General features: G+C 43.8%; 2 protein-coding genes across 2 annotated transcripts; both read right to left on the bottom strand.

Annotated features, from left to right (window-relative positions):
• Positions 1-34313: 34313 nt before the first annotated feature.
• On the bottom strand, positions 34314-52367 carry LOC146342645 (vomeronasal type-2 receptor 26-like). Its single transcript, XM_084807959.1, has 6 exons — positions 52147-52367; positions 51157-51448; positions 42806-43690; positions 38605-38832; positions 37065-37191; positions 34314-35215 (listed from the first exon to the last, which is right to left on the bottom strand). Exons 1-6 carry the CDS (start codon positions 52365-52367, stop codon positions 34314-34316), a joined length of 2655 nt encoding a protein of 884 aa, XP_084664085.1.
• Positions 52368-56863: 4496 nt separating this feature from the next.
• On the bottom strand, positions 56864-67279 carry LOC146342644 (vomeronasal type-2 receptor 26-like). The gene is made up of 4 exons (XM_084807957.1): positions 66458-67279; positions 64217-64444; positions 63296-63422; positions 56864-57765 (listed from the first exon to the last, which is right to left on the bottom strand). Exons 1-4 carry the CDS (start codon positions 67277-67279, stop codon positions 56864-56866), a joined length of 2079 nt encoding a protein of 692 aa, XP_084664083.1.
• Between the last annotated feature and the right edge of the window lie 4810 nt (positions 67280-72089).

The raw sequence follows: 72089 nt of genomic DNA, 5'->3' as shown, positions 1-72089 counted from the left end.
GTACTTTGCAGCCCAAGATGGAGAAGCTCTATATAGTCAGTAAAAACAAGACCTGGAGCTGACTGTGGCTCAGATCATGAGCTTCTTGTGGCAAAATTTCAGCTTAAATTGAAGAACTTAGGGAAAACCGATAAACCATTCAGGTATGACCTAAATCATATCCCTTAGGAATATACAGTGGAGGTGAGGAATAGATTTCAGGGATTAGACCTGATAGACAGAGTGCCTGAGGAACTATGGACAGAGGTCTATAACATTGCTCAGGAGGCAGCAACGAAATCCATCCCAAAGAAAAAGAAATGCAAGAAAGCCAAGTGGCTGTCTGATGAGGCTTTAGCTGAAGAAAGAAGGGAAGCGAAAAGGAAGGGTGAAAGGGGAAGATATATCCAACTGAATGCAGAGTTCCAGAGAATAGCAAGGAGAGACAAGAAGGCCTTCTTAAATGAACAATGCAAAGAAATCGAGGAAAACAACAGAATGGGAAAGACTAGAGATCTCTTCAAGAAAATTGGAGATCTCAAGGGAACGTTTTGTGCAAAGATGGGCATGAAAAAGGACAAAGAAGGCAGGGATCTAACCAAAGCAGATGAGATTAAGAAAAGGCGGAAATAATACAAAGAAGAACTATACCGGAAAGATCTGAATGTCCCTGATAGCCATGATAGTGCGCTCACTGAACTTGAGCCGGACATCTTCGAGAGTGAAGTCAAGTGGGCCTTAGGAAGCATGACTAATAACAAAACTAGTGGAGATGGCAGTCTTCCAGCTGAGCTATTTAAAATCCTAAAAGATGATTCTGTGAAAGTGCTGCACTCAATATGCCAACACATTTGGAACACTCAGCAGTGGCCACAAGACTGGAAAAGGTCAGTTTACATTCCACTTCCAAAGAAGGACAATGCCAAAGAGTGTTGAAACTACCATACAATTCTGCTCATTTCACATGCCAGCAAGGTGATGCTCAAAATCCTACAAGCTAGGCTTCAGCAGCATGTGAACTGAGAACTACCAGAAGTACAAGTGCGGTTTCGAAGAGGCAGAGGAACTAGAGATCAAATCGCTAGGGATGGCCGTGAATTTCTCCACGAATCTCGGGGAGGCCGAATGCCAATGCATTCGGCCCCCCGAAATTGTTGGTGAAATTCTCCGCCCCCCCGCCCCCCCGGGATGGGACTTACCTCCCTCGAATGTCCCTCTCGGCGGTGGGTCCCGGGGGCGTTTCGGCGGCGTTTCGGCAGGGGCGGGGGCAGCGGCCGGTCTTCCGACTGGCTGCCGCCGCCGCCATTACAAGGTGAATGAAAACAACAACAACAACACCCGTGATAGGCTACATAACGATTAACATAGCCTATCACGGCTAGATTTCCAAAGTCAGCCGTGACAGGCTACGTTAATCATTATGTAGCCTATCACGGGTGTGTGTGTGTGTTTTTTTCATTCACTTTTTATTTCGCGGCCGGGGAGACGGGGCGCTTCTCCCTGGCCTGAATTTCGGGGGGAGAACCGAAGCGCCTCCTCCCCACCGCGAAGCAAGCTACGGGACCAGGTAAGTGACTTTCGTACATCACTACAAATCGCCAACATTCGCTGGATCATGGAGAAAGCAAGAGAATTGCAGAAAAACGTCTATTTCTGCTTCAATGACTATGCTAAAGCCTTTGATTGTATGGATCACAACAAACTGTGGCAAATTCTTAAAGAGTTGGGAGTACCAGAGCACCTTACCTGTCTCCTGAGAAACCTGTACGAGGGTCCAGAAGCAACAGTAAGAACTGGACATGGAACAACCGATTGGTTCCAAATTGGGAAAGGAGTACAACAGGGCTGCATATTGTCGCCCTGCTTATTTAACTTATATGCAGAGTACATTATGAGAAACGCCGGGTTGGATGAATCACAGATCGGAATTAAGATTGCCAGGAGAATGATCAACAACCTCAGATACGCAGATGATACCACCCTAATGGCAGTAGGGATGTACGAAAATCACTTACCTTTTGGGGATTATGCTGATCGTGGTGGGGGGAGGCGCTCCGTCCCTCCCCCCAGAATCCTGGCCGGCTGGCTGTGCTCCGCAGCAATTCTGTGGAGCCGCTGGCCCGCTCCGCCAGCAGCCGGACATCCGGCTGCCGGCTAGCAGGGACGCAAATGGCGGTGGCCATAGCTGCCGCCGTTTGTGTCCCTGAAGTCAGCCGTGATAGGCTACGTAAATGTTTATGTAGCCTATCACGGCTGTCTTAAAAAACCCCAAAATTTGCGTTCCTTATTTTGGCACGTCTTAATTTACATAAACAGCCTATCACGTAGCTTATCACGTTTTTTTTTTTTTAACTGGAAATGGTGGTGGCGGCAGCCGGTCGGAAGAACGGCCGCCGCCGCCACCACCGCCACACTGCTGCCAGAGCTGCTGCCGGAGCCGCCACTGCCAGGAAGATCCACCCAAGGTAAGTCTCATCCTGGGGGGGGGTGGCGGGGGGGGTGGCAGGCCATTCTGCCACCAGTTTTGGGGGGCCGAATGCGCTGGCATTCGGCCTCCCTGAGATCCGTGGCAGAACATTCGTACATCCCTAAATGGCAGAATGCGAAGAGGATCTAAAAAGCATCTTGTTTGGTGAAAGTGGAGAGTGCAAAAGCTGGGGAAGAAATGGAAGCAGTGACAGATTTTATTTTCTTGGGCTCCAAGATCACTGCAGACAGTGACTGTAGTCATGACGTTAAAAGACGCTTGCTCCTTGGGAGGAAAGCTATGGCAAACCTAGACAGCATAGTCAGAAGCAGAGACATCACCTTGCCGACAAAGGTCCGTCTCATCAAAGCTATGGTTTTCCCAGTAGTAAAGTATGGCTGTGAGAGCTGGACTATAAGGAAGGCTGAGCGCCGAAGAATTGATGCCTTCAAACTGTGGTGCTAGAGAAGACTCTTACGAGTCCCCTGGACTGCAAGGATGTCAAATCAGTCCATCCTAAAAAAAATCAACCCTGACTGCTCATTGGAAGGATAGATACTGAAGCTGAAGCTCAAATATTTTGGCCACCTAATGCGAAGAGAAAACTCCCTGGAAAAGACCCTGATGCTGGGAAAGACTGAAGGCAAAAGGAGAAGGGGATGGCAGAGGATGAGATGGCTAGATAGCATCACCGATGCAATTAATATGAACTTGAGCACGCTCCGGGAGAAAGGGGAGGACAGGAAGGTCTGGCATGCTATGGTCCATGGGGTCACGAAGAGTCGGACACGGCTTAACGACTGAACAAGGATACTGACTACTGCATATTACTCAACTGTCGAGTAACTTGAATATGACATTTGACTTCTGTGAGTGAGGGCAGGTTACCTGCCATGGTAGACATTAAACATACTGCTCCTGCTAGCTACACCATTAATGTAACATAGTGCAGCATTTAGAAGTCATTAGGATACTGACTACTGCATGTCACTCCATTGTCCAGTATCTAGACCATGACTTTTGACTTCCTTCAGTAAGGACAGGTTACCTGCCAGGGTTCTACCCTCAGAGGTGACAGTCTGCTCTCTATTGTTCTTTGGTTGACTCTAGCTGAGTAGAAGGTGTGTAAGGCATGGGCCACACTGTAGACAGCGTTGTAGATAATGTAGCTGTGGCCAGTCATGCTCATTTCAAAAACACCTCCAGGAAGGCTCTCCAGCATCTCCTCTCCAGTACATTTTCCAGCTATGAGGTTCATAATTGAGCTTGAAAGTGAACACGCAAATGCTTGCTCCCAGAAATCATGAACAAAACCGTCTTCATTTTCCCACGAAGGATTGACAAGCTCAACAAATTCTTGGAAGTCTTGAAGCTCCCTTGATGGAATTGTAAAGGAGATAGCACCATGGAGCATTTGTATATCGAATCCACCAACTATTGCGAGAGTATTTAATGTGAAATCGATTTGGGCTGTTGTTATCCATACTTTTGTTGCAGAGAACCTCCCCTTATACTGCGGAAATATTAGGGGAATTATCTTGCTTCCATATATTAAATATTCCAACCATATAGTGGCTGGAGATTCTCCATGTATTACAACTGCATTGGCTTTGCTCTCCATGACAGTTTGTAAAACCCTCAATTTGTCAGAGGCAATTTGATATATATCTAATATATACAAATTGTTTTCAAACCTTTCTGTGAATGCTGAACAGATTCTGTTCTGGAAAAGCAGAGGCTCCATGGCATGCAAAAAATGATCTCCACCCTCATCCTCTGTAGCCAGGAGTCCAACCCAGTTCCATCTGAAATGCCAAAATAACTGGACAAGTCCTTGGTATTGAAGTTCTTCCTTGGGGGCCATGAAGTAAAAGGAAGGGAAATTGGTTGGATAATTCCCTGCAGCCTGAAATGAGCCATATGAAATCTACAGAAAGGAAGGAAAGGAAAGGGCAAGAAAACCAACAACAGACATTTTAGAATGGGAACAGGGGTATCTAATGAGCTGTTCATTCATTAAAGGGGAATCACAAAACATCAGGTTCAGCAATTATAAGCCTCCAAATTCTGTGGCTTATAAAACTGACACCTGTTAAGCTAATAACTTGAAAATTTGTATCCACGATCTTGCAAATGAGGTCTAAAATTGTGCAATAGCAATCTGATAAAAATGTCATAGGTAGTAATGTGAAAAGTGCTGAAAATTAACACATTTGTCCTGTTTACTTGAATATATGCAGCTTCATGTATTATATATTCCTTTGGACGTTTGGTGAAAACTATTGGTGTATGGTGTTCAAGCTTGTCCTGGACGTGTGTCTTTCATTACTTTGGTGATGTTCTGAGCAGTGGCTCCAACTGATTGAGATATTTTTTGCCCCATGAAAGTCTACAGCACAGCAGTAACTACTGGCAAAGCTATGTTGGAGATGATCAGTTTGACTCTGAAGTTAGAATGCTGGAAGTTCACCAGGCTTTGGAGAGAAATACTACGAGGCAGGCTTTCTCTGTACAAGGCCTATTGCCTTTAATTATGGAATGTGACCTCACCCGTTTAGACTACATGTAACTACATGGACTGGAAATCTAGCATGGAGGGTGGGGCAGGGAGACTTTAATCCCCCTGCCCTGCTGTGGTTCTAATCTGGATTAGGCCCATTTATCCCTCCAATTCACATTACCAAAAATCTACCCGGCTCTAACGTAAATCGGCAAAGGGTTAAAGCCTCCCACCCCCACCCTTGGGTCTTGATCCATATTAAGTTCCAGTGTTTACTTTTGAGGAAACAAAGGGAAAGAAGCTGTATCTTTAAACATGTAATTTGCAGATGGAGTTCACAGACATAAAGAACAGGGCCTCACACTGCCTTTCTAAAAGCTGAAATGCCGCACAGCGTCCCCAGTCCATGCTTTTCCTTTTCGTGTGGTGGGGGAAAAAACCATAGGGATTGGGGCTCATGGGCTGATTTTGTCTTCTGAAGGCATAAATACAGTGTGAGGCCAGATTCTTCTGTATGCTAACATGTACTCATCAGTTCTCACAAATGTATGTGTTCATTCAACTTAGGTTGAGCTGTACACATCATCTGTAGCATTGATTAAGAAGGACTGTCATACCTCTGAAGACAGATATGTTCCAGAGGGTTGCCTCAGGAGCATTTGCAGTATTTGTTTGTTTGTTTGTTTGTTTGCTTATTAAATTTCAATACCATCCAATAGCGGAAGCTCTCTGGGCTGTTCACAATTCAAACCACAAAATACATAATAAAATATAATATAAAATATAAAACCACATACAAATGTGCCACAGTATAAATGTGACCCCCCCCCCTCCGGAAAAAGCCCTAGCTGGAATGCATAGATTTAAAATACAATAACAGATTTAACACAACAGATTAAAGGACTGACAAAATTAAAAGTTCTTCACCTAGTGCTGGAAAGGGGACAACATAGGTACCAGGTGAGCGACTCTGGGAAGCTCATTCCACAACCGAGGTGCCACAGCACAAAAGGCCATAATTCCACAGGGGGCCCAAAGCAATTTTCATTCCAAATCCAGGCCTGAAGCCTGTTTGAAATGGATCTACCTAATCAATTTCATTCAAGAATGCCTGGAGTATTGTGTTGCTTTATTGTCATATTTATTGTTTATTGATATTTATTGATATTTTTTATTCCATTGCATCTTATGTTCATGGCTTTGATACTTTTGTGGAAAGTAGGTTTATGATTTGAATAATAAAAAAATACAGTGGTTCAGCAAGAAAATCTTAAACTCTGGATGCAATGGTCTTATGTCCCCCCCCCCCTTTGTGGCTATGTGTATTGCTTAATGATGGCCACCAATTCTGATGAAGATTGGACAAATTCCTGGAGAAGGCTATCAATGGCTATTAGTCCTGATGGTGATGTGCTACCTACCTCTAGAATCACAGGCAGTAGGTCTAGGTACACTATTTGCTTTGGAACATGGGCAGAAGAGTGCTGATGCACTTGTGTCCTGCTTGTGTATTTCCAGTCAACAGCTGGTTGGCCACTGTGTGAACAGAATCCTGGACTAGATGCACCTTGGCCTGATCCAGCAGGGCTCTTCGTATGTACTTAACGTGTGTGTGTGTGTGTGTATGTATATATATATATATATATATATATATATATATATACATTTTTTGTTGTTGTTCAGTCGTTCAGTCGTGTCCGACTCTTTGTGACCCCATGGACCATACACACACACATATACATATACACACACAATGAAATCTCTCTGTGTGAGATTACTCTGGACTTACTCTTGAACCTATGTTTTGATTCTTCGGTTTGATAGGCCATGTAGCATGGAGGTTCCAACAAAGATTTCAAGTTGGACTAGAACTCTGCATGTGTGGATTTTTCTAGTCTTTTTCTAGAACCCTTGCCTTTGATTGCCTGGAATGGATTATGCCTGGAATCATTCAAGCCCTTGCCTGTATTTTGTAAACCCTTGTCATGGAATGCCTGGGATGGATTACACCAGGAATCTTTTTGAGCCCCTTGCCTTGTATTCTGAGCCTTAGGGATTGCAATGGGGAAACCACGTCATATGGATCTGTGACCCGGTTATAGTTATTAGCTTTTGACTGTTCTGGAATTACATAGAACCTATAGCTCACAGATTTGAGCTGTCCTGTGCCAGAATGCCAGACTGTGTACTTGAAGGATTGGGCCAATTACAGTAACCTTGAGATGCTTGTAAAATGGAAAGTCTGCTTTTTCCTAAATTTTCATATAAGCAACAAAAGACCCTCCTTGAACGTGAAACTCTGAACATTAGAGATTCCACGTCAGAGAAAGAAAGGGAGTTAATGGGGAGGCAAACAGGAGCAGGTAGAAAAGGTAACTGAGGAGTGTCAAAATTGCACTGAAAGTTTAGGAGGACATCCATCTATCAATGAGGAGCTCTAGCCAGTAGCTAAAAGAAACTGAATGGATGTGAATTTCGCTCTGCCATGGACATCTTCCAGCTAAGGCTAGGGAAGACTGGAAGATCATCTTCTGGATTGGCATTTTCCTACCCTTGTTCTCCTGTGGCAGTCTGCATGTTTGAAATATTATAGTGGTATTTTGTCTCTTATGCCTCATCCCCAACTTACTTCTTTGTAGAACCACATTCCCCAGATTTCACACATACAAACATACACAGCAATGCACATTTGGTCAATGAGTCCTCTAGATATTCAGTCCTATGAGCACTTGAACAATCCTTCTGTACACATATGAAACACACTGTGTTAGCTCGAGAGGTAGTTGAAGCAGACCCACTGAAATCAATGGGCCTACTTCAGGTAGGGATGCACGAAAGTCACTTACCTGGTCTCGCAGCTTGCTTCGCGGTGGGGGGGAGGCTCTTCGCTGCTCCCCCCGAAGTTCAGGCCGGGGGGGGGGAGGCTTCCCTCCTCGCCCAGCCAAAATTCAGGCCAGGGGGGAGGCTTCCCGCCTCGCCCGGCCGAAATTCAGGCCGGGGAAAAGCGCCCCGTCTCCCCGGCCGCGAACTTCAAAAGAAAAAACAAACAAAACGCCCCTGTGATAGCCTACGTAACGATTAACGTAGCCTATCACGGCTAGATCTGCAAAGTCAGCCGTGATAGGCTACGTTAATCATCACGTAGCCTATCACGGCTGACTTTGAAAAAAAAAAAAAGCGCGTACGCAAATGGCGGCCCCCATAGGGAGCCGCCATTCGCGTTCCTTATTTGGTCCCTGTAGTCTACGTAAAGATTCACGTAGACTACGGCGAAAATAAGGGAAATGCTATTTGTGTTGTCCTTATTTTTGCCGTAGTCTACGTAAATCTTTACGTAGACTACAGGGACCAAATAAGGAACGCGAATGGTGGCTCCCTATGGGGGCCGCCATTAGCCGTACGCGCTTTTTTTTTTGTTTTAAGTCACCCGTGATAGGCTACGTGACGATTAACGTAGCCTATCACGGCTGACTTTGCAAATCTAGCCATGATAGGCTATGTTAATCGTTACGTAGCCTATCACAGGGGTGTGTTTTTTTTTAACTTTTCTTGTAATGGCGGCGGCGGCAGCTGGTCGAAAGACCGGCTGCCGCCCCCACCCCTGACGAAGACCTGCCGAACCGCCGCCGGGACCCGCCACCGGGAGGGACATTCGTGAAAGGTAAGTCCCATCCCGGGGGGGCAGGGGGGCGGAGAATTTCTCCCCGAACAACCTTCGGAGGACCGAATGCGTTGGCACTCGGCCCCCCGAAGTTTCGGGGAGAAATTCTCCCCCATCCCTAACTTCAGTTATGGCTAAATCTGGATCAACCTCAGAAGGTTTGGAACATTGCACTTCTCATACAAAGATCTGGAAACCCATATGGTATTTCAATTGCAACTCCATATATTTCAGCTCCCTTTACATCTCCCCCCTTCTGTACCACTCCATCCTGACAAATCATAAAATTGCTACCAGAAAGAGAGGAGAAGTGTGCATTACAGGGGAGTTTGGGGAATCACCATGTGCTGATCCTACCTGTGGAACCTTGTAAACAGGTAAGATGTCTGCCATGCATGAGGAGATATCAGAGCTAAGTCCCCCAATGACTCCTATGACATTTTTCTGAAAGTCACATTTATAGTTGGGGAGAAACTGAAGAGAGTTAAAGAGAAAGTCCAAAGTGTTGCGATTGGTCATCCTTGAATCAGTGTAGCTGTCATAGATGTGGAATCCAAGAGTGACATTGGGCAAAATGTTGGGATTGTCATTGATCTCATCAATAGCAAACACGAAAGCCAGGATGTGCTGGTAGAACTTTGTCACCACCCTGCAAAACAAATGACATCATGTTTCATGGGAGAGTTAAATGATTTTATCTCAAAATCATTTTATCTCACTATAGGTCCACTTCAGATCTGAAAGATTCAGCTGCTTATTTATTAGGAGAGCAATAATCAGCAAATTTCATCATGAAGTAAGTTGTTTTGGAAAGAAGGACAACGTGGCTACATTTTGCTGGATTGTCGTTTTAGGCTTCTATAGCCTCATATTAGGCATGTCCTGGTCAATGTTCAGCTCAGATCATATTTTTAACGTCTCAGATATCAAACTTTATGGAGACATCTAGGTAGAATAGATCAAACATTTTCTTGGATTTCACTGTTTTCACTTTCATTATTTATTTCCATGTTGTTTTCTATGAAACATTATATATTTTCAGCTACAAACAACCACTGTGCTGCTGCATCATGCTCCAGCTTTTTTTTAAACCATTGCCACTTTCTGAGTGTTCCCGAAACTGCATCTGCTTCATACACTTTGAGATCTCTTTGTACCTTCAGCATCCAGCTTTTCCTAGGTTTTAATGAATGAACCTAAGAAGGGATATCAGAAGTTGGCCTATATGGATGTTGCAAAGATATCTGTGTCATCATCCAAGAACATTTTGTGAATGGTAACTGCCAGGGCAGTCGTGACTGCATGTCAATTCTGTCTGACAACACAGTATCCATCTCCCCCCCGCCACATGTGTGTATAGATTTGCCAATTTGAGGTTAACACTTTATCCACATGACAAGGTATACAGTCTCTGTGAAAGCTTAGGGCAACACAAATATGTTCAGTTTGAAGCTGCTATATAAATCTTTTGTTTTTGGGTTTGCTGTAGCAGACTAAGTCAGCTACCCATCTGGAAAGCAGAGAAATGTTATTTATGTGCTTCACCAGTGAAGTAATACAGATGGACATTTATAGGGCTCCCCATAAGATCATTAAGTCCAGTTTGTAAAACGTCCTAGCTCCACCACTGTGAACATTGGACTTAATAAAGTCTTGCAGATCTATATTCTCATTCCTTCTTTCCATTTCAGAATGGATGAAGGTTCTAACTTGTCACATCACCCTATGGAAGAGGGAGCCCATCCAACATTACACCATTTTTCTATTTCTGTAAAAAGATCTACTCTCACTATTTACCAAGACCATAAGTACTTTACAGTCAGTTATAAAAATATGAAGAATCACTAAAATAAAAATAGATAATTCAGTGTGTGTGTGTGTGTGTGCATGTGAGAGAGAATTCCTTACACAGGTAGGTTAATCTTCTCCTGAGAAGGATGTCTGATGAATAAAACTTTTGGGGGAAAGTATTGGAGATGAGATGTCATCCCACCAATGAGGAAGTCACCTGGCTGATACCACTGATGTGGAATAGTTGGAGGCTCATCTCCTCTGCACTCAAAAGCATGCACTTTCCACACTGCATTTGGCAGTAACAGCAGCACCACCATCCTCATGGCAAATTCTCCGGTACACGTCGGGTCTCCTGTGTCTCTCTCTACATCAACATCATTACCGTCACCAGTCTGACGAACAAGGTGCATGGCAGCTGACGCTGAAAACGCAACTCAGAGAAGCGACTGGTGTCCTCTGTATCTGCAAGCTCAACAGGGTAACAAACGCAAGCCTTCAGTGCCAACTGAGAGTCACCATCGGACGCTTGAGGTGTACAGTGGTGGAGGGAACACAGTAAAAGTGACAGAGCCCTTGTTGCCTTTTCTCATGATTCTTAGCCATCAGGGAGCAATCTGGAGACTTATAAATATGTCAGTCTTGCCCAATGATTTTCTTTTTCCTAGAAAGCTCTTTGAGCCACTTAAACAATCATAGCAATTTTGGTAATTACAGGGGACAGCAACACTTCTGCAATGTTTTTGGACTCCATGATGCAACGTTAGTAGGAGATGTGGTGAAACAAACATGTTTGTCTGATCTCCCTTCTCCATTCTGCTGTTCTGTAATGGCAAGGAAGGAAAAGCAAGTAAAATCATGGCACTGGAAGGGACCTCAAAGCTCATGTAGTCCGACCCATGCCAATGCAGGAAATCTGCTGTGCTGTGCTTTGCTGTGTGTGTGTGTGTAGAGTTCACCTAAGTTATGATGAGCCACAGTGACTCCTAGAATGGAGTCAATGTGGAGATGTGCATGCTTGGAATAGAAATGCCACTCATTCAACTGACCTCTTCCTCTCTTTGGAAATATAAAACAAATAGCAAGTATAAAACAAGACAAAAGAAAAAGAAAAATGTAGTAGAACTGTATCCTAATCCTGCACTTAAACCGACATTAAATAAACAACAACCACCCATTAATTTATTGGACGCTTGCTTGTAGGTTTACACCAGGAGTGGCACTCTTTCATGAAGCCCTCATCCAGTCTGTCCAGACAAATGGACTCTCTTAAAACAATATAAGATGTCTTATTATGAAATGAAATACCAAATGTTAATGAAAAATAATTAAGAATTTGAAAATGTAAATAAGTAAAAGTATTTTATTAAATTCTAATAAAGAGAAGCCAACACAGAGACACAAGTAAGTTCACAAGGAATTCTGGGTAACTGGCATAAAAATAATAGTCAAGATGATCTGGGTGGTATCCAAAGAGAAAAGGTTGATTTAAAACCCTAGCACTTGGGTAAAAAGTTATTTGAGTAATGAACAGGTGTAAGACTGCAGTATGCCAGGTCAAAAGTGTACTTAAAGTTTTTGCTTATTCATCAATGAGCAAAAAATATTTTGTAGTGTATATACATGAGAAAGCTTGATATACAGATGTCTAGAAAAAATATAGAGTTAAATTTAAGTGGCAAATGTATAATTCAAAATTGATCTTATGTAGCTTGAAAGCTGCACGTTGTAAGCCTTTTATGTATGTTCTAATTTTTAAGAATGTTTAATAATAATGAGATAATTAAGACTGTGAGCCCTCATTTATGGGACAGTAGATAATATTAGTTATGAGGAAATTTCTGCACAAAAAGGTATATATATGTGCTGATTTTAGAATTTATGAGCTTTTTATTAGAAGCTCGCCAGGCCTGTGTTCCTGTCAGCTTAACAGGCTATTCAGAATTGAACAGGGAACTTGGTACTTGGAATGAGAGCTCTCTTTTTCAAGGTATTAAGGCTAAAAGTCTAAGAAAAAGAAATGTTGAGGAAATTGTATTTCCTTTTCAGCTGTTAAGATCTAGGGATCTTAAGCAAAGCTCTGTTTAACAACAAAAAAAGTTTTTATATGCACAATATTTTTTGATGTGATATTACAAGCATACAGTATTTTTTAAAATAAAAATGAGAAATAGATCAAAAAGATTTTCCTTTCCTAATTCATGTTAGTACAAAACCTAGACTGGAACCCACCAAACAATCTTAGGCATACACTTTGTATTTCTATCTGCTATAGGGTGTAAACAGGCGGCGAAAGCTCCCAGAGTACCGAACTATAGGCAGACAGCTCAGACAAAGTCAAACGGTGACAGCTGAACAGGGAAGAGGGTGTGATCACTTCTGGCATGGGCACCCCACTATCAGCTTCATCAGGATGTGGGGAGGTGTCAGAAGGGGTGAGGACACTGGCAAGTGTCAGGTCAAGGCACAATAGTGAGAGGACGGCATTGCCAAGTGGGAGGGATTGCCCCAACCTTTGGTTCAACTTTTTGAACTTGGTTCACATATTCTTTTTTCTTTTTCAGTGCTTCTGAATTGGATAATGGGCTCATACTTTCTCTGAGTATGTGTGTCCCTTGGTCCTTCTATGTGCAGCTAAGTCTATGTGCAGTCTTGCTGTGTCAGTTTCCTAGTTTATTACCTACTACATTTCAGGGCTTCCCTCTACAGTTGTGACATACAAGGAAATAGACAAAGTGAGATGATGCATAGTGGACAGGCGAATGTGCACACTTGCGAAGACTGGAGAAAAATACTAACAAAAAAAATTCTGGACCCATTTGTGTACTTCTGAAACACCCCCCCCCCACACGGTGGCCCCTTAATGGCTTGGGCCAGGTTATCTGAAGGATCGCCTCCTCGCATATGCGTCTGCCCAGATCTCAAGATCATCCTCAGCGGTCCTTCTCCATGTTGTTGTTGTTAGGAAGTGAGGTGGGTGGCTACTAGGAAGAGGGCCTTTTCTGCTGTGGCACTCCGGCTGTGGAATGAGCTCCCTAGGGAGGTTCACCTGGCACCTACGTTGTATTCCTTCCAGTGCCAGGTGAAGACCTTTTTATTCTCCCAGGGATTGTAGTATTTCAGCTTTCTAGTCTTTTAGCTTTGGTGCTTTACATCTGTGTTTTAAATCTCTGCATTGTTGCTAGGTTTTATTTTGGTTTTATTCTGGTTGTATTGATATATTGTGGTTTTAATGCTTTTATATTTTATATTGTTTCACCCTGTGCTTTTTGGTTTTAATTTCTGTGAATCACCCAGAAAGCTTTGGCTATTGGGTGGTATAGAAATTAGATAAATAAACAAACCCTGAGTTCTGGTCCTTCCAAAGTGCCATTTCAGTGTAAGTGGAAGAGCAGACATCACTGGCGAGGGAGGAGGGAGGCTGGAGGTGGCATTGGTGAAACTGTGAGGCACAGCATGGACTTTTTTGGTGCCCTTGCCAGGCAACTCTATAGATTCTTGGGACTAGCCACAGTGCCAGGTTTGAATGTCATGACAAGCCACTGTGAGAGCAAGCCACCCTCAACAACCCAACAACAAGCCATGGGTTCTCAGGGTGTCTTGTGTGTGGTTAACCAACCACAGTGAATAGGAAGTCACACGTCAGGGTAAAACACACTGACACTAAAAGGCTAGGGATGTGAGACCTCCCCGCTGCTCGCATCTCCTTCTGTTTGTTGAAGAAGCACTCAAGGGATCGACCATGAGCGATGATCACCCCGATGAATCAATCATGCCTTGGCCGATTTTTTTTTTACTTGTTGATTAATATGCACAAAACGGGGGATGTTCACATACAAAGCCTCAAATATGAGCACTTTTAAATCTCTGAAATGCGCACTCCTGGCTACATCTGTGCAACATTTGCATACAGTATTGCTCAATCATCAGTATTGCTCAATCAAGAAGAAAATGTGGAAGCCAATAGAAGAAGCCAATGTGGCTTCACAAAAAGCTTAGAGATGACCTGAAAACAAAAAAAGGACACATACAGGAAGTGGAAACAAGGTCAAGCAACAAAGGAAGAGTAGAGGCAGGCAGCACAGAGTTGCAGGGATGGTGTCAGGAAGGCTAAAGCTGAGAATGAGCTGAGGTTAGCGAGGGATGCTAAAAACAACGAAAAGGCTTTCTTCAGCTACATGCATAGTAAAAGGCAGAGGAAAGAAATGGTGGTTCAGCTATTAAATAAGGATGGCAAAACAATAACAGATGACAAAGAAAAGGCAGAGGTGCTCAATTCCTACTTTGGCTCAGTCTTCTCCCAAAAGAGGGTCTGTGACCCCCCTGACAAAGGCGAAGAACAAGCTGAAGGGGCAGGATTGCAGCTTGAGCTCGATAGGCATATGGTCAAGGAACACCTAATTACTTTGAATGAGTTCAAATCTCCAGGACCAGATGAACTGCACCCTAGAGTAATAAAGGAACTGGCAGAAGAACTCTCAGGACCACTGTCTATTCTCTTTGAGAAATCATGGAGGATGGGTGAAGTGCCAGGAGGAGGAGGGCTAATGTTGCCCCTATCTTCAAAAAGGGTAAAAAGGAGGAACCTGCGAACTACAGACCAGTCAGTTTGACATCCATGCCTAGGAAAATTCTGGAGCAGATGATAAAGCAATCCATCTGGAAGCACCTTGAAAAGAATGCAGTGATTACTCTAAGCCAACATGAATTTGTCAAAAACAAATCCTGCCAGATGAATCTGATCTTATTTTTTGATCAAGTAACCTCCCTTGTGGACCATGGGAATGCTGTAGACATATACCTCAACTTCAGCAAAGCTTTCGACAAAGTGCCCCATGATATCCTGGTGAGCAAACTAGCTCAAAGTGGGCTAGATGAAACAATGATCCGGTGGATCCACAGTTGGCTACAGAATCGGACTCAAAGAGTGCTTCTCAATGGGACCTTCTCAAACTGGGGAGAGGTAATGAGTGGGGTACCGCAGGGCTCAGTCCTGGGCCCAGTGCTCTTCCACATTTTTATTAAGGACTTGGAGGAGGAGGTGCAGGGAATGCTGATCAAATTTGCAGATGACACAAAGCTAAGATTTCAAACAGGACAATCCTGATGTTTTCAGCAGGGAGGGGAGGGCACTGAATTTCCCCACTTTTGGAGCTTTATCGTTGTAAACTACTGCCACAAATGCTTTATTGGGCTGCGCTATGGGTAAATTCAAACCTGGCTGAGCTGGAGTCAGTTCAACATGGATGTTCAACGAGAGCTCTAAATGTAAGTAGAAGCATCCTGAGGGCCATCATAAGAACTGAAAGTGAGGTTTTCTCCATTTTGGGCCTGATAATGAAAGCAGCGGCTCACCTCTGTATTAGATTGATTTTCCAGCTAACCTCAGCAATGCTTCAGTCTGCTTTTGAAGAGATGAATTACGTGGCAGGGTCATAGACAGGAAGAATGAGGGAGTATGTGACCCAGATTGTTTCTCATATGAATTTCTTTTATCAAAGGGTGATGACATGGCCAGATTGGTCATAAAGCAGAGGACAGCAGATATATCGTGGCAAGTGGACACAGCCAAGGTGGCTAATGGTAGGTCAAATGAATTATACGCTGGATTGCGAGCTACTAGGTGTGTACGGATTCCTCACCATCTGTTCCGTTGGGTTCCATTCCTCCCCCCCAGAATCCTCCAGAGTGGCTCCGCTTGGATTCCGGGGGGGGGGGGCTGGCTTGGGGGCCGCTTACCTTTCCTCCTGCCAGCCAGAGCCATTCGCCTCCTCCCTGTCCCTGCTGATTGCCATTTCTTTAAAAATAAAAAAATAAAAAATAGCGATCGGGAGGATGTGCCCATAGACTTAGACACAAATAGAGTCATGAATCTTGCATCTAAGTCTATGTGTCCATAGGCTTATATGCAAGATTCATGGCTCTATTTGCGTATAAGTCTATGGGTACATCCTGCTGATTGCTTTTTTTTTTTTTTTTGAAGACATGGTAATCGGCAGGGACAGGGAGGAGGCGAACAGCTCTGGCTGGGAAGAAGCAGCCGAGTGCCGTTCTACCTCCAGTCCTCCTGGAGCAGAGGTAAGTGGTCCCGATCCGCTGCAGATTCCTGAAGCTGGATTCCAAAGAATCCAGCCTCATTTGAATCTGCAGCGGATTTCTCTGACATCCCTACGAGCTACATTTAATCAGGCGGCACAGTATCTGGCAGACCCAAGTCCCTATTCATTACGGGCACTTATGACTAAACGTTGACTGAACTGTATTCCCTTGAGGAAAGTAGAGGGAATATTTCAAAGCTGGCTATGTCTGTTCAGTTGCGAGACAGTAGAAGATCGAATTCATTTTCTGCTAGAGTGTGCTAAATACGATGATTTGAGACTCAGATATATGTTTTGACTCCTAAAGAAAAAGAGGTTGGAAATCTCAAGGGATAAGGTGCTTATGTTATTAAATGGATTGGATTATTATGCTGCTTTTAGAATGGCATAATGTATGAATTCTGCTCTGCAAGGGCCACAAGGGGCTTTGAATTCAAACCCCGACATTTTGTTTAGTTCAATGTAAGACAAGACAAGATGCTTTGGCCTTAGGGTTTAATTGTCAGATGTTAAGGGTTGTTGTTTTTCTGGATGTAACCAATGACTGTATTTTAGTCAAATATGCTTTAGTTTCAAGGACTCGTTCACTGTTTTGCAAATGACTGCAACCATGTACTTTCCTCTTGTGCTGAGGTAGGTTGGAAGAAAGGACAGCCACACACTGCAAAAGACCAACATGCTGAAGGTGATGAACTTGGCTTCGTTAAAACTGTCAGGCAACTTCCTGGCCAGGAAGGCCACGGTGAAGCTGACAGCGGCCAAGAGGCCCATGTAGCCCAAGACACAATGGAACGTGAAGACTGACCCTTCATTACACAACAGGACAATTTCTTCAGTCATAGAGTATGTGTCCAAATCTGGGAATGGGGGAAATGATGCCAGCCACAGAGCAAAGATCCCTGCTTGAATACTGGAGCATGAGACGACAATAGAATATGTCAGCCTTTTCCCTACCCATTTCCTCATCTGGGATCCTGGTTTGGTAGCCACGAATGCCAGAACCACAGATACAGTTTTGGCCTAGATGGTTGAGAGCGATACAGAGAAAATGATGCCACAAGCCATTTGTCGAAGAAGGCAGGTCACCTGATGAGGCTTTCCGATGAACAGGAAGGAAGAGAGGAAACACAAGAGGAGGGAGATGAGGAGAATGTAGGTCAGGCTTCAGTTGTTTGCTTTGGCTATGGCAGTGTCCCAGTACCTAATGAAGATGCCAAGCAGCAGAGCTGTGATCAGAGACAATAAAAGTACTGAAGAAACTGAAACGATGGACAATGTTTCTTCAAAAGCTAGGAAGATTGGAATGTTAGGAATGCATTCGTTCTGGAATGTGTTTGGATAGTGCCCATCTGGACAAGTGACACAAGTTTCCACATCTGAGAAACAAACGTAGTATAATGTATGAAAAATGAAAAGAAATATATTCTCAAGATTCAGACAGCTGTACCAGAACTTCAGCTAACACCCAGTATTTTATGTTTTACAATGAGAGGATGCAAAATCCTCTATAAAACATGCTTCATAATGAATGGATAGATAATGGCATTTCTTCCATGAATCACATGTGTCTTTGTTGTCATCTTGGATCCTTTCCTATTTCTGTGAATCAGAGCTATTATGGAGTTAAATGAGAGATCATCCTAGCAGTAGTCTAAAACTCTGGGGGCCAACAATGGTTATTTTTCTGACTCACTCCAGCTCAGTTTATTAGTGGTATTTTAGCACTCTCTTTTTTGTAAGTGAAGCTGGCATTTCATACAAAACATTTCACTTTAAAAACAAAAACAAAAAAACCCTGTTTCTAGGTTTTTAAAAAATCTACAATTACGTAATCTAGCTGTGCTATCACGGGAATTTTGTTTTGTTTTGTAGTGGTCTGCCACACGTATCACATGTATCACATGATGCAAAGGTGCAGATGCATTTATTCAAATGGTTATTTTGATGCCCTTTCAACCTTTCCTCAAGCAACTTCATTCTTAGAGGGATGATGACTTCTTTCTAGGGATGGCGGAGATTTCCGCCATGGACTCCAATGAGGCCGGATTTTAAAGAATCTGCCCCCCCCCCGGAGACTGTGGCGGAATGGAATACTTACCTCTGCCTCCCCATGGAATTCTCTTCGGCTGGATCCTCTGGCTCTGGATTGCCAGCGATACGGCCGCCATGCCATATTGCTGGCTGAAGGAGACTGACTGCAGATGCAAATGGTGTCCAGGACGCCATTTGCAGCTGTAAATGCCTTAGTTTTAGGTAAATGCAGGAGTAAATGGCTGCATTTAGCTTAAACTAAGACCTTTACAGCCACAAATGGCATCCTGGACACCATTTGAGGCCGTGCTTTTCATTCACACAATAGCCTATGCAAATATTTGCGTAGCCTATCACGTAAAACAGAAATCAAAATATGATGAGAATCTTGAGGCCTCTTTGAAGGAGAAGGGAGGCTTCCTCAGACCTCCTTCTTCAAAGCCAAGAGGCTTGAGGGGAAAGCGACAGGACCACCATGTGAGGCATGCCTAACTCACTTACACGAGGATGCCATAACTGTGCATGGGGGTGAAGTCAGCATGGGGGTGAAGTCAGCATAACTGTGCATGGGGTGAAGTCAGCTGTGAGGGGACAATGCTATGGGTTAGACTAGGCATAGGCCGGTAGCTGGGGAGCTTGCTCAGGAGAGGCAGAATGAGAAGGACAAAGCTTCACTACTGTCGAATGATAGACCATTCCCATTGGAGTGAGGGAGTTTCTTACATTTACCTTCATAATGTTGCCAATCTCCAGAAAAACTGCTGCTCATTTGAAACTATAAACTTCATTTGGGGTACAGGTGTGAACACTATCTTTAAGCTCTTCTTCACAATATTCAGGAACGTTAGCAGTCTTAATGGTATTAATGTTAATTCTATGTCTTCCTGCTCGCACAGGACCAGCAATTACTACTCTAGAGTCCTCTGGGAACTTGACTTTTATTAACGCTAAAATGTGTTACCTATGTTTCTGAAACTGTTTCCCTCAAGGTGGAGAAGAGAACATGTCAATGAAATCACATCTTTAAAGGTGATCTATAAACAAAGAGTGTAACTCATAATCCATAACATGTTAAAACTCTCAGAAATGTAATTGACTACAAAACATGGAGAAAGGTTGCTTGCAAATAAAATGCACCATCGATATCATATGTCCTACCATTCTGGTTTGAGAACATCCTGTCTGGACATGGAGCACAATCATAGCAGCAAAATTTCTCCCCCTCTTTCTTTTTCTTGCTGTAACCAGGAGGGCAGTTGTCAGTACACTGAGAAAGAGGTGGCACCTATTCGAAGAGCTTAGTATTAAGACAGGGCTGAGGAATTCATTTCACATCAGAGAATGCACCAGTAAACAGGAAGGCCAATGATCCTGAACAGATGGCACTTAAAGTAGGAGGAGTACCTAAACCCTAAGTACCTAAGTACCTATGAATGCTAGAAGATTAGAATTTCCATTCCTAGTCCAATCAGTGATACAACTGGCTGAGCATTCCATTTAACACCATTAACTAGATACTTGTCTCAGAATTCACATGAAAATAATGATGGGCAGCACTATCTTTTCTTTTTTTCCACTCCTTCTTTTTCTTACTGTGACCAGGATTGCAGTAGACATTAGGCAGAGAAAGAGCTGGCACCTGTCCAAAATTATTGCAAGAGCACAGTATGAAGGAAATGTTTAGAACCCATCACACATTCACATCTTTACCAGTAAACACAAAGGCCATTGACATGGAATGTTAGATGTCTAAGTGCCCAGGTGGTAAATTCAGTTGGAGGAATAGCCATTGTACAAAGCATCTAGAAGAACTGAATTTGTGTTCTTAGGCTGTCTCAGATTTCACATGAACATAACATTGATGGGCAACGTAATCTCTCCTGTGTTAGCCACTAGACCATCTTAGTGAGGACTTGTCCTGTCTAGATATTGCATTTTTGTTATCCTGCCTTTTTTCAGCTGGAATACCCACTGTCCGTGTATCAATGTGCTCCTTCAAAAAAGGCATTTATCCCCTTTCCCAATACCACATTCCAGTGAATTTCAAAGTAATTGTGCAGTGTATGAAGAAATGCACTTGATTCCCCACCTGGGTCAGTTCTCTGTGCCACTTGATTCTGTCCTCATGAATGGTGACCCCTTTACCTGGAGGAGCGTGAGGATCCAGCCTTCCCACTTTGACCCTGACAGAGGACTTATTTGGGAAGGTGACAAACTTTGTAATATCAAATCTCCCCTCAAATTCTCCACATTCATTAAATATAATTTCATCTCCAGCATTGTTGTTGAATGAGATCGTCTGAATCAGTGAGTGGAGCTAGGTGGGGACAGGAGGAGAGAATCAAATGGTCTATAAAGTCCTGTAATATTTTCATTCAGGTTGTTCAAATAGCCTTCCATGAAAGGAGAATATTCCCCTTTCGGAAGCATACATAGGTAAAGAGTGACAAATAATAAATCCCTTTAATTCAGCAGGTGAAGATGAGAACTTTGGAAAATATGTATATGTGCCAGGAAAAATGGGAAGATACGCAGTACTTCTGTGTTTTGTGTTCTGTACAGATTTAAGGTCACCCTGTTGCTTTAGGACAGCCATAGCCATGTTGGTGCCCTTTAGGTTTTTTGGACTTCAGCTCCCATCAGCCCATGGTAACAAGGCCAATGGTCAGGAAAATTGTAGACAAAATTTTCTGGAGGACACCAGGTTGGGGAAGGCTGTGTAATGAACCTAGTCTGCAGCATCTTTTCATGTTTGCAAACAAGTTTAGGGAAATGCCTAAAGCGTTTCCTTTTTGTAGGATAGATTTTAGGGAAATCTGATCTGAAAGAAAAGCTATTGAGAGCTGATTTAGGGACGGCAGAGAATTCTACTGCAGACTCAAATGAGGTTGGATTCCAAAGAATGGCACCACTTACCTTCAGCTCTGGAGGATTTTGTGTGGAGCGGCTGTCCGGCTCCCTATACAAAGCGATATGCTAATGGCAGTTGCCATTAGCCTATTGTGGGAAAAAGTGCAGATGCAAATGGCATATTGTACAGCACTTGCATCTGTAAAGCACTGATTTTGACCTAAATACAGCCCTAAATGGCTGCAATGAGGTCAAAGCCAGGGCTTTATGGCCACAAGTGGCATCCAATCCTCTATTTACGTCTGTATTTTTTCCTGCGATAGGTTAATGGCGGCCTGAAAGGTTAATGGCAGCCACCATTAGCGTATTGCCTTGTATTCAGAGATGGAGAGCTGCTCCGTGAACTGCCCCGGATGCAGAGCAGCTCTGGAGGATTTGCATTGCATGACAATGGAAGGAGAAGCTAACGGAGGAGTACTGGTTTGTTTAAAAGGAATCGGCTTTGCTGCTTTGCTCCACAGCAGATTCTCCTGACCAGTCAAAATCGCTTTTCAGGATATACTTCCTGGTGGGGCTTGGATAACAGTCAGTTATCTGACTGGCAGGGGCTGCTCAGCTACTAAGAGAGGCTTCCCCCATCTCCCCGCCTTTCTACTTTGTCCTGACAATCCAGATGCACCTGCATTTCAGGACCGAACCTCATTGAGCACAATTGGACTTACTTCTGAGCAGACACACATATTCTTGTGCTGGGAGGCGGGGGGGGGGGATAATGCAAAGATGGAAACCCAGCCCCATTTTAACCCACAGGACTTCATTGACCACAATGGGAGTTACTTCTGAGGTGATAAAAATGGGTTTGTTGTGGGAAAGAGATGGAAATCTGCCTCCATTTTAATGCACAGGATGTCTATAAGGAAGCTGTGAAATAGTTACTTCCTAAGGCAATGGATTGGAGCCCTGAGAACGCACTTAACCGCACTTAAGGAATTGGGCTTTACAATGTGCCATGTCAGTTGAGGGGATTCTCTGTAACTTCTGTGGTCATTAAGATGGCAAAACTCATTCAGCACAATGGGAGGAAACACCCCTTGACTGGGGTCATGGTGAAAGGCACAGCCCTGGGTAGGGCTAGCATGCCTGAGCTAAATGTGGGGGTTCGGGCATACAACAACTATACCCGGGAGAACCCGACTTAAGGAAAAGAATCAGACTTCAAGCAGTCCCAGGAAATCCAGTTGTTCCCTGATAGGCTCCAGGGTGGCTGCTGGATGGCTACAACGTCATCTAACCCTAACGACCTCAACACACAGCTGGCTTGGAGTGAATCACTGGTGGAAACACCCTCCATGGTACGTGGTGGTTACTGCTAACCACTGCGAGTGCTGTTGCCACACGTGCAGCTAACCACATTCTGCAACGTGGTTAGACTAATCATTCTCTAACCACCCTCCCAACCGCAGGAGCCCGCAGTCCTCCAGATAGGCAGCCAGGCATCCCAGCTGCCTTTGGGCTGCAAGTGGCCATTTCAGCACTCGGCTCTGGCAGAGGATCCCCCCTCACAATCGGAAGGAATGCTGCTCATGGGAGATGGAGCATGCCCATCATGGTAGTGGCCCAAGGCATAGGCAGGTGCGAGCTGCAGCTTGAGGGGCACTTTTCTGCTCATGCAGATGGCGATTGGCAGATGTATCATGTGTTGGTAGGCAGATCTCAACCATAGAGATCTGCCACTCAGGCTTGAAGGGCCACTCCTTCTTTGGCCTCTGTTGCCACAGAGCTCTATGGTAGTTGCAAATTAAACACAGAGGGTGTTCAGATGTCTCTCTTAGCCACAAGTGGTTAGTGAGTGTGGTTAGTTTGTGGTTAATAAACCACCTTGGTTGGGTCTGACCTCTGTTCAGACGTCACACTAAGCCACCATGGTTAGATGAAAACTCCCAATGATAATGGTTTAGTGTGATATCTGAACTGGGTCAATAACTTCAAAATTTGTATCCATGATCTCTCCAATGAGGCCTACAATTGTGCAATAGCGATCTGATAAATATGGCGTAGGCAACAAGTTAAAAAGTGCTGAAAACTAACACATTCGTTATGTTTACTCCGATATATACAGCTTGGCACATGATATATTTCTTTCAAAGTTTGGTGAAAACTACTGGTGCCTGGTATTCAAGCTTGTTGAAGAGCTGTGTCTTTCATTGGTATGGTGAAGTTCTGAGAAGTGGGCCAAACTGATTGAGGTTTCTTTGCCCCATGAAAGCCTCCAGCAGTAACTACTGGGAAAGTTCTGTTGGAAATGATCAGTTTCACTCTGAAACTAGAATACTGCAAGCACACCAAACATTTGAGAGGAATTCTGTTAGACAGGCTTCTCCTACAAGGCCTATTCCCTTTCATTATGGAATGTGACATCACAAGGGTACACTACATGCTACTACATGGACCAGAAACCTAGCAGGGGAGTTAGGCAGACTTTAATCCTCCCATCCTCGTGGTCCTTCACCTCTCCGAAAAGGTATTTGGTGGTACTGTAAATAGCAGGCAAAGGGTTAAAGCCCCCACCCCCACCTTAGTGACCTGATACAGATTAGGTTCCAGTGCTTTCTTTTGAGGAAACAAAGGGGGGAAAGCTGCATCTTGAAATTAACATGTGAGCTGACCCTTGGGGTGTTTGGGGGATGGAATTCACAGACATAAAGACCAGGGCCTCACACCACCTTTCTCAAAGCTGAAATGCAGCACAAGGTCCCCAATCCCAGCTTTTCCTTTCTGGGGATGTCAGAGAATTCCGCCACGGATCTCGGTGAGGCCGAATGCCAGTGCATTCGGCTCCCCAAAATCCGTGGTGGAACGAAGCCCCCCGCCCCCCCCTGCTGTAAGTGGACACCTACCTGCTGCCATTCATGCTGCTTTGCAAATGGTGGCCGCATCCACGGCCACCATTCGCTTCTTCATTATAGCCGTGATAGGCTACGTAAATACTTATGTAGCCTATCATGGCTAACGCAGGGATGCCATTTGCATTCCCGCAGAAGCCGTGATAGGCTGCGTAAGTATTTATGTAGCCTACCACGGCAAAATACAGGGATGCAAATGGCGGCTGCTATGGCAGCCGCCATTTGCGTCCCTGCGCAGGCTGCCCAGTGGCCGGATGTCCGGCTGTGGGTGGCCCCAGCCGGCGGCTCCACAGAATCGCTGTGATGTGGAGGTGGCCAGAGAGAATTTTGGGGGGAGGGACAGAGCGCCTCCCCCCCACTGCGAATGTCACCCTTCGAAAAGGTAAGTGACTTGCGTACATCCCTATGCCTTTCCATGTGTGTGTGGGGAAAACCATAGGGATTCATGGGCTGATACTTTTTCCTGAAGTCAGAAAGAGGGAGGCCCAGATCCTTCCGTATGTTAACATGTGTTCATCAATTCGTTCAAATGTATGTTTCATTCAAGCCAGGCTGAGGTGTAGACATCATTTGTAGTATTGATTTAGTAGGACTGTCATATCAACGTAGACAGATACCCACTACATCAGAGGGAGCACTTCTGAGAGGACCACGTGCTCCAGAGGAGCCTCAGGAACATCTGTACTATTTGTTTGTTTATTAAATATCTATACTACCCAATAGCCGAAGGACTCTGGATGGTTTACAACAGTTGAAACCACAAAATACATCTTAAAATACAATATAAAAGGTAAAAATGTGGAACCACAGCATAAAAGTCACCCCCCACCCCAGGAAAAATTAGCAGGAATGCAGAGATTAAAAATACAACAGCAGTTTTAACACACGAGACTAAAAGACTGGGGAAATTATCACTGGGAAATTAACAGACTAAAATTAACACTGGGAAAATTAACAGACAAGAAGACTGGAAACATTAAATTTAACACAATGGACTAAAACAATGGGCAAATTTCCTGATGCTGCAAAGAGGACAGCTTAGGTGTCCTTCTGGGAAACTCATTCCACAACCAGGGTGCCACAGCACAAATGTGGTCTTCTTGATAACCACCTGCCTCACTCGCTTTAGAGATGGCTCTCAGAGAAGACCATCGAAGAAGATCTTAGGGTCTGGGCAGGTACATATGCGAGGAGATGATCCTTCAGATAATCTGGCTCCAAGCCAATTAGCGCCTTGAATGTTAATAGCAGTACTTTGAATCAGGCCTGGAAGTGGACTGGCAGCCAGTGCAGATGGAAAAGGGCTGGAGTAATAGGATCACGTTGGCCGGACCTCATTAACAGTCTCGCTGCCCAGTTTTGGACCAAATGAAGTTTCCGGACCATTTTTGAAATGGTTAATTCCAAATTAACAGACGAATAGACTGTGGCAATTAAATTTAACACAATGGATTATATGAGTTGGAAAATTCTTTTCTCTTGCCTTATATTCTGAGTCCTAGAGATTGCAATGGGGAAACCACATTGTATGGATCTGTGACAGTGTTATAGTTCTTAGCTTTTGACTGTTCTGGATTCACATAGAGCCTATGGCTCACTGACTGGGGTTGTACTGTGTCAGAATAACACACTGTGTGCTTGAAGGATTGGGCCCATGACAGTAACCTTTATGTGCTTGTAAAATGGAAAGTCTGTTTTTTTTTTTTTTGCGTAAGCAACAGAAATGGGCACATTCCTTCAACATATCTTAAATCAAGTAGAGATAGAAGGAAACTTTGGACACAAGCTATTCTAACTCAGAGAAAGAAAGGGATTTAATGGCAGGGCAAACAGGAACAAGTAGAAAAGGTGAATAAGGGGTGTCAAACTTTGATGGAAAGTTTAGGAAGACCTGCATCTACAAATGAGGAGTTCTAACCAGCAGCTAAAAGAAACAGAATGGATGTGAATTTCTCTTTGCTATGGACGTCTTCCAGCCAAGTCTGGGGCAGACAGGAAGACAATTTTCTGCATTGGCATTTTCCTATCCTTGACCTCTTGTGGTCGTTTTCATGTTCAAAATATGATGGTGTGTATTTTGTCTCTTATGCCTCATCCTCACCTTACCTCTCTGTAGAACCACGTCCCCCAGATTTTACACATACAAGCATACACAGCAATGCACATTTGGTCAATGATGTCTCCATATATTCAGTCCTATCACCCCTGGCACAGTCTTTCTCTACACATATGAAACACAGAGTGTTAGCTTGAGATTTAGTCAAAGCAAACCCACTGAAATGAATGAGTCTACTTCAGGTGTGACTGAATCTGGATCAAACCTACAAGGTTTGGAACATTCCACTTCTTATACAAAGATTTGTATACCAATATGGTATTCCAACTGCAACTCCACATATTTTAGCTCCCTTTCCTTCCCCCTCCCTCTGTACCACTCCATCCTGACAAATCATCAAATTGCTACCAGAAAGAGAGGAGAGGAGAACATTACAGGGCAGTTTGAGGGAATCAGCATGGGCTGATCCTACCTGTGGAACCTTGTAAGGACCTAAGATGTCTGCCATTCATGAGGAGGTATCAGAGCTAAGTCCACCGATGTTTCCTATGACATTTTTCTGAAAGCCACATTTATAGTTGGGGAGAAACTGAAGGGAGTTAAAGAGAAAGTCCGAAGTAGTGCGATAGGTCATCCTTGAATCATTGTAGCTGTCATTGATATGGAACCCGAGAGTGACGTTGGGCAAGATGTTGGGATTGTCATTGATCTCGTCAATGGCAAACACTAAAGCCAGGATGTGCTGGTAGAAATTTGGCACCACCCTGCAAAAAAAGTGACATCCTGTTTCATGGGAGAGTGTACAAACTCATTTTATCTTAGAACAGGTCCATTCGAGATCTGAAAGATTCAGCTGTTGATTTATAAGGAGAGAGCATAAACACTAACAGCAAATACAGTATTAAACTAAGTCCCTTTGGAAAGAAGGACAACGTGGTGACATTTTGCTGGATTGTGCTTTTGAACTGGTAAATCTTAATATTAGGCATGTCCTGGTCAATGTTCAGGTCAGATCATGTTTTTCCATCTCAGATCTCATTTTTTTAATGGAGATATCTATGTGGAATAGATCAAACATTTCTTGAATTTCACTGTTTTCACTTTCAAAATTTTATCGATATTGTTCTCTGTTATATATTTTCATTTACTAACATCCACGGTGCCACAACATTATGCCCCAGTTTTTTTTTTTACCATTGCCACTTTCTTTTTTTCTTTTTTGAATATATTTTTATTTATTTTATCTTTATAAACACTACCAAAATTACCAACAACCTACTCAGTACTTCAATTCTCATCCAAATAATATTTTAGTTAGGACACCATAATAACAGAAAGAGAAGAAATAAAGGGAAGAAGAAAAAAGAAAAATAAACTCCAACATCTCCCAACCTCCAATGGTAAAAAATTATATCTATTATACAATCTTACAATTTAGTAAAACAATCTTTTATATCAACGCAACAGTTCTACACTTCATTCCCCAAAGCCTGAATATAAGTAATCATCATCATCAAAAAGTGAGAGTATAGTATTGTATAATAATAAAACCTAAGATAAATCTTCAACAGTCAATAATATTTTTATACTAGATATTTTGTCTATTTTAAAATATAAAATAGAAGATACAGAAAGAGAAAGAGAAAGAAAATAATAATAAAAAAGCATACATAAAAATAAACAAATATATATAAAATCATTTCTTCTGAGTTAGCCTAGATCATGAAAGCTACACACAAGCAGTTAACAGTACTTATTTAGACATTCCATTTCATGGAATTTTGACAGAGTTCTCAGGCATTTTAACATTCAACCAAGCTTCCACCATTTCATGATTCGTAAACTTCATCTGGTTTTCAACACAATACAAAATGTAGCAGGATATTTTTAGTAATATTATAAGTTCATTTGTTTTGCCAGATTCTTTGCTTTCATAAATTGCCTTCTTTTATTCGCCACTTATTTGATGTAATCTGGGAACAGCATAATTTTATCCTGTTTCCAGGAAAGGCTTCCAGCTTGTTTTGCCAAATTCAGGATATAACATTTTGTGGAGACTTTTGCAAATTGAACTACAATTGTATAATCATTCCCTTTAGGATTTGGCACATGAAATTCCTGCTCAATATCAAGAGAATGATCAGAGGATATAGAAAGTATTTCATGCAAAAGTTTATCCACAAAAGTAGACAATTTCCCATCATTAGACAAGCTTTGAATCCCCACTATACGTACGTTGGCTCTCTTCGTATAGGCCTCCAATTGAGAGATTCTGTCAGATATATTTTTACAAATAACTTGTGTCATAATTACATTTCTTGCCACTCGGTCTTCAAGCTCATTAATTATGGACTCCATTTTTTTGTGTGACGCATTAATTAAATCCATGGATCTCTGAATATCAGTGATGAAATTTTGAATTAAGTCCAGCCTTTGAACTAGTCCTGAAAATTGCGAAGATAGGGTTTTCATCATCGTAAATAATTCTGCTAAATCTTCTGTTTTCAGCATCTTTGACACAGGAGTTGTGGGAGGTGTTGAAGCAAGCCCTTTTTGCCTCCTCGGTTCAGCCATAGTTTTCTCCAATAAATCTTACAGGTCCTCAGATGATCTAAAATATTGTTCAAAGTTCTTAAATCATCTCTCATGGGTTGCTGATTTTTCTTGCAGGATATATTGTTATGGAACACACCAGCCCTGTTTTCTCCTATAAAATAGGAGTCTCATTACAGCTTTTCGTGGTGGTACAGCCCTGGGGGAAACCCTGGCATCCAGCTCCTCCACTATCGCGTGGGGGTTACCTTACTCCAGGCAAAAATCCAGAGCTATTTGCCTTGCCCCCTTTTTCATTTCTAGGGGGGAGATGAAAAGGTTTTTCAACCTTTTAAAAAGCTGTTTGAGAAAGCTCCCACGGGAAGTCTGAGGAAGCTGCCAGGACTACAGCGGTCCCAAACCGGAAGTCACCATTGCCACTTGCTGAGTGATTCTGGAGCTGTATCTGCTTCACCCACTGTGAGATCTCTTTGCACCTTCAGCATCTAACTTTTCATAGCTTGAAAGAAATGAATCTAAGAAGGAATCTAAGAAGTCGGCCGATACAGATCTTGCAGTGATGTCTGTGTTATCAACCAAGAACATGTTGTGAATGGTAACTGCTAGGGTAATCATGACTCTCCTGTTTGGCATGTCAATTCTGTCTGACAACACAGTTTACGTCTCCCTCCAGCCCTGCAAGCATATAGAGGTCTGCCAGATCGAGGTAACACTTCATGGACATGACAAACTGGACAGTGTCCATGAAAGCGTATGCCAGAATAAATGTATTTAGGCTTAAGGTGCTACAAGAATCTTACGTTTCTGTTTTTGCTGCAGCAGACTATCCTGGCTACCTGTCTGGAAACCAGAGAAATGTGATTTCTGTGCTTCACAAGTGAAGTAATACAGCTGGACATCTATAGAGCTCCCCCATAAGATCATTAAGTCCAGCATGTACAACTCCCTAGCTCTGCCACTGTGAACATCAAACTTTTTAAAGTCCTGCAGACCTATCTTCACATTCCTTTGTTTCATTTAGGAATGGATGAAGGATATTCCAACTAGTCACATCACCCTATGGAAGAGGCAGCCTATCAAACACCACACCATCCTTGTATTTCTTTAAATGATCTAGTGCCATTATTTACCAAGATCATGAATACTTTATAGCCAGTCAAGAATCAATATCAAGAATCACTAAAATAACAGTAAATATCATTTTGGGGTGGGTGTGGGGGAAAAATTCCTTACAGGGGTAAGTTAATCTTCTCCTGAGAAGGATGTCTGATGAATAACACTTTGGGGGGTAAGTAATGGATATGAGATGCCATCCCATCAATGAGGAGGTCACCTGGCTGGTACCACTCATGTGGAATATCTGGAGGCTCATCTCCTCTGCCCTCAATAGCATGCACTTTCCACACCACATTTGGCAGTAGCAGCAGCAGCAGCCGCAGCCGCAGCCGCAGCACCATCGTCATGGCAAATTCTCCGGTACACGTCGGGTCTCCTGTGTCTCTCTCTACATCAACATCATTTCTGTCATCAGTCTGACTTAGGGATGTATGAAAGGCACTTACCTTTCACGGATTATATTGATGGTGGGGGGGGGAGGCACTCCATCCCTCCCCCCGGAATCCTGGATGGGGGGGAGGCGCTCCGTTCTCCCCCCCGCGGAATCCTGGCTGGCCGGCTGTGCTCCGCAGGGATTCTGTGGAGCCGCCGGCTGGCTCCGCCAGCAGCCGGACATCCGGCCGCTGGCTAGCAGGGACGCAAATGGTGGCAGCCATAGCCACCGCTGTTTGCGTCCCTGCAGTCAGCCGTGATAGGCTACGTAAATGTTTACGTAGCCTATCACGTCTGACTTAAAAAACAACAACGCACGTACGCAAATGGTGGCGGCCACGGCCGACACCATTTGTGTTCCTTATTTTGGCACGTCTTAGTCTACGTCAAGATTTACATAGACTAAGACGGCAAAAATAAGGGGAATGCAAATAGCATAGCGTCCGCTACACTATTTGTTTTCCCCTTATTTTTGCTGTCTTAGTCTACATAAATCTTGACATAGACTAACACGTGCCAAAATAAGGAACGCAAATGGCGGTGGCTGTGGCTGCCGCCATTTGCGTATGCACATTGTTTCTTTTTTTTTTAAAGTCAGCCATGATAGGCTACGTAAACATTTACATAGCCTATCACTTTTAAAAAAATAACTTAGCCGTGATAGGCTATGTAAATCTTTATGTAGCCTATCACTTTTTTTTTTTTTTAACTGGAAATGGTGGTGGCGGCAGCTGGTCAGAAGACCGGCGGCCGCTGCTGCCGCCGGAGCCGCTGCTGGAGCCACCGCTGGAGCCGCCGCTGGAGCCGCCACCAGAGCTGCCACTGGAGCTGCCGCTGCCGGGAAGATCCGCCCCAGGTAAGTCTCATCCCAGGGGGGGCAGGGGGGCAGACCATTCCGCCACCGATTTCAGGGGGCCGAATGCGCTGGCATTCGGCCTCCCCGAGATCTGTGGCGGAATTCTCTGACATCCCTAGTCTGACTTGAACAAGGTGTGTGGCAGCTGACTCTTGAACGCAACTTAGTGAGGAGACATGTGTCTTCTGTATCCTTAAGCTCAGCAGTGTAACAAAAGCAAGCCTTGAGTGCCGATTTAAAGTTACCATCAGAAAGTACTCAAATGACGGAGCCCTTGTTCTCTGTTCTCATGACACTTAGCAGTCAGTGGCCCTTTGTTAGACTTATCAATATTTCAGACTTGCCCGATGATTTTCTTTTTCTTAGAAAGCTCTTTGAGCAGGTAAATCAATTATAGCAATGTTGATAATTACAGGGGAGATAAACACATCTGCAATGTTTTTGGACTCCATGATGCAACATCCATAGCAGAGGTGCTGAAACAAACATTTTGTCTGATCTCCTTGCTCCGTTCTGCTGCCCCCTATGGCAAGGAAGGACTAGTAGGTAGAACAATGGGTATGGACAGGACCACAAAGGTCCTCTAGTCCAACCCATGCCAATGCAAGAAATCTCCTGTACATTGCTGCTGGTGGTGTGAAGTTCACATAAGTAGGTACATTTATGAGCCACAGCGACTCCTAGAATGGAGTCAATGAAGAGGTCAGCATGCTTGGAATAGAAAGGCCACTCCTACAACTGATGTTTTCCTCTCTTTGAATATGTGAAACAAAACAAATACAAACAGTAAACAAAAGGGTAGAGCCGTATCCTAATCGTGCACTAGAATATAAATTGATCAAAAAAACAAAACAGCAAACGATGCATTTATAGGAGACATGCTGGATGTTCAAAAATAAATAAATAAATAAATAAATATATTTTGTGCTAGTATAACTTTGAAATGATAGAGTTCCCAACACCCTCTGTCCCATCTAACATGGACCCTTTTGGTATCCCATGTTCTACGCTGCTCACTGGAATTTGGGTACTATGATAAACAGTATCCTAAAACCCAAGGGAAGTCATGTTGGCCATATGCAAAATTCTACAATCCATATTCATGTAATACCATATTAGGCCCACAAGAGATGATAAAAATGTGCCTGTTTGTGAGATCTTGAGATCTCAACATCTCTTCATGTGGCAAGATGTTAGGAAAATCAGGTGAGGGTTGAGGAGAAAGCTTGGCAAAAAAGCTAATGTATTGATGAAGTCATGGTGGCCCATGATCTCCAGCTTGAGATGGAATGGAGGTGGAAGGGTGTGCTTTTTCTCTCCCTTTCTCCCCACCCCACCAGCTTTTTGTTACATCTTGCCAGAAGAAGAGATATGGAAATCTTAAAGCTTGTTTTTTTGTTTTGGTCTTTTGGTTGCCACAACTGAGGCATTCCACAAACATGGAAAGAGGATGCTATCAATGTCAACTGGGATGCAGTGAGCCTAGGAAATACAGCTCCCAACTTAGACACAACACATATGCATTAATATTATTTTTATTGCTTATGTGTATTGCATTTCTATACTGCCTAATAGCCAAAGCAGTCTGGGTACTTTACAAAAGGTTAAAACCATTAAAAAGGAGAGGAGCTCCATCATGTAGTGCAGTGCTGAGCCTTGTCAGGCTTGGTAGGTCAAAGCCAGCATGCTGAATTAGGCTTGGAGACATACAAGCAGCCAGTGCAAGCAGGCCAGAATTGATGTTATCTGTTCAGACCTCCTGGTCCTTGGTGTCAACTAGGGTTGGCGGAGAATTTCTCCCTGAAACTTCGGGGGGCCAAGCGCCAACGTGTTCGGCCCCCCGAACAAGTTTTGGGGAGAAATTCTCCGCACCCCCCTGCCCCCTGCACCCCCCCGGGATGGGACTTACCTTTGCCGAATGTCCCTCCTGGTGGCGGGTCCTGGCGGTGGTTCGTCGGGTCTTCGTCAGGGGCGGGGGCGGCAGCCGATCTTTCGACCGGACTTACCTTTCCCGAATGTCCCTCCCGGCAGCGGGTCCGGCCGGCAGTTCGGCGGGTCTTCATCTGGGGCGGGAGCGGTAGCCGGTCTTTTGACCGGCTGCCGCCGCCGCCATTCCAATAAAAGAAAAAAAAAACATGCCCCCATGATAGGCTACGTGACAATTAACGTAGCCTATCATGGCTAGATTTGCAAAGTCAGCCATGATAGGCTACGTAAATCGTCACGTGGCCTATCACGGGTGACTTAAAAAAAAAAAAAAAGCACATACAGATAATGGTGGCCCCCATAGGGAGCCGCCATTCCCATTCCTTATTTGGTCACTGTAGTCTACGTAAAGATTACGTAGACTACGGCGAAAATAAGGGCAACGCTATTTGCGTTGCCCTTATTTTCGCCGTAGTCTATATAAAGATTTATGTAGACTACACTGACCAAATAAGGAAAGCGAATGGCGGCTCCCTATGGGGGCCGCCATTTGTGTATGCGCTTTTTTTTTTTAGTCCCCCGTGATAGGCTACATGACGATTTACGTAGCCTATCACGGCTGACTTTGCAGATCTAGCCGTGATAGGCTACGTTAATCATCACGTAGCCTATCACGGGGGCATTTTTTTTTTAACTTTTAATTTCGCGGCTGGGTGAGGCGAGGCGCCTCCCCCCCGGCCTAAATTTCGGCCGGGAGAGGCGGGAAGCCTCCCCCCCCGGCCTGAACCTCGCGGGGAGAGCAGCGAAGCGCCTCCCCCCCACCGCGAAAAGCTGCGAGACCAGGTAAGTGACTTTCATGCACCCCTAGTTTGGCCTTAGGTTTTAAATATTACATTTTGAAGGTTGTTGTATTTCTGGATATAACCAGTGACTGTATGTTAGTCAAATATGTTTTAGTCTCATGGACTGGTTCACTGTTTCGCAAATGACTGGTTGTCAACACAATAAAATTGAACAGAACAGAATTTCCATTACATTTATCTTTTTCTATAGGATACCAAGAAGATCAATGAAACAACAAACTCTTTTTTTATTTATATATTTCTACGAATTAGCTTCTCTCTGTTGTTCAGCTCAGGTTTCAGCACAATAATGTAGCATTTGGGGAAAAATATGAAGCACAGTAACCCAGTGCTAGAGGCCAAGATGGAGAAAATCTCCACAGCCACCATGTACTTTCCTCTTGTGCTCAGGTAGGTTGGAACAAAGGACAGCCACACACTGCAAAAGACCAACATGCTGAAGGTGATGAACTTGGCTTCATTAAAACTGTCAGGCAACTTCCTGGCCAGGAAGGCCACAGTGAAGCTGACAGCGGCCAAGAGGCCCATGTAGCCCAAGACACAATAGAACATGAGGACTGACCCTTCATTACACAACAGGACAATTTCTTCAGTCATAGAGTAAGTGTCCAAATCTGGGAATGGGGGAAACAATGCCAGCCACAGAGCACAGATCCCTGCTTGAATACTGGAGCAGGAGACGACAATAGAATATGCCAGCCTTTTCCCTATCCATTTTCTCATCCGGGATCCTGGTTTGGTAGCCATGAATGCCAGAACCACAGATACAGTTTTGGCCAAGATGGTTGAGAGTGATACAGAGAAAATGATGCCAAAAGCCATTTGTCGAAGAAGGCAGGTCACCTGATGAGGCTTTCCGATGAACAGGAAGGAAGACAGGAAACACAAGGGGAGGGAGATGAGGAGAATGTAGGTCAGGCTTCGGTTGTTTGCTTTGACTATGGCAGTGTCCCGGTGCCTAATGAAGATGCCAAGCACCAGAGCTGTGATCAGAGACAATAGAAATGCAGAAGAAATTGAAGCAATGGCCAATGTCTCTTTAAAAGCGAGGAAATTTGGAATCTTAGGAATGCATTCATCGTGGAATTTGTTTGGATAGTAACTTTCTGGACAACTGACACAAGTTTCCACATCTGAGGAACAAACATATATTAATGTATAAAAACCAAAAGAAATATATTCTCAAGATTCAAACAGCTGTACCAGAAGTTCAGCTAACACCCAGTATTTTATTGTTTACAATGGGAGGATGCATAAAACTCCATACAGTGTGCTTCATAATGAATGGATAATTCTGGCATTTTTTCCATGAATGACACATGTCTTTGTTGTCATCTTGGATTCTTTCCTTTTTCTGTGAACCACAGCTACCACAGTGTGAAATGAAAGAACATTCTGGCCCTAGTCCAAAAGTTTGGGGCCAAGAATGGTTATTTTTCTGATTCATTCTGGCTCAGTTTAATAGTGGTATTGTAGCATTCTCTTTTTTGTGATTGTAGTATGTGTTCCACACCAAAACATTGCACATTTTTTTAAAAAGCTGTTTCTAGTTTTATAAAAACGTATAATTACAGAAACTGGATTTGCTATCATTGGAATTTTGTTTTGTTTTGGAGTGATCTGCCATGCACATCACATTGCATATGCACTTACTTACTCGAATGGTTATTTTGATGCCCTTTCAACCTCTCCTCAAGCAACTTCATTGCTACAGCGATGATCACTTCTTTCCCATCCTGGCCTTGCCATTTGCTTTTCGTTGAAGCTTTCATTTCATGCAATCTGGATTCGGGTGTATCAAATTGTGCATGGACCCCTAGTTCCACACTAATACTACTAACATGTCAGATAAAACTTCCTTTAATGCTCTCAAAATGTTGCCACAGTATCCTTCATCAAAACTGCTTATGCAAACAGGGAGGTGGGCCTGGCTTAGGGTCATATGCATTGGGAGGGGAGGGTGATGAATGAAATGTCTTACAATCATGTCTCTATTTTCTTGTTCATTCCCATCAGAAGCTCAGCACCATCTGACTTTCCTATGGCTGTTGATTGTTACTGAGCATCATGGAGCACTGTTAAAATGCCAGTTGCCAAGACTGGCTTGGTAGATGGAGCCTTCACTGATCTGGAGCTGCGGCTGTCAGGCTTTGGTAACAGTCGGCAGTTTCAGTGCAGCTTCGAGGGGAAGATAACCAGATATCAAAATTTGATGACTCTCTCTCTTGAGGCCCCTTTAAAGGAGAAGGGAGGCTTCCTCAGATCTGCTCCTTCAAAGACAAGAGGCTCAAGGGAATAGCGAAAGGACCTCCATGTGAGGCATGGCCAGCTCACTGACACAAGGATGCAAGTCCTGGGCATGGGGATGAGATCAGCAGAATTTCTTCCGCAGATCTATGTGAGGGCCGTGAGGGAACAATGCTATGCATTAGACTAGGCGTAGGGCTGGAGCTGGGGAGCTTGCTCAGAAAAGCTGTATTAGAAGGACAAAGCTTCAGTACTATAGAATGATAGTGCACTCCCATCAGAGTGAGGGAGTTTCTTATTATGTTTACTTTCATACTGTGGCAATCTCCAGCGAAACTGTTGCTCATTTGAAACTCCCCAAACTCTTCATTTGGGGTACAGGTGCAAACACCTTCTTTAATCTCTTCTCCACAAAGGCCAGGAATGTTAATACCACTAATGGAAAGTCATTTCATGTCTTTCTGCTCACACAGGACCAGCAATTACTTCTTCAATATTATCTGTTATCTTGATTTTTGTTAATGCTAAAATGTGTTAGCTATGTTTCTAAAACTGTTTCCCTCAAGAAGGACAAGTGGAAATTTCAATAAAATCACATCTACAAATTTGATTCATAAACAAAGAGTGCAATGCACAATATATAGGATGTTCAAATCTCTCAAAAATGTAATTGACAACAAAAGATGGGGAAGGGTTGCTTCCAAATAAAATGCATCTTGTTATCATATGTCCTACCATTCTGGTTTGAGAACATCCCATCTGGACATGGAGCACAATCATAGCAGCAAAATTTCTCCCCCTCTTTCTTTTTCTTGCTGTAACCAGGTGGGCAGTTGTCAGTACACTGAGAAAGAGGTGGCACCTATTTGAAGAGCTTAGTATTAAGAATAGTTTGAGGAATTCATTTCACAGCAAATAACTAGGGATGTCAGAGAAATCCGCTGCGGATTCAAATGAGGCCGGATTCTTTGGAATCCTGCCTCAGGAATCCTCAGCGGATCGGGACCACTTACCTCTGCTCCAGGATGACTGGCGGCGGAGCGGCACTCGGCTGCTTCTTGCCAGCCAGAGCTGTTTGCCTCCTCCCTGTCCCTGCCTATTGCCTTAAAAAAAAAAGGATTTAAAATAATAATAATAATAATAATAATAATAATAATAATAATAATAATGGCGATCGGGAGGATGTGCCCATAGACTTATATGCAAATACAGTCATGAATCTTGCATATAAGCCTATGGACACTTAGACTTATACTCAAGATTCATGACTGTATTTGCATATAAGTTTATGGGCACATCCTCCCGATCACCATTTTTTTTAAATAAAAGACTTTTTTTAAAAGGCAATCGTCAAGGACAGGGAGGAGGCGAACGGCTCTGGCTGGCAGTGGGGAAGGTAAGCGCCTCCAAACCAGTCCCCCCCCGGAATTTGAGTGGAGCAGAATGGCTCTGGAGGTTTCTGGGGGGGGGAGGAACGGATCGCCTGCCCCCACCATGGATTCCCCACTGGAACAGATGGTGGGGCATCCGTACAACCCTACAGATAACACACCAGTGAACAGGAAGGCCAATGATCCTGAATAGATGGCACTTGAAGTAGGCGGAGTACCTCAACTCCTCCTCTGAACTCTAGAAGATTAGAATTTCCGTTCCTAGTCTGATCAATGATACAACTAGCTTCGCATTCCATTTTACACCATTAACTAGATACATGTCTCAGGCTTCACAAGAAAGTAATGATGGGCAACATTATCTTTCCTTTTCCCACTCCTTTTTCTTATTGTAACCAGGATTGCTGTAGACATTAGACAGAGAAAGAGGGGGCACCTGTCCAGAATTATTGCAAGAGCACAGTATGAAGGAATTGTTTGGAGAACCCATCACACATTCCAATCTTTACCAGTCAACATGAAGGCCAATGACATGGAATATTAGATGTCTAAGTGCATAGGTGGTAAATGCAGTTGGAGGAATAGCCATTGTACAAGGCATCTAGAAGATTTGAATTGCCATTCTTAGGCTGGCTCAGATTTCTCATGAAGGTAATGATGGGCAACATGATCTCTGCTGTGTCAGCCACTAGACCATCTTGGTCAGAACATGCCCCGTCTAGAGACTGCATTTTTATTTCCTTATCTATTTTTATGTGGAATATCCACCATCCGTATATCAACATACTCCTTTAAAAAGCCATTTCCCCCCTTTCCCAATACCATATTGCAGGGAATTTCAAATTAATGATGCATTTTGTAAAGAATGGCCATTGTTTCCCCACCTGGGTCAGGTCTCTGTGCCACTTGATTCTGTCCTCATGAATGGTGACCCCTTTGCCTGGAGGAGCGTGAGGATCCAGCCTTCCCACTTTGACCCTGACATAGGACCTATTTGGGAAGGTGACAAAGTTTGTAATATCAAATCCCCCCTCAAATTCTCCATGTTCATTAAATGTAATCTCATCTCCAGCATTGTTGTTGAATGAGGTGGTCTGAATCAGTGAGTGGAGCTAGGTGGAGAGAAAAAGAGAATCAAATGGTCTATCAAGTTGTGTAATGTTCTCATTCAGATTGTTCAAATAGCCTACGGAGAGAGGAGAATATCCACCTTTCAGTGGTAGATATAGGGAAAGAATGACAAATAATTAATCACAGAAATTCAAAGATGCTGCAAAGAGAACTCTGGAAATTATATGTATCGGGAAAAATCTTTTCCATTTTTGTAAATATTTCAATTTTTTAGTGTTCTTTGCAGGTTCAGAGCTCACCCTGTTGCTTTAATATACCCATGCCCAAGTTGGTGCCCTTCAGGTGTTTTGGACATCAGCTCCCATCAGCCCTATGTAACAAGGCCAATGGTCAGGAATGCTGGCAATTGTAGATCAACATTTCTGGAGGCACCAGGTTGGGGAAGGCTGCTTAATGAACATAAACTATATTATGTACAACTCGGTTTGCTCATCAAATTTTCATTACAATTAAACACATGTGGAAGTAAATTCAGTAAATTTGTAATTCTTGCCTGAATAAAGTGTATTTTAATATTCATTATACCAAACACGATACGTTTATGAGCAAAGCAAGTTATACACACTATAGTTTAGGTTCCTATTTTATGTCTGATGAAAGAGAACTTCCACAAATAGCTTCTGAAACATCTGAATCACCCAAGAAACTAGAAGAAGCAGGAGGATCGGAGGCACGGGAAGACTAGTTTACAGAATCTGTTCATGTTTGCCGTCAAGTTTAGGGAAATTCCTAAACCTTTTCCTGTTTGTAGGATAGATTTTAGGGCAATCTGATCTGGAGGAAAAACTACTGAGATCTGTTTTGACTGAGGAATATTCTCTCACCTATTGGGAATGTTAAGCAACCATATTGCAATATTTAACCATATTTAACAACAATATGCTGACAAACACAGAAACTGAAACTGTGAAGGATGTACATACATTCTCATCTATGTTCTGATATGGCGACTTTATTAAAATGTTGGGGATCTGAGAATCGCTTGGAGCATCCCTAAATGTTTATCAGTAAATGCTACATTAGATGAAGAAATGTAATAAGGAATGGACGAATTTATGATGCTGAGAATCTTACAGAGAGGTTTTTAAAAAATCAACCCCCCCATGAATTCATTACTTTCAGAAATATTGCTTCTCTAGCTTCCATTGCAAAGTTTTATTACATGGTTTTTAGAAACTATAGGGGGGGGGGCGGATGAAGGCTGGGTTGCGACATATAAACTCTGCGTCTTAGATATTTTATTCGTCCATTCAACAAGATTTTTTGTTACTATCCAAACCTGTTTAATTTTTTCCACTCTTACAGAAAAAACAAAACAAAAACAGCCCTTGAGAAAAAAGAGGAAACAACTCTTTCTCTCCTGATTTTTTTTCTGGTTTGTTGCTGGGACTCCACATCTCTAGTCTGAATCCAACCCTCTGCCCTTTTGCTGTTCACATTTGGCAAGGAAGGGAAGAAAATTGAGAAGATGAGCAAGACATCTTGGGTGCTTTGTAGAGATTGACAGCCAAACCACATATTATGTTTAAATGGATGGTGGCTGTGTCTGTGTCCAGTTTTTATTGGAACCACCAAAAGAGGAGGGGAAGTTTAATACTTCACGCTCCAGCTGTAGGTTCATTCCCTTTGTACTGTGGAATATGGATAAAAGCTCCCCATAGAGAGTGAGACCCAAACCATGTGCTATGTTTAAATAGATGGATGTGTGTGTGTGTGTGTGTGTGTCCAATTTTTACTGGAACCACCGCAAGAGGAGGAGAAGTTTAATACTTCTCTCCTCAGGTGCAGGTTCCTCCCCCTTGTATGTATGGAATATGGAAAAAAAGCTTGTGAACCTCCCAGAGAGCTTAGGCTGTTGGGCGGTATCGAAATAAATACATACATAAATAAATAAAAGCATAAACTCAAGTTTAGGGAAATTCCTAAACCTTTTCCTGTTTGTAGGGTAGATTTTAGGGAAATCTGATCTGGAGGAAAAACTACTGAGATCTGTTTTGACTGAGGAATATTCTCTCACCTATTGGGAATGTTAAGCAACCATATCGTGATATTTAAGCCTATTTAACAACAATATGCTGACAAACACAGAAACTGAAACTGTGAAGGATGTACATACATTCTCATCTATGTTCTGATATGGCTAGGGATGTATGAAAGTTCCACCATGGATCTCGGGGAGGCCAAATGCCAGCACATTCAGCCCCCCGAAATTGGGGGTGGAATGCCCCCCCCCCAAGATGAGACTTACCTTGGGCGGATCTTCCTGGAGGTGGTGGCTCCGGCGGTGGCACGGCGGCGGCGCGGCAGCAGCGGCTGTGGCGGCCGGTCTTCCGACCAGCTGCCGGTGCCACCATTTCCAGGTTAAAAAAACCCACACACACACAAAAACATCATAGGCTACGTAAAGATTTACGTAGCCTATCACAGCTAGATTTTAAAAAAACACCATGATAGGCTATGTAAATGTTTACGTAGCCTATCACGGCTGACTTAAAACAACAACAACCCCAAAATACGCATGTACGCAAATGGCGGCGGCCATGGTTGCCGCCATTTGTGTACGCGCGTTTTTTTTTAAAAATCAGCCATGATAGGCTACATAAACATTTACGTAGCCTATCACAGCTGACTGCAGGGATGCAAACAGTGGTGGCTACGGCCGCTGCCATTTGCGTCCCTGCTAGCCAGCGGCAGGATGTCCGGCTGCTGGCGGAGCTGGCCGGCAGCTCCGCAGAATCGCTCCGGAGCACAGCTGGCCGGCCAGGATTCCGGGGGGGAGGAACGGAGCACCTCCCCCACCAGGCAGGATTCCGGGGGGAGGGACGGAACGCCTCCCCCCCAGCATCAGCAAAATCCACGGAAAGGTACGTCACTTTCGTACATCCCTAGATATGGCAACTTTATTAAAATGTTGGGGATCTGAGAATCGCTTGGAGCATCCCTAAATGTTTATCAGTAAATGCTACATTAGATGAAGAAATGTAATAAGGAATGGAAGAATTTATGATGCTGAGAATCTTACAGAGAGGTTTTTAAAAAATCACACCCCCCATGAATTCATTACTTTCAGAAATATTGCTTCTCTAGCTTCCATTGTGAAGTTTTATTACATGGTTTTTAGAAACTATGGGGGGGGGCGGATGAAGGCTGGGTTGCAACATATAAACTCTGCATCTTAGATATTTTATTCATTCATTCAACCAGATTTTTTGTTACTATCCAAACCTGTTTAATTTTTTCCACTCTTACAAAAAAAACAAAACAAAAACAGCCCTTGAGAAGAAACAGGAAACAACTCTTTCTCTCCTGATTTGTTTTTCTGGTTCGTTGCTGGGACTCCACATCTCTAGTCTGAATCCAACCCTCTGCCCTTTTGCTGTTCACATTTGGCAAGGAAGGGAAGAAAATTGAGAAGATGAGCAAGACATCTTGGGTGCTTTGTAGAGATTGACAGCCAAACCACAAGGGATGGTGGCTGTGTCTGTGTCCAGTTTTTATTGGAACCACCAAAAGAGGAGGGGAAGTTTAATACTTCTCTCCTCAGGTGCAGGTTCCTCCCCCTTGTACTTATGGAATATGGAAAAAGCTTGTGAACATCCCAGAGAGCTTCGGCTATTGGGCGGTATCGAAATACATACATATATAAATAAATAAAAGCAAAATTTCCTTTTTGCTGAGTCGAAAAGCTGTGGTGTGGGGGTGCAGATAGAAATGATTGGTAAACTCATGGTCTGGGAGGGAAGGATTAACCATACCATTCCTGCATTGGGAGTTGTGATAAACGTTAGTCCCCACCCCCAAAGATAAGAAAAGGAAAAGACATGTGTGCTAGCTATGCCATTAATGTAACACAGTTTAGCATTTAGAGGTCATTAGGATACTGACTACTGCATGCCACTCCATTGACAGTAACTCGACCATGATATTTGACTTCTGTCAGTGAGGAGAGGTTACCTGCCAGGGTTCTACACTCTGAGGAGACAGTCTGACTCTGTTCTCCATTGTTTGGTGGTTGACTCTAGCCAAGTAGAAGGTGTGCAAGGCATGTGCTACAGTGTAGACAGAATTATAGATACTGTAGCTGTGGCCAGTCATCCTCATTTCAAAAACAACCCCAGGAAGACTTTCCAGCATCTCCTCTCCAGTACATGTTCGAGCTGTGAGACTCATAATTGAGTTTGAAAGTGAACAACCAAATGCTTGTTCCCAGAAATCATGAACAAAACCGTCTTCATTTGTCCAGGAAGGATCAACAAGCTCAACAAATCCTTGGAAGCCTGGAAGCTCCCTTGATGGAATTGTAAAGGAGACAGCACCATGGAGCATTTTTACATCAAATCCAGCAGCTATTGTAACGGGAGTTAAAGTGAATTCGATTTGGGCTGTTGTTATCCATACTTTTGCTGCCAAGAACCTCCCCTTATACTGAGAAAATATTAGTGGAATTATCCTGCTTCCATATATAAAAAATTCCAACCATATAATGGCTGGGGATTCTCCATGTATTACAACTGCATTGGCTTTGCTCTCCATGATAGTTTGCAAAACCTTCAATTTGTCAGAGGCAATTTGAAGTATATCAAAGATATACAGATTTTTTTCAAGCCTTTCTGTGAATGCTGGACAGATTTTGTTCTGGAAAAGCAGAGGCTCCATGGTGTGCAAAAAATGATCTCCACCCTCATCCTCCGTAGCCAAGAGTCCAACCCAGTTCCATCTGAAATGTGAAAATAACTGGACAAGTCCTTGGTATTGAAGTTCTTCCTTGGGGGCCATGGAGTAAAAGGAAGGGAAATAAAGTTGATCATTCACTGCTGGCTCAAAGGAGCCATAGGAAACCTAAAAACGAAAAAGAAAAAGAAGGAAAAGAAGGAAAGCAAAAGAAAGACAGCAACAGACATTTCAGAATGGGAGCAGGGGTATCTGATGGTCTCTTCACTCATTAACGGGGAATCAGAAAACGAACTGTTCAGCAAATCCCCTGGATTGCAAGGAGTGCTCACTGGAAGGACAGATACTGAAGCTGAAGCTCAAATATTTTGGCCACCTAATGTGAAGAGAAAACTCTCTGGAAAAGACCTGGATGCTGGGAAAGACTGAAGGCAAAAGGAGAAGGGGATGGCAGGGGATGAGATGGCTAGATAGCATCACGGATGCAATGAATATGGACTTGAGCACGCTCCGGGAGAGAGCGCAGGACAGGAAGGCCTGGCGTGCTATGGTCCATGGGGTCACGAAGAGTCGGACACGACTGAACGACTGGACAACAACAAATTCTATTGCTTATGAAAATGACATCGGTTAAGCTAACAGCCTTCTTCATGGGCAGATTGGGGAAGGGTGGTTAGGCTAGCCATGGTGCGTGGTGGTTACCACTAACTACTGTTTGTGCTATTGCCACACGTGCAGCTAACCAAATTCCGCAACACAGTTAGGCTAACCATTCTCTAAGCACCCTCCCTCCTGCAGGACCCTGCAGTCCTCCAGATGGGGAGGCAGGCAGCCTAGCAGCCTTTGTTCTTTCTGTGGCCATTTCAGCATTTGGTGCTGGCAGCAGATCTGCCCTCAAAATCAGAAGGGATGGTGCTTGTGGGAGAAGGACCATGCCCATCATGCCATGGAGCACTATGGTGGCTGCAAATATATCACGGAGGGTGCTCACATGTCACACTAAGCCATGGTAGATCCCACTAACCATCTTGCCACAAGTAGGGAAGTACGAAAGTCACTTACCTTTTCGAAGGGTGACATTTGCGGTGGGGGGGAGGCGCTCTGTCCCTCCCCCCGAAATTCTGGCTGGGGAGGGAGGTGCTCCATCCCTCCCCCTGAAATTCTGGCCGGGGCGGGAGGCGCTCTGTCCCTCCCCCCCTGAATCCTGGCCGGCTGGGACGCAACTGGCAGCGGCCATAGCCGCCGCTGTTTGCATCCATGCAGTCAGCTGTGATAGGCTACGTAAATGGTTACGTAGCCTATCACGGCTGATTTAAAAGAAAAAACACACACGCACGTACGCAAATGGCGGCGCCCATGGATGCCGCCATTTGCGTTCCTTATTTTGGCTTGTCTTAGTCTATGTAAACATTTACGTAGACTAAGACGGCGAAAATAAGGGGAACGCAAATAGAGTAGCGTCTATGCTATTTGAGTGCCCCTTATTTTCGCCGTCTTAGTCTATGTAAATGTTTACATAGACTAAGACAAGCCAAAATAAGAAACGCAAATGGCGGCATCCATGGGCACCGCCATTTGCGTATGCGCAGGTTTTTTTTCTTTTAAATCAGCTGTGATAGGCTACGTAAACATTTACGTACCCTATCATGGTACTTTTTAAAAATCTAGCCGTGATAGGCTACATAAATCTTTACGTAGTCGATCACGTTTTTTTTTTTTTTTTACTGGAAATGGCGGCGGCAGCAGCCAGTCGGAAGATCATCCGCCGCAGCTGCTGCCGCTGAACCGCCGCCGAACCGCCGCCGGAGACGCCGCCGCCGCCAGGAAGATTCACCCAAGTAAGTCCTGTCCCGGGGTGGTGGGGGGGCAGACCGTTCTGCCACCGATTTTGGGGGGCCAAATGCACTGGCATTCGGCCTCCCTGAGATTCGTGGCGAAATTCTCTGACATCCCTAGCCACAAGTACTTAGTGAGTGCAGTTAGTCCCTGGTTAATAAACCCCTATGGTTGGGTCTGACCTTTGTTCAGATGTCACCCTAAGCCACCATGGTTAGATAAAAACTCCTAACAATCAGGGTTTAGCGTGAAATGTGAACTGGGTCAATAGCTTGAAAATTTGTATCCGTGAACTTGCCAATGAGGCCTACAATTGTGAATAGTGATCTGATAACCATGTCATCGGTAGCAAGTTTAAAATTGCTGAGAATTAACACATTTGTTGTGTTTACTCCAGTAGATACAGTTTGGCATATGATATATTTATTTCAAAGTTTTCTGAAAGCTACTGGTGCATGGTATTCAAGCTTGTTGAAGAGCTATGTCGTTCATTGGTATGGTGAAGTTCTAAGCAGTGGGTCAAACTGGTTAATGTTTTTTGCCCCAAGAAAGCCTACAGCAGTAACTACTTGCAAAGTTGTGATCGAGATGAACAGTTTCATGCTGAAATTAGAATTCTGCTTCACATCTTTGAATCTTTGAAGATCATGCCTGAATTAGAAAAAAAAAACCAACATTGTGGAGAAGCCACGATTCTTCGAAGATAACACCTTAATTTTTTAAAAAAAATCCGGAGCGGGGGATAGGAGGGGGTAAAACTTACCCTCATTTGAAGGGATAGAACAACCCCCTGGTCAGTGCAGAAAGCCTGATTCCCAGGCGGTTGCCCATCCAACTACTGACCAGGGCTGACCCTGACTAGCTTCCGAGATCAGACAAGAACATGCACATGCACATCCAGCCCTTTGCTTGTTGCTGAGGAACACTGAGTGCTGAGGAAGCTATGCGATCAGTAGCCGGAAGACGACATGGGGCTGTCGAGAGCTGTGAGCGTGGTGGGCATGGAATTAGCACAAATGGGAAGATTTCTGATCCTCCAATGAGATCCTTCATCTTTAAGAGCAGGAAAACAGCACAGTGCTCGAGTGTGACCCGAGCTCTTGCATTCGATGAAGCACCGCAACGGTGAAAATAGGTGAGTGTGAATAATCATGTTTTAATTAGGGATGTCAGAGAATTCCGCGATGGATCACAGTGAGGCCGAATGCCAGTGCATTTGGCCCCCCGAAAACCATCGCAGAATGAAGCCCCTGCCCCCCAACCCACGAAAAGTGTGCAAGATGAAGTCCTCGCTGCCCCCACCCCATGAAAGGCACACGAAATGGAGCACTTATCTGCTCCCATCCATGCTGCTTTGCGAATGGCGGCCGTCCTGTGGCCGCCATTCACTTCTTCCTCTTCAGCCATGATAGGCTATGTAAATACTTACATAGCCTATCACGGCTAATGCAGGGACGCCATTTGCATCCCTGCAGAGGCCGTGATAGGCTACGTAAGTATTTAAGTAGCCTATCACGGCAGGGGGGGAAAACCCCAGCGTACGCAAATGGCGGTGGCTACCGCCATTTGTGTACACTGGGTCTTTTTCCCCCCTGCCGTGATAGGCTACATAAGTATTTACAGCTCACTACAGGGATGCAAATGATGGCGGCTACAACAGCCGCCATTTGCATCCCTGCAGGGCTGCCCAGCAGCCGGATGTCCAGCTGCGGGTGGCCAGAGATGGCCGGCGGCTCCGCGGCTTGGCTGCGGAACCGGCCAGCCAGGATTCTTGGGGGAATTTTGGGGGTGAGATCCACGGAGCACCTCCCCCTCTTCAAGGATTCTGGGGTGAGGGACGGAGTGCCTACCCCCACCTGTGGAACCTGGCGGAGCTAGGTAAGCAGGGTTTTGTACACCCTAGTTTTAATGCGAGAGTGTTTAACCCAATGGGACACCGAATTCATTGTGATGGCAGGCGCAATGTAGATTGGCCCCACCTTTCTGAAAGCTGAAATGGTGCACAAGGTCCCCAATCCCAGCTTTTCTTTTCCATGTGGGGCAGGGGGAAAGATAGGGATTGGGGCTCATGGCTGACTGTTTTTCCCTGAAGGCAGAAAGCGTGAGGCCCAAATCTTTCTGTATGTTAACATGTGTTCATCAGTTCATCTATGTTGGAGATGATCACTTTCATGCTGAAATTAGAATACTGCAAGCACACAAACCTTTGAGAGGTTTCTCAAACAGGGTTTCTCCTACAAGGCCTATTCCCTTTCATTATGGAATGTGACATCACAAGGTTAGACTACATGTTACTACATGGACTGGAAACCTGGTGTGTGTGTGTGTGGGGGGGGGTTAGGGAGACTTTAATCTTCCTCCTCCTCCCATACTGTGGTCCCAATATGGATTGCCAAAAAGGTATCTGGCTGTATTATAAATAGTAGGGAAAGTGTTAAAGCCCCCTAAGCCCACCTCAGTGTCCTGATCCATATTAAGTTCCAGTGCTTACTTTTGAGGAAATAAAGCAAAAAAGCTACATCTTTAAATTAATATGTAATTTGACCCTGGGGCAGCTTGGGGATGGAATTCACACAGACATCAAGAACAGGGCCTCACACCACTTTTCTGAAAGCTGAAATTATGCATAAAGTCCCTAATCCCAGTTTTTCTTTTCCATGTGGGGTGGGGGGAAAGATAGGGATTGGGGCTCATGGCTGACTGTTTTTCCCTGAAGGCTGAAAGTGTGAGTCCCAAATCCTTCTGTATGTTAACATGTGTTCATCAATTCACACAAATGCAAGTTTCATTCCACCCAGGTTGAGGTAAAGACACCATATGTAGCATTGATTTAGTTGGATTCTCATACCTGTGCAAACAGACGCCCACCAAACTAGAGGGGGAATGTCTGAGGGTGCCACATACCCCAGAGGTTTGCCTCAGAAGCCTTTGTAACATTTGTTTGTTTATTAAATTTCTATCATGCCCAGTAGCCAAAGGTGTCTGGGAGGTGCAGAACAATTAAAAGCACAAAATTCATCTTAAAATACAACATGAAATGTACATTTTGAAACTACAATATAAAAGTACCACCCCCCTCCCCCAGAAAAAGCTAGCAGGAATGCAGATTAAAAGTACAATAACAGATTGAACACAACTAGGGATGGACGAAAGTCCCTTACCTCATCCCGCAGCTTGCTTCACGGTGGGGGGGAGGCGCTCTGTTCCTCCCCCCAAAATTCTGGGTGGGGGGGAGGCGCCCCATCTCTCCCCGCTGAAATTCTGGCTGGGGGGGAGGCGCCCCGTCCCTCTGGCCGCAAATCCTCCTTGCTGGCTGGGACGCAAATTGCGGTGGCCGTAGCCGCCGCCGTTTGCGTCCCTGCAGCCAGCCGTGATAGGCTACGTAAATCCTTACATAGCCTATCACGGCTGACTTTGAAAAAAAAAAAGCGCGTACGCAAATGGCGGCGCCCATGGGATTTTGCGTTGCCCTTATTTTCGCCGTAGTCTACGTAAATCTTTATGTAGACTACAGGGTCCAAATAAGGAACGCAAATGGAGGGCGGCGCCCTATGGGGGCCGCCATTTGCGTATGCGCTTTTGTTTTTTTCAAAGTCACCCGTGATAGGCTACGCGACGATTTACGTAGCCTATCACGGCTGACTTTGGAAATCTAGCCATGATAGGCTATGTAAATCGTTACGTAGCCTATCACGGGGGTGTTTTTTTTTTAATGTTTTTTTTCGTGGCCGGGTAGACGGGGCGCTTCTACCTGGCCGGAATTTTCCAAGCGAGGGATGGGGCGCCTCCCCCCCGGCCTGAATTTCGGCCGGGCAAGGCGGGGCGCCTCCCCCCCTCGCATGAACTTCGGGGGGAGAACCGAAGCGCCTCCCACCCACCGCGAAGCAAGCTTCGAGGACAGGTAAGGGACTTTGGTCCATCCCTAGGATTGGACAAATTCCTGAGGAGAAAGCTATCCATGGCTACCAGTCCTGATGGCTACGTGCTACCGCCAGGATCAGAGGTCAGTAGGCCTAGGTACAACATTTGCTTTGGAACATGGGCAGGAGAGCTCTGATGCACTTGTGTCCTGCTTGTGGGTACCCAGTCGACAGCTGGTTGGCCACTGTGTGAACAGAATGCTGGACTAGATGGCCCTTTCTTCTGATACAGCTGGGCTCTTCTTATGTTCTGATGTTCTTATGTCTTATGACTCCTTTCGGCGCCAGGTGAAGACCTTTTTATTTTCCCAGGCTTTTTAGCTTTCTAAATTTTTATCTTTGCTGTTTTAAATCTGTATTTTAAATTCCTGTACTGCTGCTAGGTTTTATTGTGGTTGTATTGTTATATTGTGGTTTTAATGTTCTATATATTTTAAATTGTTTTATTGTGTGTTGTTTGGTTTTAATTTTTGTGAACTGCCCAGAGAGCTTCGGCTATTGGGTGGTATAGAAATGAAATGAATGAATAAATAAATAAATAAATAATGTTCTTAACCCTGATTTCTATTTTTTTAAACGCTATGAAATCTCTCTGTGTGAGATTACTCTGGACTTACTCTTGAACTTATGTTTTGATTCTTGGATTTGATAGGTGATGTAGTGTGGAGGTTCCAACAAAGATTTCAAGCTTGGATTAGAGCTCTGCATGTGTGGATTTGTTGAGGTGTTTTTTTTTCTAGAACCCTTGTCTTGGATTGACTGGAGTGGATTATGCCTGGAATCATTCAAGCCCCTTGCTCTGTATTGTACTCTTGTTTTGGATTGCCTGGGATAGATTTTGCCAGCAGTCTTTTGAGCCCCTTGCTTTGTATTCTGCCTTAGAGATTGCAATGGGGAAACCATGTCGTATGGACCTGTCACATGGTTATAGTTATTACCTTTTGACTGTTGTGGAATTACATACAGCCTATAGCTCACTGATGGGGTCGAACTGTGTAGGAATGCCACACTGTGTACTTGAAAGGTCAGGCCCATGACAGTAACATTTAGGTCCTTCTAAAATGGAAAGTCTGTTTTTTTTCTGAAATTTTGCAACAAAAATGGAGACTCTCCTTGAACATACCCCCAAACAAGGGGAGATAGAAGGAAACTTTGGACACAAGCTATTCCAATTCAGATAAAGGAAGGGAGTTAATGGTGGGGCAAATAGGAACAAGTAGAAAAGGTGTATAAAGAGTGTCAAACTTGCACTGAAAGTTTAGGAGGACATGTATCTATAAATGGGGAGTTCTAGCCAGTAGCCAAAAGTATGGATGTGAATTTCTCTCTGTCATGGTCCTCTTCCAGCTAAGTGTGGGGAAGGCTGGGAGACAATCTTCCGGATTGGCATTTTCCTACCCTTGTCCTCCTGTGGTAGTGTTCATGTTCAAAATAGTATGGTGTGTCTTTTGTCTCTAATGCCTTATCCCCAACTTCCTTCTTTGTAGAACCACGTTCCCCAGATTTTACACATACAAATATACACAGAGATGCACATTTGGTCAATGATTTCTCTAGATAGTCAGTCCTGTCACCAAAGAACAATCTTTCTCTACACATATGAAACACGCATTGTTAGCTTGAGATTTAGTTGAAGCAGACTGACTGAAATCAATGGGTCTATTTCAGGTATGACTAAACCTGGATCAAACCCACTTCTCATACAAAGATTTGGAAACCCATGGGGAATTCCAAATGCAACCCCACATATCTCAGCTCCCTTTCCTCCCCGCTCCTTCTGTCCCAGTCCATCCTGACAAATCATCAAATTGCTACTGGAAAGAGAGGAGAAGAGTTCATTACAGGAGAGTTGGGGGAATCACCATGTGCTGATCCTACCTGTGGAACCTTGTAAACAGATAAGATGTCTGCCATGCATGAGGAGGTATCAGAGCTAAGTCCACCGATGACTCCTATGACATTTTTCTGAAAGCCACATTTATAGTTGGGGAGAAACTGATGGGAGTTAAAGAGAAAGTCCAAAGTGGTGCGATAGGTCATCCTTGAATCAGTGTAGCTGTCATAGATGTGGAACCCGAGAGTGACATTGGGCAAGATGTTGGGATTATCATTGATCTCATCAATGGCAAACACGAAAGCCAGGATGTGCTGGTAGAAATTTGGCACCACACTGCAAAAAAGAAGTGACATCCTGTTTCTTGGGAGTGTTAAATGGTGCACAAACTCATTTTATCTCAGTACAGGTCTACTGGAGATCTGAAAAATTCAGCTGCTTATTCATAAGGAGGGAGTATAACCCACAAATTTAGTCATAAACTAATTGCCTTTGAAAAGAAGGACAACATGGTTACATGTTGCTGGATTGTGCTTTTGGGCTTATATATCCTAATATTAGGCATGTTGCTGTCAATGGTCAGCTCAGATCATATTTTAATGTGTCAGATATCATTTTTTATGCAGACATCTAGGTAGAATAGATAAAACATTTTCTTGGATTTCACTGTTTTCACTTTCAATATTTCCATCTATGTTGTTCTCTATTATATATTTTCAGCTACTAACATCCATGGTGTCACAGCATTATGCTCCAGTGTTTTGACCATTGCCACTTCTAGGTGCTTCCGAAACTGCATCTGCTTCACACAATTTGAGATCACCTTGTACCTTCAGCATCTGGCTTTTTGGAGCTTTCAATGAATGAATCTAAGAAGGAATACAGGATGTTGGCTTATACAGAACTTAATTTAAAATAACTACTGCCATTATATTCCAAGATCTGTGGATCTACTGTGCTGTCAGTCATATAAAGACTCACTCAAATAACCCTAAATGTCATTTTGGGATGGGTGTGGGGGGAGACTTCCTTACATGGGTATGTTAATCTTCTCCTGAGAAGGATGTCTGATGAATAACACTTTGGGGGGAAGGTAATGGAGATGAGATGCCATCCCACCAATGAGGACGTCACCTGGCTGGTACCACTCGTGTGGAATATACGGAGGCTCGTTTCCGCTGCACTTAGTAGCATGCATGTTCCAGACCACATTTGGCAGTAGCAGTAGGAGCAGCAGCAGCAGTAGCAGCGGCATCCTTGTGTCAAACTCCCCTCCACACATCAGAGTCTCCTGTCTCTCTCTCTACATCACACCATTACTACCATCAGTCTGACTTGAACAAGGTGCATGGCAGCTGATGCTGAAAACACAACTTAGTGAAGGTACAGGTGTCCTCTGTATCCTTAAGCTCAAGAGGGTAACAAAAGCAAGGCTTGAGTGCCAATTGAGAGTTACCATCCGAAGGTTGAGGTGCACGATGGAAGAGGGAAAGCGATCAGCACGAGGGAGCCCTGGTTCTCTGTTCTCATGATCCTTAGCAGTCAATGGCCCTTCATTAGCCTTATAAATATTTCAGACTTGGCTGATGATTTTCTTTTTCCTAGAAAGCTCTTTGAGCACATAAATCAATTACAGCAATTTTATTAATTACAGGGAAGATAAACACATCTGCAATGTTTTTGGACTCCATGGTGCAACATCCGTAGCAGAAGTGCCGAAACAAACATGTTTTTCTGATCTCCCTGCTCCATTCTGCTGCCCACTGATGGTGAGGAAGGAATAGCAGGTAGAATCATGGAGTTTGAAGGGAGCTCAAAGGTCCTCTAGTCCAACCCATGCCAATGGAGGAAATCTCCTGAACAGTGCTGCTGGCGGTGGGGAGTTCACATAAGTAGGTACATTTTTGATGACCCACAGTGACGCCAAGAATGGAGTCAATGAAGAGTTCAGCATGTTTGGAATAGAACTTCCCCTCCTACAATTGATATTTTTCTGTCTTTGCAAATATATAGCAAGACAAATCAGAAAAGTAAAAAAAAGTAAAGCCCTATTCTAACCATGCAGTAGAATATAAATTCATTAAAGAAAAGAGGGCAAATGATGCATTTATAGTAGACATGCTGGATATTCATATACATATACATATACATACATATATATATATATATATATATATATATATAGAGAGAGAGAGAGAGAGAGAGAGAGAAACATAAATTCATTAAAGAAAAGAGAGCAAATGATGCATTTATAGGAGACATGCTGGATGTTCATACACACACACACACACACATATATATATATATATATATATATATATATATATATAGAAAGAGAGAGAGAGAGAGAGAGAGTTCCTAGTCTAACTTGCCTCTGCAAGAGTTCACAACAGCTTCTGTTCCATTTAACATTGACGCTTCTTTGTATCCCATATTGTGCACTACACACTGGAGTTTGGGACCTATGATAAACAGGATCCTAAAAAGCAAGGGAAGTCGTATTGGCCACACGGAGAATTCCACAATCCATGTTAATGTAATGCCACATTAGTCCAACAAAAGATGATAAAAATGTGCCTGTTTTTGAGATCTCGAGATCTCAACGTCTCTTCATGCGGGAAGTTGTTAGGAAAAGCAGGTGAGGGTTGAGGGGAAAGCTAGGCGAAAAAGCCAATTTATTGATGAAGTCATGGTGTCCCATGATCCCAAGCTCGTGATGGAATGGAGGAAGAATGGGGGTGGGAGGGTCTGCTTTTATTCTCTCCCTTTTTTCCCACCCCACCTGCTTTTTGCAACATCTTGCCAGATGAAGAGATCTGGAGATACTGAAACCTTGTATTTCTGTTGTTAACTTTTGGGTGACCGAACTGAGGCATTCCACACACATGGAAAGAGGATGCTATCTATGTCATTTGGGATACAATGAGCCTAGGAAATACAGCTCTCATAAAGCCCAGCCAATTTAAACACAACACATATGTATTAATATTATTAATATTTACATGTATTACATTTCTATACTGCCCAATAGCCAAAGCAGTCTAGGTAGTTTCGAAAATATTAAAACCATTAAAAAGGAGAGGAGCTCCATCACGTAGTGCAGTGCTGAGCCTTGTCAGGCTTGATTGGTCAAAACAAGCAGATTGAATTAGGTTTGGAGACATACAGGCAGCCAGTGCAAACAGGCTAAAATGAGTGTTATGTGTTCAGACCTCTGGTCCTTGCTATCAACCTGGCTGCCATATTTTCACAAGCTGCAACATCCAAACCATCTTCAAGGGCTGCCCTATATACAGAGTGGCCCCAAAGTAGGTATACAGTTGTTTAGAATGTTGATGGCATAGGGAGAGAATGTGTGAGTAGAAGACGTGTGGGTGGAGTCAGAATGACAGTTGGGAAGAGTGAGTGACAGGGAGTGACAGTTAAATCAGTTAAGTGTAGAGAGTGAGGGGAGTGAGGCCCTTAAGTAGGTATGCAGTTGTTCAGTTTTCTAGTCATTTTTTTAACTGATATTGTGAATGATGGCAGCAAACTTGAGTCAAAAACAAAGAAAGTGGATTCTAGAATCTTCCCAACTGTCGTTCTGACTCCACCCACACATCTTCTACTCACACATTCTCTCCACCTCCCATCAACATTCTGAACAACTGTATACCTACTTTTGGGCCACTCTGTATAGTGCATTGCTGTCATCTAACATGGAGGTTACCAGAGCATAGACTACTGAGGCCAAGTTGTCCCTATAAGGACTTAGCTGGGCTATCAACAAAAGCTAATGGAAGGTACTCCCTGCCACTGAGGCCACCAGAGCTTCCAGTGACTATGACAATTCCTGGAAACCCCTAAGCTATGAACCCGCTACTTCAGGGGGACTACAAGCCCTTCCAGAAAAGGTTGAACACCCTCCATCTGGTCAGAAGAACCACCCACAAACAGCAGCTCAGTCTTGTGGTGATTCAGCTTCAGTTTATTAGCCATCCTCCAGTCCATTGTCACTGGGTACCGATGTAGCACACCTACAGTGTCACCTGAGGATGCTGAAAAGGAGGTACACACAATGACTACATCCTGTGCTACTATTTCTCCCTTTTTTTCTGAGATATTTTTGGATATTTCGCATTTGCTCTCTACCTGGTATGGCTTGCCTGGAGACAACTGGAAGCTTTGCCCCACTGCACTGGCCCACTTTGACGGAGACAGAGTCCACTGCACCGGACTGGTAGACATGAATTTTGTCTCTTGCTGGGGCTTATTCTAATAATAGTTAATGGATTAGAGGGAGATGCAGGCCTAGGATCAGGTCTACAACTAGCAATCAAAGAAATCAAATTTCATTCATTGGTTTGATACAGATGTTTCAATCCTATTCATATTTATTTTATGTATTTTGTTCCAAGCTACCTCCATACTGCTTGACATCCCTGGAATTAGAACTGGTTTACATAAAATCATGTGTAGGAAAACTAATATACACATAGCGTAAAACAATAAATATATTAAAAATATTAGGTTGATTAAGTGTATATTGTGGAAGCTATCATAAGTATATCCTTCTTATACCTTTCCTAACCCATGTATTGTGTTTTTCTGCTGTGTTGTTTTCTGATGACCTCTTCTGAGAATGTATACTATTTTCTTAATACTTGTCAGGAGCGCCCTAGCTGCCTCTTCCAGTCCCCTCCAATAGCCAACTCAAGACACAGACGAAAAGCATTCTTTCCAAGGCTTTATTCCATTTACAACTTAATGACTCTTTCAGATGCTAATCACCAGCGACTAAGCAAGGAACTGCACTGGGGTAGTTAGCAGAGTCACCTAAGCTCCAGGTAAGGCAGTTGGTCCCTGTTTGAAGGAGAAGAGCAGGAAGACTCTGAAATTATGGGCTATGGAGAGGTCCTCCCTCATACCCTTGGGTCCTCGGGACGTGACCATTGTTTTAGCACCAAGTGGGCAGAGCGCCTCCTCTCGGCACCCTCCATCTGGCGCTGCTCCCTGTGTCTGTGCCGAGTGTCCAGCAAAACCCCCTCCCCCACTCTCTCACTTCCAGGGTCACTATCTCTCTCAGGAATGCAGGCAGGAGGAATCTCTCCCTGCCGCTGAGCCTATGAGAGAGGAGCAAGCTCCTCTCCCACAGGTTGTTGCTCTTCCTCAGAATCAGAACTGCTCTGGGGCTCTATGGGCTCAGTTTCCACCCTGACATCACTAACATTACCATGTTTTCCAAGGTAATCATATTTTCTATACGAAGTGAATATTATATTAAGCCTAGTATGTCAATAAACTAATTGATTTGTTTCTATCAAAACCTTGACTAGGCATTCTTTACCATCTGACACACTGGGTGGAAAAGGTGCAAATGTGAACACTGATAAGACCACCACATTAACAAATGCTAGTTCCTGGGCCACTCCACAAGGCTGGCAGCAACCTGTCTTTTGACAAGAATGCAGCCTATTCTGTTTGGGTCCCAAACTTGTAAAACAGGTTGAGATGTTTCTTCAGTTCAATTGCCTCTGAGCACGCATGGGAAAACTAATCAACCAACTGCATAGTGTATTCTCTTTTAACAGAAATCCTGGCTCGATGGAATGATCACTTAGCCTTAATGTATCTATGAGGAGAATGATAGTTCTGACAAATACCACAGAGTCATATTCAGATGGGCTGCTTTGGTCACATTCATTTACATTACTTTTATCTTTTTCTATAGGATACCAAGAACATCAATGAAACCACAAACTCTTCTTTTATTTATATCTTTCTTTGCATTAGCTTCTCTCTGTTGTTCAACTCAGGTCTCAGCACAATAATGTAGCATTTGGGGAAAAATATGCAGCACAGTAACCCAGTGCTAGAGGCCAAGATGGAGAAAATCTCCACAGCCACCATGTACTTTCCTCTTGTGCTCAGGTAGGTTGGAAGAAAGGACAGCCACACACTGCAAAAGACCAACATGCTGAAGGTGATGAACTTGGCTTCATTAAAACTGTCAGGCAACTTCCTGGCCAGGAAGGCCACAGTGAAGCTGACAGCGGCCAAGAGGCCCATGTAGCCCAAGACACAATAGAACATGAGGACTGACCCTTCATTACACAACAGGACAATTTCTTCAGTCATAGAATGCATGTCCAAATCTGGGAATGGGGGAGATGTTGCCAGCCACAGAGCACAGATCTCTGCTTGAATACTGGAGCAGGTGATGACAATAGAATATGCAAGCCTTTTCCCCACCCATTTCCTCATCCGGGATCCTGGCTTGGTAGCCATGAATGCCAGAACTACAGATACAGTTTTGGCTAAGATGGTTGAGAGTGATACAGAGAAAATGATGCCAAAAGCCATTTGTCGAAGAAGGCAGGTCACCTGATGAGGCTTTCCGATGAACAGGAAGGAAGAGAGGAAACACAAGAGGAGGGAGATGAGGAGAATGTAGGTCAGGCTTCGGTTGTTTGCTTTGACTATGGCAGTGTTCCGGTGCCTAATGAAGATGCCAAGCACCAGAGCTGTGATCAGAGACAATAGAAGTACTGAAGAAACTGAAATGATGGCCAATGTTTCTTCAAAAGCTAGGAAGTTTGGAATCTTAGGAATGCATTCGTTGTGGAATTTGTTTGGATAGTCACTTTCTGGACAACTGACACAAGTTTCCACATCTGAGGAACAAACATATATTAATGTATAAAACCCAAAAGAAATAAAAACCAAAGAAATATATTCCCACAATTAAGGCAACTGTACCAGAAGTTCAGCTAACACCCAGTTTTTTATTTTTTACAATGGGAGGATGCATACATGTCCATACAACATGCTTCATAATGAATGAATAATTCTGGTATTTCTCCAAAGAATTACATGTGTCTTTGTTGTCATCTTGAATCTCTTCCTTTTTCTGTGAATCAGTTAGTACGGAGTGAAACAAGAGAACATTCTGGTAGTAGACCAAAAGTTTGGGGCCAAGAATGCTTATTATTCTCATTCATTCTGGCTCACTTTATTAGTGGTAGTGTAGCATGCTCTTTTTGGGGACTGAAGGCAGCATTTCACACCAAAACATTTGCCATTAGAACATACACATATCTGTTTCTAGTTTTATATAAATGTATAATTACTTAACATAGACGTGCTATCATTGGGATTTTATTTTGCTTTGGAATGCTGTGCCATGTGCATCACATGGCATAAGCATCAGTTTATTCCCATGGTTTATTTGATACCCTTTCAACCTCTCCTCAAGCAACTTCATTCTGAGAGGGATGATCACTTCTTTCCCATCCTTGCCTTGACATTTGTTTTTCTATCACACTCTTTCATCTCATGCAGTCTCAACTCTGGTGTATCTAATTGTTCATGGACCCTGAGCTCCACAGTAATACTGCTAATATGATGGATAAGATATGGCTTTAATTCTCTCAAAATCTTGCCATAGTATCCTTCATCAAAAATCCTAAAGCAAAATTCTGAAAGTAACTGGAGTACATGCTGAAAAAGGAATATTACTACTTTGGTGGACGGTGGAGTCGTTTTGTCCCAGGACCTCATGTGGAGAATCGGAGGCAGGCCTGGCTTAGGATCATATGAGTTGGGACAGAAGGGTGATGTATGACGTGGCTTGCAATCATGTCTCTATCTTCTTTTTCATTTCTATCAGTAGCTCAGCACCATCCAACTTTCTATGGTTGTTCTATCGAACATCAGGGAGCACTCTTAACACTCCAGTGGCCTAGATTGGCTTGGGAGGTGGAGGCTTCACTGATGTCGAGCTGATACCCCCTGCCTCTGGCGGGGCTGCCAGAGGCAGTGCCTTGGTGTGCGACTCGGTGTCGTGCCAAGTGCGACGCTAAGTGCGCACTTAGCGTCACACTTGGAGTCGCGTAGGACCTGAAGACCTACCCACCTGCTTCTCCAGAGACACCAGCAGCCACAATACCAGCAGCAAATAGCGGCAGCAGAGGGCAGCAGCTTTAAAGACAAGGGGAAAGGGGCAAACGTGGACTTTATCTGCTCCTTCTTAGCTGCTGTTCTCTTTTATCTCTTTTATCTTTTATATTCTTTTAAACTGTTGTGCTATTTATATCTTAACATTTTAATATGTGCCTGGGAGGACTATTGGGCCACTCAGGGAGTCAGAGAGGTGCCACCATAACTGTGGTCACGGGTAGGGGGAGATATGGTGTTGGGGGATTAACAGGCCAGATGAGGAGAAGAGGGGCTAGACACCTTACAGCTGTCCCCTCTTCTGGTTCTTCCCCCAACCTGATGGTTCCTGGCAGCCTTACCAGTCTGCCCTCGGGTCTGGTGCTGCTGCTGCTGAATGCCAGGTTGGTCCAAAATAAAATCTCCCTCATCCATGATTTGATTGTGGATGAGGGGGCTGACCTGGTATGTATTACTGAGACCTGGGTGGGGGAACTGGGAGGGGTCACTCTCTCCCAGCTGTGCCCTCCTGGGTACTCAGTGCAGCACCAAAACTGACTTGAGGGTTGGGGAGGGGGGGTTGCCGTGGTCTATAGGAATTCAATCTCCCTCTTCAGGCTTCCTGCTCATTCGAGTGCAGATCCTGAGTGTTTGTACCTTGTGTTGGTTACCTGGGACAGATTAGGGATTCTGTTGGTGTGCCGCCCACCCCACTGCCCATCAGACTCCCTGCCTGAGCTGACGGAGGTGGTCCCGGACTTGGTGTTGAGGACCCCTAGGATGATGGTCCTGGGGGATCTCAACTTCCATGCTGAGGCCGCTGTATCCGGGGTGGCTCAGGACTTCATGGCCGCCATGACAACCATGGGGCTGTCCCAACATGTCATCGGCCCAACACATACAAAAGGACACACGCTTGATCTGGTTTTCTCGACTGGGCAGGAGGATGGTGACCTGAAAGTGGAGGAATTATCATCTGTCCCTTTGTCATGGTCAGATCACTTCCTGCTGAGGTTTAGACTCCTGGTGGCCCTTCCCCTCTGCAAGGGTGGGGGACCTATTAAAATGGCCTGCCCCTGGAGATTAATGGATTCCGATGGATTCCAGAGGGCTCTGGGGGATTTTCCTGCTGGTATGGCTGGTGCTCCTGTCAAAGCCCAGGTCGCTCTGTGGAATGCACAGATGACTCGGGCGGTTGACACGATCGTGCCCAAGTGCCCTCTCCCTCTGAGCAGAGCCCGGCCAGCTCCTTGGTATACACCTGAGCTGAGGGCAATGAAGCAAGAGGGGAGATGGCTAGAACGCAGGTGGAGGAAAACTTGTGCTGAGTCTGACCGAACACAGGTAAGAGCCCACTATCGAGCCTACTCTGTGGCGGTGAGGGTGGCGAAGAGACAGTTCTTTTCCACCAGCATTGCATCTTCTCAGTGTCGTCCAGCAGAGCTTTTCTGAGTGGTTCGCAGCCTGTTACATTCTGGGCCAGGGAGAGAAATGGTGGAACCCTCGGTAGCACGCTGTGACGAGTTTGCACGGCACTTTGAGGATAAAGTTGCTCAGATTCGTCATGAATTGGACACCACCATTTTTGCAGTTCCATTGGTAGAGGCGTTCAGAGCACAGTCTGGTCCAGTTTTAATGGATGAGTTTCAGTTACTGAGGCCTGAGGATGTGGACAAGGTGCTTGGCCAAGTCCGATCGACCACTTGTGTGTTTGACCCTTGCCCTTCATGGCTTATTAAATCAAACAAGGAAGGGTTGTCCGGCTGGGTCCAGGAGGTTGTCAATTCCTCCTTGAGAGAGGGAGTGGTGCCTGCCACTTTAAAAGAGGCAGTAATTAGACCACTCCTGAAAAAGCCTAACCTGGACCCAGAGGATGTTAACAATTATAGGCCAGTGGCCAACATCCCCTTCCTGGGCAAGGTGCTTGAGCGGGTGGTTGTAGGACAGCTCCAGCCACTCTTAAATGAAATGGATTATCTAGATCCATTTCAATTGGGCTTCAGGCCTGGTTTTGGAATGGAAACTGCCTCGGTCGCCCTGTGGGATGACCTCTGCCGGGAGAGGGACAGGGGGAATGCGACCCTGTTGATTCTCCTGGACCTCTCAGCGGCTTTCGATACCATTGACCATGGTATCCTTCTGGATAGGTTGTCTGGGTTGGGAGTAGGAGGCACTGCACTACAGTGGTTCTGCTTCTACTTGGATGGCCAATTCCAGAAGGTGGTGCTGGGGGATTACTGCTCTGTGCCATGGCAATTGTGCCATGGGGTTCCACAGGGCTCTATTTTATCTCCCATGCTGTTTAACATCTACATGAAACCGCTGGGGGAGGTTATCCGGAGGTGTGGGCTGAGGTGCCATCAATATGCAGATGACACCCAGCTCTACCTCTCTTTTACATCAAAACCAGGTGAGGCAGTGACTGTTCTGAATCAGTGCCTGGGCATGGTAATGGACTGGATGAGGGCTAATAAACTGAAACTCAATCCAGACAAGACGGAGGTACTGTTAGTGGGTGGTTCATCTGCCCGGCTAGGTGATATTCAACCTGTTCTGGAGGGGGTTGCTCTCCCCCTAAAGGATCAGGTTCATAGTTTGGGGGTTCTCTTGGATCCAGAACTGTCACTTGAGGCACAGGTGAACTCAGTGGCATGGAGCACTTTTTATCAGCTTAGGCTGGTATACCAACTACGCCCTTAGCTGGACAGAGATAGCCTTGCTACAGTTATCCATGCTCTGATAACTTCTCGTCTGGATTACTGCAATACGTTATACATGGGGCTGCCTTTGAAAATGGTCCGGAAACTTCAGCTGGTCCAAAATAGGGCAGCAAGATTGTTAACAGGGACTGGCCTGCGAGCTCATATTACGCCAGTACTTTTCCAGCTGCACTGGCTGCCAGTCCATTTCCGGGCCCGATTCAAAGTGTTGGTGTTAACATTCAAAGCCCTTAACGGCTTGGGGCCAGGTTACCTGAAGGATTGCCTCCTCCCATATGTGCCTGCCCGGACCTTAAGATCATCATCAGCAGCCCTTCTCCGTGAGCCCCTGCCAAAGGAAGTGAGGCGGGTGGCTACTAGGAGGAGGGCTTTTTCTGCTGTGGCACCCCGGCTCTGGAATGAGCTCCCTAGTGAGGTTCGCCTGGCGCCTACATTGTATTCCCTTTGGCGCCAGGTGAAGACCTTTTTATTTTCCCAGGCATTTTAGCATTTTAGCTTTCTAAATTTTTATCTTTGCTGTTTTAAATCTGTATTTTAAACTCCTGTACTGCTGCTAGGTTTTATTGTGGTTGTATTGTTATATTGTGGTTTTAATGTTCTGTATATTTTAAATTGTTTTATTGTGTGTTGCTTGGATTTAATTATTGTGAACCGCCCAGAGAGCTTCGGCTATTGGGTGGTATAGAAATAAACAAACAAACAAATAAATAAATAAATACTTGGGTAACAGTAACATTTACAAGGTAACATTTTCAGTGCAGGTTGAAGGGGAAGAATACCAAAAATCAAAGTTGGATGAGCATCCTGAGGCCTCTTTGAAGGAGAAGAGAAGCTTCCTCAGACCTCAAAGACAAGAGGCTTGAGGGAATAGCGACAGGACCGTGAGGCATACCCAACTCACTTATACAAGGATTCAAGACCTGGGCATGGGCGTGAAGACAGCAGAATTTCCTCAGCAGGTCCATGAGAGGGCCATGACGGGATGATGCTGTGAATTAGACTAGGCATAGGTTTCAAGTTTGGAAGCTTACTCAGAAAAGACAGACTTAGAAGGTCAAAGCTTCATTCTGATGAAGCACTCCCATTGGAGGGAGCGAATTGCTTATTATGTTTACTTTCATACTGTTGCCAGTCTCCAGAAAAACTATTGCTCATTTGAAACTCCAAGAACTCTGACATCTCTTCTTTTCAGTTGCGGTTCATATGCCAATACCTTTCATAATCTCCTCTTCACAAAAGTCAGGAATGTTAATACCATTAATGGAAGATTATTCTTGCTCACACAAGACCAGCGATTACTACTTCAGAATACTCTGGGGACTTGATTTTTATTAATGCTAAAATGTGTTAGCTATGTTTCTAAAACTGTTTCCTTCAAGAGGGATAAGAGGAAATGTCAATGAAATCACATCTCTAAAGTTGATCTATATAGAAAGAGAGCAATACGTAATACATAAGTTGTTAAAAACTGTCAAAAGCATAATTGACAGCAAAACATGGAGGAAGGTTGCTTGCAAATAAAATGCATCATTGATATCATATGTCCTACCATTCTGGTTTGAGAACATCCCATCTGGACATGGAGCACAATCATAGCAGCAAAATTTCTCCCCCTCTTTCTTTTTCTTGCTGTAACCAGGAGGGCAGTTGTCAGTACACTGAGAAAGAGGTGGCACCTATTCAGAGAGCTTAGTATTAAGAAAGGTTTGAGGAATCCATTTCACATCAGAGAATGCACCAGTAAACAGGAAGACCCATGATCCTGAATAGATGGCCCTTGAAGTAGGAGGAATATCTCCACCACTTCTCCTATGAACTCCAGAATATTGGAATTTCCATTCCTAGTCTGATCAATGATACAATGAGCTTAGCGTTCCATTTTACACCATTACCTAGATACATGTCTCAGAATTCAAATGAAAGTAATGATGGGCAACATGATCTTTTCTTTCTTCCACTCCTTCTGTTTCTTACTGTAACCAGGATTGCAGTAGACTTTTGACAGAGAAAGAGGGGGCACCTGTCCAAAATTATTGCAAGAGCACAGTATGAAGGAAATGTTTAGTGAACTCTTCACACATTCAGATCTTCTACCAGGAAACACAAAGGCTGATGACATGGAAAATTAGAGGTCAAAGTGCACACATAGTACATTCAGTTGAAGGAGTATCCATTGTACAAAGCATCTAGAAGATTTGAATTTGCATTCTTAGGATGTTTCAGATTTCACATGAAAGGAATGATGGGCAACATGATCTCTCCTGTGTTAGCTACTAGTCCATCTTAGTCCAAACATGTCCTGTCTAGATATTGCATTTTTGTTACCCTGCCCAGTTTCATCTGGAATACCCACCATCCATATATCAATGTACTCCTTTTAAAAAGCCATTTATCCTCTTACCCAATACCGTATTGCAGTGAATTTCTAATTAATGTTGCATTTTGTAAAGAATGGCCATTGTTTCCCCACCTGGGTCAGGTCTCTGTGCCATTTGATTCTGTCCTTATGAATGGTGACCCTTTTGCCTGGAGGAGAGTGAGGATCCAGCCTTCCCACTTTGACCCTGACGTAGGACTTATTTGGGAAGGTGACAAAGTTTGTAATATCAAATCCCCCCTCAAATTGTCCATGTTCATTAAATGTAATTTCATCTCCAGCACTGTTGTTGAATGAGATTGTCTGAATTAGTGAGTGGAGCTAGGTGGAAAGAGAAAGACAATCAAATGCTCCATAAAGTCTTGTAACATTCTCATTCAGATTGTTCAAATAGCCTTCCATGAAAGGAGAATATTCTCCTTTCAGTAGTAGGTATAGGGAAAGAGTGATAAATAATGATACCCTGTATCTTCTACAGGTGAAGGTATTGTGAAGAGAATTTCAGAAAACATATGTATCGTTGAAAAACAGAAAAGTATGCAATGCTTACATTTTTAGTGTTCTTTACAGATTTAAGGTCACCCTGTTGCTTTAGGATAGCCATACCCAAGCTGGTGCCCTTCAGATGTTTTGGAATTCAGCTCCCATCAGCCCATGGTAACAAGGCCAGGAATGCTGGGAATTGTAGACCAAAATCTTTGGAGGACACCACAGTGGGGGAAGGCTGTGCAATTATCATAAAATATATTACATATAAATTGGTTTGCTCATGAAATTATCATTACAATTAAACACATTTAGAAGTAAATTCAGTAAATTTGTAATTCTCGCCTCAATAAGGTATATTTTGACATTCATTATATACATACCAAACATGATATGTTTATGAGCAAAGCAAGTTCTACACAATATAGTTGAGGTTCCTATTTTATGTCTGACCAAAGGGAACTTCCAGAAATCACTCCTGAAACCTCTGAATTATCCAAGAAACTGTAAGAAGCAGGAGGATCGGAGGCACAGCAAGACTAGTTGACAGCATCTCTTCATGTTTTCAAGCAAGTTTAGGGGAATTCCTAAACTTTTTCCTGTTTGTGGGGCAGAGTTTAGGGAAATCTGATCTGAAGCAAAATCCATGGAAATCTGATTTAGCTGTGGAATAGTCTCTCACCTATTAGGAATGTTAAGCAACCATATTGCCGTATTTAACCCGATTGAACTAGAAAAAGCCGACAAAGAAACACAGAAAATGAAACTGAAAATGTACATCTTCTTCCATGTTCTGATATGGTGACTTTATGGAAATGTTGGGGAACTGGGCATCACTTGGAGCATCCCTAAAGTCTATCATTAAAAGATGCATGACATTAAGAAGTTTGATTAGGAATGGAAGAATTAATGATGCTGGGAGTCTTACTGAGGATAAAACTAGCACCCCCACTCTGCCCGCGCATTCATTATTTCCAGAAATTTCACTTCTCTAGGCTCCCTAGAAAAAAAATATTGGATAGTTTTTCAAAATTGTTGGGTAAGGGATAAAGCCTGAGCAGAAACATATAAACACAGTTTTTTTCCCCTGGTTTGTTTCCTGGATTTCATATCCCTAGTCTGGATCCAACACTCTGTCTTTCTTCCATTCACATCTGGCAAGGAAGGGAAGAAAATTGAGAAGATGAGCAAGACCAGATGTGGGTGCTTTGTAGAGACTGAGAGCAAAACACTGTGCTACGTTTAAGGATGTGTGTGTGGCTGTGGGTGTGTCCAGATTTATTGGAACCACCAGAAGAGGAGGAGAAGTTCGATTCTTTTCTCCCCAGCTGCAGGTTCATCCCCTTTGTACTTATAGAATATGGGGAAAAAGCACCCCATTGGCACAATTTCCTTTTTGCTGAGTTCCATAGCTGTTGTGTGGGCATGGGGGGTACAGAGAGAGATAACAGGTAAACCCATGGTCTGGGAAGGAAGTATTAACCATAACGTTCCTGCATAGGGAGTCCCAATAAATATCAGTCCCCAACTCCAACGATAAGAAAAGGAAAAGTCGTAAGTGCTAGCTACGCAAGTAATGTAACACAGTTTAGCATCTAGAGGTCATTAGGATACTGACTACTGCATATTCCTCAACTGTCGAGTAACTTGAATGTGACATTTGACTTCCATGAGTGAGAGCAGGTTACCTGCCGGGGTAGGCATTAAACATACCGCTCCTGCTAGCTACACCATTAATGTAACATAGTGTAGCATTTAGAAGTCATTAGGATACTGACTACTGCATGTCACTCCATTGTCCAGTATCTAGACCATGACTTTTGACTTCCTTCAGTAAGGACAGGTTACCTGCCAGGGTTCTACCCTCAGAGGTGACAGTCTGACTCTGCTCTCTATTGTTCTTTGGTTGACTCGAGCCGAGTAGAAGGTGTGTAAGGCATGGGCTGCACTGTAGACAGCGTTGTAGATACTGTAGCTGTGGCCAGTCATGCTCATTTCAAAAACACCTCCAGGAAGGCTCTCCAGCATCTCCTCTCCAGTACATTTTCCAGCTATGAGGTTCATAATTGAGCTTGAAAGTGAACACGCAAATGCTTGCTCCCAGAAATCATGAACAAAACCGTCTTCATTTTCCCACGAAGGATTGACAAGCTCAACAAATTCTTGGAAGTCTTGAAGCTCCCTTGATGGAATTGTAAAGGAGATAGCACCATGGAGCATTTGTATATCGAATCCACCAACTATTGCGAGGGTATTTAATGTGAAATCGATTTGGGCTGTTGTTATCCATACTTTTGTTGCAGAGAACCTCCCCTTATACTGCGGAAATATTAGGGGAATTATCTTGCTTCCATATATTAAATATTCCAACCATATAGTGGCTGGAGATTCTCCATGTATTACAACTGCATTGGCTTTGCTCTCCATGACAGTTTGTAAAACCCTCAATTTGTCAGAGGCAATTTGATATATATCTAATATATAGAAATTGTTTTCAAATCTTTCTGTGAACGCTGAACAGATTCTGTTCTGGAAAAGCAGAGGCTCCATGGCATGTAAAAAATGATCTCCACCCTCATCCTCCGTAGCCAGGAGTCCAACCCAGTTCCATCTGAAATGCCAAAATAACTGGACAAGTCCTTGGTATTGAAGTTCTTCCTTGGGGGCCATGAAGTAAAAGGAAGGGAAATTGGTTGGATAATTCCCTGCAGCCTGAAATGAGCCATATGAAATCTACAGAAAGGAAGGAAAGTAAAGGGCAAGAAAACCAACAACAGACATTTTAGAATGGGAACAGGGGTATCTAATGAGCTGTTCATTCATTAAAGGGGAATCACAAAACATCAGGTTCAGCGATTATAAGCCTCTAAATTCTGTGGCTTATAAAACGGACACCAGTTAAGTTAATAACTTGAAAATTTGTATCCACGATCTTGCCAATGAGGTCTTAAATTTTGCAATTGCAATCTGATAAAAATGTTATAGGTAGCAAGCTGAAAATTAACACATTTGTCCTGTTTACTTGAATATGTGCAGCTTCGTGTATTATATATTCCTTTTGATGTTTGGTGAAAACTATTGGTGTATGGTGTTCAAGCTCGTCCAGGACGTGTGTCTTTCATTATTTTGGTGATGTTCCTGAGCAGTGGCTCCAACTGATTGAGATATTTTTTGCCCCATGAAAGTCTACAGCACAGCAGTAACTCCTGGCAAAGCTATGTTGGAGATGATCAGTTTGACTCTGAAGCTAGAATGCAGCAAGTTCACCAGGCTTTGGAGAGAAATTCTACGAGGCAGGCTTTCTCTGTACAAGGCCTATTGCCTTTAATTATGGAATGTGACCTCACCCGTTTAGACTACATGTAACTACATGGACTGGAAATCTAGCATGGAGGGTGGGGCAGGGAGACTTTAATCCCCCTGCCCTTCTGTGGTTCCAATCTGGATTAGGCCCGTTTACCCTCCAATTCACATTACCAAAAATGTTCCCAGCTCTAACCTAAATCAGCAAAGGGTTAAATCCCCCCAGCCCCACCCTTGGGTCCTGATCCATATTAAGTTTCAGTGATTATTTTTGAGGAAACAAAGGGAAAGCAGCTGCATCTTTAAAGTAACATGTAATTTGACCCTCAGGCAGCTTGGGGATGGAGTTCAGTTCACAGACATAAAGAACAGGGCCTCACACTGCTTTTCTGAAAGCTGAAATGCTGCACAAGGTCCCCAATCCATGCTTTTCCTTTCTGTGTGGTGGGTGAAAAATCCATAGGTATTGGGGCTGATGGGCTCATTTTTTCTTCTGAAGGCATAAATACAGTGTGAGGCCCAGATCCTTCTGTATGTTAACACGTGCTCATCAGTTCTCACAGATGTATGTGTTCATTCAACCTAGGTTGAGCTGTACACATCATCTGTAGCACTGATTAAGAAGGACTGTCATACCTATGAAGACAGATATGGTCCAGAGGGTTTCCTGAGGAGCATTTGTAGTATGTATGTATGTATGTATGTATGTATTAAATTTCAATACCATCCAATAGCCAAAGCTCTCTGGGCTGTTCACAACATTTCAAACCACAAAATACATAATAAAATATAATATAAAATGTAAAACCTTAAAACTACAGTATAAATGTGCACGCCTACCACCCGGAAAAAGCCCTAGCTGGAATGCATAGACTTAAAATACAATGACATATTTAAGACAACAGATTAAAGGACTGGAAAAATTAAAAGTTCTTCACCTAGTGCTGGAAAGAGGACAACATAGGTACCAGGTGAGCCTCTCTGGGAAGCTCATTCCACAACCAGGGTGCTACAGCACAAAAGGCCATCTTCTTGAAAGCCAACCACCTCACTCGCTTTAGCATTGGCTCCCACAGAAGCACTGCTGAAGAAGACCTTAGGGTCTGGGCAGGTACATATGGGAGGAGATGGTCCTTCAGAGAACCTGGCCCCAAGCCATTTAGGGCTTTGAATGTTAAGACCAGTATTTTGAATCAGGCCCGGAAATAGACTGGCAGCCAGTGCAGATGGAAGAGTACTGGCATAATAGGATCACATTGGCCAGACCCCGTTAACAGTCCCACTCCCCAATTTTGGACCAGCTGAGGTTTCCAGACCATTTCCGAAAGCAGCCACACGTATAATGCATTGCAGTAAACCAGACAAGAGGTTATCCCAGCATGGATAACTGCAGCTAGACTATCTCTGTCCAGATAAGGATGTAGATAGTATATCAGCCTCAGCTGATAAAAGGTGTGCCATGCCATTGAGGAAACCTGTGCCTCAAGTGATTATTCTGGGTCCAAAAGTACACCCAATGACACACACACCTCATCCTTTAGGAGGAGTGCAACCCTCTCCAGAACAGATTGAGCCTCACTTCGGCAGACAGACAAACCACCCACTGGCAGTACCTCCATCTTGTCTGGATGGAGGCTGAGTTTACTGGCCCTCATCCAGTCCATTACCATGCCCAGGCACTGGTTCAGAACAGCCACTGCCTCACCTGGGTTTGATGAAAAGGAGGGATAGAGCTGGGTGTCCTCTGGATATTGGTGACACCTCAGCCTACATCTCTGGATATGTTTCCCCAGTGGTTTCATGTAGATGTTGGACAGCATGGAGAATAGAATAGAGCCCTGTGAAACACCATAAGCATAGCTGGGAAGGCACAGAGCAATAATCCCCCAGCACCACCTTCTGCAAGCAGCCATCTAAGTACAATTGCACTTGTAATTGCAATTACACTTGCAACCAGTTGCAGAGCAACTCCCAGCCCAGACAACGTATCCACTGTCGACGGTATCAAAAGCCACAGAGATGGTCCAGGAGAATCAACAGGGTCACACTCCCCCTGTCCCTCTCCCAAAAGGTGATCATCCCACAGGGGTCCCAAAGCAATTTTCATTCCAAATCCAGGCCTGAAGCCCGATTGAAATGGATCTACCTAATCAATTTCATTCAAGAATGCCTGGAGTATTGTGTTGCTTTATTGTCATTTTTATTGCTATTTTTATTCCATTGTATCTTATATTCATGGCTTTGATACTTTAGTGGAAAGTGGTTTATGATTTGAATAATAAAGAAATGCAGTGCTTCAGCAAGAAAATGTTAAACTCTGGATACAATGGTCTTATGTCCCTCCCCCCCCCCGCCCTTTGGGGCTATGTGTATTGCTTAATGATGGCCACCAATTCTGATGAGGATTGGACAAATTCCTGGAGAAGGCTATCAATGGCTATTAGTCCTGATGGTGATGTGCTACCTCTAGTATCACAGGCAGTAGGTCTAGGTACACCATTTGCTTTGGAACATGGGCAGGAGAGTGCTGATGCACTTGTGTCCTGCTTGTGTATTTCCAGTCAACAGCTGGTTGGTCACTGTGTGAACAGAATCCTGGACTAGATGGACCTTGGCCTGATCCAGCAGGGCTCTTCATATGTACTTAACATCTCTCTCTCTCTCTCTCTCTCTCTCTCTCTCTCTGTGTGTGTGTGTGTGTGTGTATACACACACACACACACACACAGAAATCTCTCTGTGTGAGACTACTCTGGACTTACTCTTGAACCTATGTTTTGATTCTTTGATTTGATAGGCCATGTAGCATGGAGATTCCAACAAAGATTTCATGTTCAACTAGAACTCTGCATGTGTGGATTTGTTGAGGACTTTTTCTAGAACCCTTGTCTTTGATTGCCTGGGATGGATTATGCCTGGAATCATTCAAGCCCCTTGCCTGTATTTTGTAAACCCTTGTCTTGGAATGCCTGGGATGGAATTACAGTAGGAATCTTTCCCTTGCCCTGTATTCTGAGCCTTAGAAATTGCAATGAGGAAACCACGTCATAAGGATCTGTGACCCGGTTATAGTTATTAGCTTTTGACTGTTCTGGAATTACATAGAGCCTATAGCTCACAGATTTCGCTGTCCTGTGCCAGAATGCCAGACTGTGCACTTGAAGGATTGGGCCAATGACAGTAACCTTGAGATGTTTGAAAAATGGAAAGTCTGCTTTTTCCTAAATTGTCATGTAAGCAACAACAATTGAGACCATCCTTGAATGTGAAACTCTGAACATTAGAATGGATGTGAATTTCTCTCTGCCATGGGCATCTTCCAGCTAAGGCTGGGGAAGACTGGAAGACCATCTTCTGGATTGGCATTTTCCAACCCTTGTTCTCCTGTGGCAGTCTGCATGTTTGAAATATTATGGTGGTATTTTGTCTCTTATGCCTCATCCCCAACTTACTTCTTTGTAGAACCACATCCCCCAGATTTCACACATACAAACATACACAGCAATGCACATTTGATCAATGAGTCCTGTAGATATTGAGACCTATGAGCACTTGAACAATCCTTCTGAACACATATTAAACACACTGTGTTAGCTTGAGAGATAGTTGAAGGAGACCCACTGAAATCAATGGGCCTACTTCAGGTATGACTAAATCTGGATCAACCTCAGAAGGTTTGGAACATTCCACTTCTCATACAAAGATCTGGAAACCCATATGGTATTTCAATTGCAACTCCATGTATTTCAGCTTCCTTTCCTTCCCTCTCCCTCTGTACCACTCCATCCTGACAAATCATCAAACTGCTACCAGTAAGAGAGGAGAAGTGTGCATTACAGGGGAGTTTGGGGAATCACCATGTGCTGATCCTACCTGTGGAACCTTGTAAACAGGTAAGATGTCTGCCATGCATGAGGAGATATCAGAGCTAAGTCCCCCAATGACTCCTATGACATTTTTCTGAAAGCCACATTTATAGTTGGGGAGAAACTGAAGGGAGTTACAGAGAAAGTCCAAAGTGTTGCGATAGGTCATCCTTGAATCAGTGTAGCTGTCATAGATGTGGAACCCGAGAGTGACATTGGGCAAGATGTTGGGATTATCATTGATCTCGTCAATGGCAAACACGAAAGCCAGGATGTGCTGGTAGAACTTTGTCGCCACCCTGCAAAACAAA

The sequence above is a fragment of the Heloderma suspectum genome, chromosome 6 (assembly GCF_057233095.1).
Source record: "Heloderma suspectum isolate Gila_16-S chromosome 6, 16-S_ref, whole genome shotgun sequence".
NCBI classification, from domain to species: Eukaryota; Metazoa; Chordata; class Lepidosauria; order Squamata; family Helodermatidae; genus Heloderma; species Heloderma suspectum.
Note: the sequence above shows the minus strand (reverse complement) of the source record. Positions and strands in the feature narration are given on the sequence as shown.

What these genes read in the sequence shown, in the direction of transcription:
- LOC146342645 (XM_084807959.1), bottom strand. Translation starts at nt 52,367, where the DNA reads ATGCCGCTGCTACTGCTGCTGCTGCTCCTACTGCTACTGCCAAATGTG. An exon ending in CTGTTTACAAGGTTCCACAG is followed by an intron (nt 43,691 to 51,156) that starts GTAGGATCAGCA and finishes TTTCGTTTTTAG; the next exon opens with GTTTCCTATGGCTCCTTTGA. An exon ending in AGAGTGTAGAACCCTGGCAG is followed by an intron (nt 38,833 to 42,805) that starts GTAACCTCTCCT and finishes CTCTCCACCTAG; the next exon opens with CTCCACTCACTGATTCAGAC.
- LOC146342644 (XM_084807957.1), bottom strand. Translation starts at nt 67,279, where the DNA reads ATGGCCCCCAAGGAAGAACTTCAATACCAAGGACTTGTCCAGTTATTT. An exon ending in TGAGGGTAGAACCCTGGCAG is followed by an intron (nt 64,445 to 66,457) that starts GTAACCTGTCCT and finishes CTTTCCACCTAG; the next exon opens with CTCCACTCACTAATTCAGAC. An exon ending in GATGTTCTCAAACCAGAATG is followed by an intron (nt 57,766 to 63,295) that starts GTAGGACATATG and finishes TTTGTTCCTCAG; the next exon opens with ATGTGGAAACTTGTGTCAGT.